Here is a 72,089-nt window from a genome sequence, read left to right on the forward strand (position 1 = left end):
AAGGTCGACACAACAAATAATGACTCAAACAAAATGTGTTAAGAAAATGTAGAAATGTTCTTTGAGGAGAGGATGAAGGAGGGTAAGGAAGCTCTCTAAAAGAGATGTTTCTCTTAAATTATAGAGCTTCCATGGACCTGATGCCAGAGGAGAGTAAACAACACCTCTCCTCGTAGATCATACGACCCTGGGGAGAGTGTTTTTGAAACCACTTGGTCTACTATTGTCCTCCTGGGACTGGCCTCCTCTGAAAAGCAGCAGAAAGCCTGTAATCAGATTAAAGGCTGCTGGGAAGGGGAGGAGGGATTTTTGAGGACTTGCAAAGACGTCGTGGAAGTTCCCTAATCAGTACCTGCCATTGAAGTGCAGAAGAGGGGCTAAATAACGCAGCAGGAGGGAAGGCGGGAGCCAAGCTGGAGGGACAAATTGGCCTGTTGTTGGGGAGGGATCGTGGAACAATGAGGGAGGGGAGGACAATCAGTGAGTATAGAGCTGGAGAGAATAGATGTGATGGAAGAAAAAAGAAGACAGGAGGACTACAGAGGCGGTGGCCTCATCCTGTCTTGCCCTGGCAATTATATCATCTTTTTGAGCTGAGTGGAGAAGACTGCCAAGTCCATCTGGGCTTAAAGATGGACGGCATACCCTAAACTTTTTCTTCGTGTTCACAAAATGATTACACCATGTCAAGGTTCAATCTCATATTGTAGTGTAGTAAACCACAAGTAACTCTTCCTGGCCCTTCACCTAAATTCCTAAAGTCCAGTCCACAGCCTGAACATCATGCACCAATGAAGACCAAACCCTGCTTTTTTCATACACTTCACAGGAGGTAATTTGTCGGGGTCAAAGGGGAAGGTCTCAGGGGAAGACCTCTCAGCAAGCACTAGTGTGGAGGAAAAACCTGAGAAATCACTATTCATAGCAGGCGATGCTTTGATTTGGTCACAAAGGCCACTGGTTTCCTGCTTTGTCTGAAAGAAGAAGAAATGAAAGCTAGTTTAAAAAAATATGTGAGAAATCCAAAGTGAATGATTTGGGTTAATTAGGTGCACCTGCCCATCAGAGAGCTAATCAGTGCAGCGTATGTTAGAGCTATATTAACTAATACTGCCGTTTCATATAATCCACCATTAATTAACCGACCTAATTATAGATCTGATGTGATTTTTCCCTTTCCTGTTTATCAATTATTAAACCTTCTAAAATCCGAGGAGTCTGCCTTTATTTAGTGCCTTGATTTAGGCTACATTCCACCAGAGATAAGAACATGTCTTATAAAAACTAGGAGACAAATCACCAGCAACTATTACTGAATGAAAGTCTAAATTTATCATAAATCAAACCAATCTATTCACATGTATTTTGTGATTAGAAATATAAATAACAAACTGGACAAACCTCAGGATAAACAATGCTGAACAAACAATCTACTACTGATAAGAATAACAGGATTTGGCAGGAAAAATGAATGAATGTTCAGCAACGTATCATTAAAACATTTCAAGCTTTAAGAGCTCTTTTTTTCAGACTTTTCCTAAACCCTGTGTGGAAAAGTCTCCTTTTCTCATCTGATATCTTGTTACCTTTTAACGGAATCATGGGGACCAGAGGTCTGGAAGTAAAGAGGGTTTCCTTCCCAATCCCAGCAGAAGTCTGACTCCTTGATTCGTTCCTGCCAATCACATAAACACTTATGTGATCAAATGCATCCACCTCGCCTATGTCCTTAGGTCACATACTGGCATCGAGCTCTGCCACCTCACCTACATCACTTTCGGCCTTGAGGATCAGTTTACAAAGGGTAGGCCACAGCCTTTTTAGCACTGCTGTTCAACACTTCAAGCCACTTTGGTCTGCAGCAAATATCAGTAAGAGGTGAGACTGTTTTGGTGAAATCTCCCGACATCGGAATGCAACGCAAAGTCTCTCTCTTCGGGATGAGCTCAGAAAATTACATCTCTCTTGCTCATAAGCAACAAACTGCCTGCTTTCCCTGGAAATCCGTATCACATCAGGACAAGTAAATCAATAAATAGAAGGTAAATCCTGAATATGTGTCATAGAGGAAGGCTAGCGTACTGGTCCCATATTTTGCACATAGGAAATGTCTGACTATATGCAAAAAGAACCCCACATCACTGCCATACACAGTAATGTGCACCACACAAAAACTGGAAGTTAGTCAATGTTTATTGAGGAAAAAATATGTTAAACCAACCAATGCTTCTCATTAGTTGAATAAGGAAGGCTGCAAGAAAAGCTAAATAAACAGAACTGTGTTTGACCCAGATACAAGATTATACATCAAGATATTTCAAAATAACTTCATGGCAAGATGTAAAATGGTGACCGGTGCCCAATCTAGTCTTCATAGTACAAAACAGAGGGCAGTTCATTGTATTACAGTTGCATTATCGTGCGTTGCACAGTGTGCAGGCTCACTCACTCAGACATTCGGCAGTAAAACTGACCTGCAAACCTTGTTCTAATTCAAAACTTTGCTATTTTCATTTTTTTTTTATCTTTGAATCAAACTATTCTCTTTGTTACGCTTTTGAAAAAGTGATCTAAAATTAAATTACTTTACTTGCTGGATCACAAATGGCAAAAAAAGAAGGAGCCTCAGTCTAAGCAGTGAGTCATCTAGCTTATTAGTCAGAAATCCTTTTCACATTTGCACCTAACCCAATACTTAAAAACAAAACACAAACAGCAGAATATTTCCTTAATAAAGTATCATATGTGAAAATGCTGAAACACCTTAAATATCTTTTTAAACACTATTGAATAACTTGAATGTAAATAAGACATCCTGTTAGCCAAGGTCTAAAGCCTTTATTAATGTAATCAAGGAACATCTCTGGCCTTTAAGAGGTAGAGTTAAAAATTATCTATGGTATTGGAAAATCTTTTCTTTGTTTCTTCTTTTTGATGAAATGTTGTCAAAAAGGCAAATAAAAATAAATAAAGAAACTTTATGTAAACTGCATCATTAAAAATATAGTGTTCAAAACAGTGGTGACAATTTTAATATTTTAATTAAAATACAAAGAGTTACTAACTCATCAGGGATGCAAAATCTTTGTAGAACACTAAAACCAAAGAACATAAACTAAAATATTTTATACTAAACATGCTAAAATCTTACTTCAAGCGGAAAGACTTTCTCATCTACAGCAAAATAAGTCTCAGCTTCTGAATGAAGCTGTAAACGGTCACACAATAGTGGATATAACTTTGTAACATAAACTTTGTAAATGTATTTAAATAATTTCATCTAAAAAGCCACTCTAAATAATTTGGCAATATGACCAAAACACACAAAAATAATAGTAACTCACACAAAAACATGAAATATGTGATTGTTGGGATTATGATTATTGATTAATTCATATTTATCGAGAATTATAATTACAAATCATAATTTGAGAAAATTAGTTTCTTAACCAAAAATCCTCATTTATGAAGCAAAACCAGATATGTCCTCTGGTGCTGTAATTGTGGCTCAAAGCCTTTGATAATTACAATTATTAAATTCTCAGTAATAGTTGGTAACTATTATTAGATGTCACTGTTTAATCAACCGTTTCTACTGAAATGTGGGGAACTTTAACCTTATTTTGACTGACAAATCACTCTTGCACAAAATAAACACAAACGCCTTCTCTTTATCTACGTGAATATTTATTAAATCAACAGCCCTGATACAACTCGCTCTTCCGATTCAATAATCTTCACCTAATCAAACATGCAAAGTTGTACACAAAAGGGTAAAATATCTAACTAAACAAAATAAAACAGCATTGAGTGTGTATGAAATCAAACCAGCAGTTATGGCAGTTGTGGCAAAATACAAAAGGACTATTGTTGAACAAAGCTCGGGGAGGCCACTCCCCAAAGTGTAGCTCAGTGGGACACAGGCAGTCATAAAACTTCCCCCAAGCAAAGTTGTAAACCCAGAGGACAAAGAATAATAAAACTTTTGGCGGCAAGCTAGTAAAGCACGAAGTTGAAGACAAAGAAAATGGTTGATTTTCACCATAAGGTTATTATAGCAGTCCAGTTTCACAGCGTACCTGTATTCAGGTGTCCAGACAGTAAAACACAACTTGCGAGACTCGGCGGCCTCCGAAATTCAACAGCAATCAAGTTTTAAAAAAAACAATGGCATGCACATACAATTCAGAACACATTAAACTTTAAGTGGCGATTCTAAATCGCACTAAAATCCTACTCTATCCTGCCCAAGCTCTTCCTAATAAAGAAATAAAAGAACGGACTTTACTTGTTGAAGTCTTCCTTGGGTCAGAGAGGCAGAGAAAGGAGGGGAAAGAGTTTCCACGCGTCCATGGGTAACTCAGGTGGGGATTGGTCTGTCTTCGTCCTCTTGACCTCCTTGGCAGAAAGGTGAAAAATATGACGGACCGTCACTAGTCGACTGGAACAAAAAAACAAGGAGGAAAATTCTGTCTCCCTGAAGACTCCGTGTTTTTTTTTGTTACATGTTACATCCACGCCTTCGATTGGTAAGGTTGAAAACTCCAGGCCTTCCTAGTCCCGGAGCCTCTTTTATGAGTTTGTTCTCATTGGCCAACGGGGAGAATGAATGAAAGTCCACATGGGATTTTCTTCTCCAGAATGATGCGCTTCAGATGCCGGTAACCGCGTCTCAGTCCCAACTGAAAAAGCGCCTCATTAAAGGGCTCACCTTACTATATAGTCCACTGTGACATCAGAACTGGGACGCCCCGTCCTATCAGCCCTGGTACCCGCTGGGATTTGTAGTAGCGGACTATCCTGGGGTACAAAATGGCCGATAACGCTGGAAGGCCTAGTGGCATCCAGCAACGTGCAAATGGTCCAATATTCAGCAAAACATGGTCCAACATTCCCCCCTAGGTTCAAAGGGTGAGATGAATTGTAGTCTTTGAAGCTACTGGGACCATTCTGTCCTTAGCTGAACAATCCGTGATCCGTGACGAAGCAAAACAAAACAGCAAACTGTCTCTGTGTTCCTCAAAGCCTATGATTGGGCAGGATAGAGGTTAGCCTGGGCAGGGCTAAACTCTGACTCATACCTTTCTATGTTGTTCAATGAGAAAATACAGAACAATACATTCACATCATCATTACATTCTTTTGGTCATCAGCTTTGGTAACCCTGAGACAAAGTGAAACAACAATAAAAAGATACAGTACATACAGGGGTTGGACAATGAAACTGAAACACCTGTCATTTTAGTGTGGGAGGTTTCATGGCTAAATTGGACCAGCCTGGTAGCCAGTCTTCATTTATTGCACATTGCACCAGTAAGAGCAGAGTGTCAAGGTTCAATTAGCAGGGTAAGAGCACAGTTTTGCTTAAAATATTGAAATGCACACAACATTATGGGTGACATACCAGAGTTCAAAAGAGGACAAATTGTTGGTGCACGTCTTGCTGGTGCATCTGTGACCAAGACAGCAAGTCTTTGTGATGTATCAAGAGCCACGGTATCCAGGGTAATGTCAGCATACCACCAAGAAGGACGAACCACATCCAACAGGATTAACTGTGGACGCAAGAGGAAGCTGTCTGAAAGGGATGTTCGGGTGCTAACTCGGATTGTATCCAAAAAACATAAAACCACGGCTGCCCAAATCACGGCAGAATTAAATGTGCACCTCAACTCTCCTGTTTCCACCAGAACTGTCCGTCAGGAGCTCCACAGGGTCAATATACACGACCAGGCTGCTATAGCCAAACCTTTGGTCACTCATGCCAATGACAAACGTCGGTTTCAATGGTGCAAGGAGCGCAAATCTTGGGCTGCGGACAATGTGAAACATGTATTGTTCTCTGATGAGTCCACCTTTACTGTTTTCCCCACATCCGGGAAAGTTACGGTGTGGAGAAGCCCCAAAGAAGCGTACCACCCAGACTGTTGCATGCCCAGAGTGAAGCATGGGGGTGGATCAGTGATGCTTTGGGCTGCCATATCATGGCATTCCCTTGGCCCAATACTTGTGCTAGATGGGCGCATCACTGCCAAGGACTACTGAACCATTCTTGAGGACCATGTGCATCCAATGGTTCAAACATTGTATCCTGAAGGCGGTGCCGTGTATCAGGATGACAATGTACCAATACACACAGCAAGACTGGTGAAAGATTGGTTTGATGAACATGAAAGTGAAGTTGAACATCTCCCATGGCCTGCACAGTCACCAGATCTAAATATTATTGAGCCACTTTGGGGTGTTTTGGAGGAGCGAGTCAGGAAACGTTTTCCTCCACCAGTATCACGTAGTGACCTGGCCACTATCCTGCAAGAAGAATGGCTTAAAATCCCTCTGACCACTGTGCAGGACTTGTATATGTCATTCCCAAGACGAATTGATGCTGTATTGGCCGCAAAAGGAGGCCCTACACCATACTAATAAATTATTGTGGTCTAAAACCAGGTGTTTCAGTTTCATTGTCCAACCCCTGTATATATGTATATATATAAAAAAAACGAAATAATGGTTCATAGCTTATTTGTCCAACTTCCATTAGGCACTGGAACCTGCCTGTGTCAATGGCAAAGGTGGTGCTATGAACCATGGGGGAATGAATGTGAGGAAATCAATGCTGACCTGTAGACGCTTAACCTGCCTGTATGCAGAGTGTGCCATTACTGCTGTCACGACCCACCCGATTACAAGGAGAATTTACAAGGAGTAACGGTCATAGTGTGGGTTTCTGTCCATTCTGTTCACCTGGGGGATTGAAGGAGAGGTGTGAAGCTTAACTCTGCAGGGCTAAGGCTGGACTTAATTAGTTTGGTACCTTCCATTAAACGTTGTTCTTCAATACTAGCATCAATGCTGAAATTATATCCTTTGAAAGCATCCATAATTTCAATTTCTGTATCATATCGATCGAGATAAAGGTGATGAAGGATTATGTCTCCGAGGTGGAGGAGTGCACCCTGGGGTACGGAGACGGACATCGTTTGGTTGGGTAATTTTATCCGGGTGTCATGCTGATCGTAAGATAGCAAGGCTTCTGTCACCGATGTGCTTACAAGCCATCGATTACCCGCACGTTCGACCTTGGTTTCTATTCCTACGTCCTTTAGAGTCCCTTTAGCCTGACAATTTTGTTCAGGAGATCCCTCCCTTAAACCACACATGTAATCGGTGACGTCTCTAATAAAAGGATTACTTAGTTCCTCCCCAACCTCAACATTTAGTATTGTTGCTGTGTAGCTGATCAGCATTTCTCTCTGAGAAACACTCATCTTTTCATGTCTCATCCAAGAATATATCACAGATCATTATTAATTTAGAAGGAAGAAACCTCCGAAGCCATGTTTAGTACAGATAGTAAGAAGAAAGGAAAGGCAACTTCTTTGTGGCAAGACTTCAAGTATAATAGAGCAGTGAAACTTATCATTGTCCCATGCAGTTACAAAATAGAATAGGTCTTGCTTTGTTGGACTACTTCCTAGATCTGGCACAGGGTTTTAAAAACTTTTTATTTTGTGGGGGTTTCACTTTGATACCTATTTTATTAGATGTTGACATATATGCGTTTAGTTTAAAACCTGTAAAAGTTATAAATTGAAGTTTGGAAAATAATTGCAAAAACTGTACAAACTGTTTTGCACAGAGAGGGGGCAGTAATCCCTCACTGCAACCAGCGAAGGAGGGAAATTCGTGGTGAAAAGGAGGGAAAGATGGAGACAGGAGAGGTAGGGAGAGTAATGATTCTCTTGGGAAGGGAGGGTGTTTGGGTGAAAAGCAACAGCATATGTATTGTTGGAGGCCCTGACTCGCCACCCTGGAGAGCTCCCTGTTCCCACGGTTTGCTCAACAAACAAACGCATCCCCCCCCAGCCCTCAAAACATACACACACCTCCTGCACGCAGCGGTGATGTCATTAATTACCATCAAAATGAGCATGACAGCAAGCAAGTGTGCATACGTCTGCTGGCAAGGCTGAGTGTGTGTGTGTGTGTGTGTGTGTGTGTGTGTGTGTGTGTGTGTGTGTGTGTGTGTGTGTGTGTGTGTATGTGTGTGTGTGTGTGTGTGTGTGTGTGTGTGTGTGTGGATGAACGAGGGAGATGTAGGGTAGGAGAAAGAGACCATTGTCCGTTCTGAAATAAAGAAATCTCCACTGAAGCATTGTAAATGGAAAAGGCAGAAAAATGGACCAAATTCTGGGATCTCTGAGTGAAAGCTGGGCTGTCACATCTCGTCAGAGCCTCACAAAATGTGATGTGCACACAGCGGCTCGCCTGGCCATGGAGACACACTGTGTGTGCTGTCCTGATGAAATCCAAGCCTTTTTCTTCTTAGTGTCACAGAGACTCAATCTTTTCTTGTTTTTAATCAATGTTATTTGTATTATTATTATTATTTTTATGGTAGCTACATGACCAGTTCCACTCAGGGTTGTTTGTGACTAAAATGCTTGTGATGTTTTATTCTGATATTTGAAATTCACTAAGACCAGTTATGTCTAAACGTTTTGCACCGTGGGCCAAAATCGGCAAGTTGAAAGTAGTCCGGGACCAAAGCTTTTTTTTTGTTTTGTTTTTTTAAATAAAAATGCGATATTCTTTTATTGTGAATTCTTTTCTTTTTATCTGCTCAGCAATAAATTAAGCATGCAGCATTTTTTAAACAAAATAGAAAAGAACAAGTTATTTTTGGCCTGAAAAGGGTCTCAGACAGACATTTATCTTAATTAAAGAAAGGTAAAGTTTCATGTTTTTGGTAGAATGCTTTCTATTTTGTTGGTCTAGAGAATGTTTTAGTCTTTCCCCAGCAACAAAAATTAGAACTTTCTTTTTCTTGCTGTATTTGGTCAAGTTTGATGAAAGGGTATGCCCAAGTTGCTGGATGTTTGTGGCCCTACTTATTATGATATTAAAATAAGGCCAGAAAATATGGTTAATAAAAGGAAAATACTTTATATTGTTCATGTAAGGAATATGCATTTGTCATTGGAAATTTCATACTAAAGAAATTACCCAAAGAAACTGTCCATCTGCATCAGCTCCATTTGCTGGAGGGCCAAATTTCTTTCTTTCCAAAGTAAAATGTATATGCTTTGAAGAAGAATGAAAAGGCTGATTAGAATTTCATTTGTGTTTTATACTTTCTTACATTCAAGAATTTGGGGGAGCTTCACAAGGAGGGGATTGAGGTTGGAGTCGGTGCATCAAGAACCACCACAAACAGATGAATACTAGACACAGGCTACAGGTGTCTTGCCTGGGCTAAGGAGAAAAACTGGACTTTTTCTCAGTGGTCCAAAGTCCTCTTTTTAGATGACAGTAAAGTTTGCATTTCATTAGGTCCCAGAGTATGGAGAAAGAGTGCAGAGGCACAGAACTCACACTGCTTAAAGTCCAGTGTGAAGTTTCCACAGTCAGTAGTGATTTGGGGTGCCATGTCATCTGCTAAAGTTGGTCCACTGTGTTATATGAAGCTCACAGTTAATGCAGCATTTACCAGGAAATTTTAGAGCACTTCATGATTCCTTCTGCTCTCAAGCTTTATGGAAATTCTGATTTTATTTTGCACCAGGACCTGGTACCTGCCCACACTGCCAAAGGTACCAAAAGCTGGTTCAGTGACCACGGTGTTACTGTACTGTGGAACCTGGGCTTTCATGGGCTTGTCATTATACTTAACGTCTTTTAATCTTTTTTGGGTACGATTTTATGGTCTACATTTACAAACTACATTAACTACAAACTACATTAATTAAGAAGAAGCCTGCACCCATGTGCCAGGAAGTGCAAGTGTTGTCCATGCCTAATTTCACTGTATTATACAAACCTTCATTAGAGACCAGTTAGTTTTTGGCAGAGTGAGCTTTACAAGGCTTTGGCTGTTATATCAAGCAGATCAGAGAATGACATTGCTGTCAAACTCACAGCCATGAATGCACAGGATTCCACCTCATCAAAGTTTTCACTGATAATTGCTACTATTTGAAAAGAAGGCTTGTTAATTAGATGCCTTGATTAGGACCAGAGGAAAAAAGAATCAAACTCATGCTTTGTTGTTTTGAACAAATTTGTCTGCTTAGACATTTACATATCTGCTGAGCTGTAAGACTTTTGTTACAAAAAACTTTGATGATGTCCTGGTTTGAGGACCAGTCCCATCTCAACTGGGAAAACATCCAACAGTTCATCAGCCATCCAGGGCTGGGATAATAATTTGCAATGAATGGTTGAAACAGACAGTAGAGAATGTCCTGCTCTCTGCACTGAGGTACAAGGTTATTTATTTCATATTTCATGCATTAATTGAAGCCTTTTTGAGATATATCAACTTGTTTTGGCTTTGCATGGCTTTTGCTGAATAAAGAAAAGCACACAAGCATGAATAAATCTGAGCCAGGATAGTTATTTGCAATTAGGAAAAAATGCATCTAAATCAAACTAGCTGCATAAATGATACGAAGCTAAAGTTGTTTTTTTCACTTCAGAGTCTGGTTGTCAGGAGACCAGAATCGTACAATTTTCAGCTTGACTGACCCTGACTGGTGACTGGCCAGTTTAAAAAAGAAAATGTGATCTTTTTCCAATTAGTGAATGCACCATATCCAAGCGCAAACAGTTTGCAGACTGGGCTTGAGTATATGAGTACTCTTTGGTGTGGTAGCTGTTACTGGAGGAAGAAAACTAAAAGTATAAGCTTAAAACTGATGTCTGAGGAAGCACAAAAAGTGTAAAAAGCCATTTAAACCAAACTGTGTTTTTGTATGTGCCTGTTGGCCATTCATTCGTGCTGCTACTTAAGGAGAGAGCAACACTTCACAGCAGATAACGTGAAGGCTGAAGTTATAAGCACTGTTTTATCCTTTTCAGATTTTAACCTCTGTCTGATATGGAACATGATAGATTTGAAAATGCTGGCCGCCTTTTGGAAATCTCAGAAATAAGGTCAGTATCTACATTCTCAAGGGCCACTGTTTATTAGCTAACCCCACTAATTACTAGCATAAGATGCTCAAAACAGCTCTAAATTTAAACTTTAAAAATATTAAAATCCTGCTTTGGAGTGAATTCTTTCTCACTAACATGATGCAATGCTGCATGTACTCCTGACAACTAATAAATGGTAATAGCAGAAAGGCAAGGAGAAATATTTTGAAAGCTGTTAACTCATGCATGGTTCTCAAAGAGAAATTAGACTGGCTAAAATCATAATCAGTAGGTTAAAACTTTATAAAAATCTGTTGATGAAATTTGGCCGAAGCAATCTGACCAGTGCTCGTTTATGTTATTCATTTAGATTTAATCCAATTTTTCAATCCAATGTTTGAAGGTTATAAAAAGAACATAAATATGTGGTGCCTGTGACAAAATTAAACAGCTTCCTCTTCAAATATTTGTGGTCTAGTTAAACGCAATACCGATTTATCCGGCTTGAATGGGAATTAACCTAAATACGTTGTTTTATTGTAAATGTAGCTCTCGGATGCTTTACTATTTAAATCTGACAAACAGTATATAATGTTTATATGTTTGCTACTGCAGGATAAGGCATATTACAGGTAGGGTCCAACAGATGCCAACATGTCCCCCAGCAGGTGGTGCTATAGCAGCAATGTCACATCAACACTAAAGCACACTTCTTTAAGCAAATATATCTATTCTCTTAAATAATTAACCTTTTCCAAAGCCTACGGTGGTGGAAAAACAATTAAAGAAGCCTCTTGTTTTACATTTAGAGTAGTAACTGCTTTTTCTGTTTCACTTCTGCTTACAAACTGTTCATTTACACATTTATTTAGTGTTTACAAGATGTTTGAGTCCTTATTGGAGACCTACATTAAGAGAGAAAGCTGACTTTATCTTATTCTTAGGGTCTTTATGATTTTAAGTCCATCAAAATTATTGCTATTGAATTGGTTTTTCCAGTGACTCTGACTACTGGCCTCGCATGGAGACCTGTGGTATTAAAAAGAGTATAAGGTATATGGAATAGCTACATTCTGTAAGTTGCTCTTATTTATTTTTACTGGATGACTGCAGAGTACATAAAAAAAAAAATTAGCATTTATGAGCATGTATTGAATAAATTCACAAGTGTATCATCCTTTATCATTATGAAACATTTAGCCAAAGGCACATCCCACAAAAAATGTTAAACAGTGAAACACTTGCAAAAACTCCTTTTTTTAAATTAAGAGCTAAAGAAGTATTTTCTCTGTCTGCACAGGTTTCTCGTAGCAATAACAATATTGGTATACTGCTTTTCTGTTCCAACATCACGCCCCTGATCACACCTATGATTTTTAGCAGAAGATTAAAAGATGTAAGGAAGGTGGAGTTCAGATATCTCCAACTTGTTTTAACTTCTTCATACAGTTCAGTCCAAAATTATTCATACCGCTATCAGATTTAGGTTTAATCTTTCACTTTGACCGATGTTTCTTCTGGCTGCAATCTGTGGAAGGAGCTAAAGATTAAGGTGATGGCAAGTAGGCCTTCCTAGCCCAAAGACCTGGAGCAAAATACAAGTGAAACATGCAAAATGATGGTCAGCAATTATAAGATGGATTTGACTTCTTTGTTGCCAATCAACATGTTTACATTGATTATTAAAAAGGGTATAGATAATTACATCCTATTTTTCCGAAAATGTAGACAACATTGATCTGTTTTCCAAACCCAACATCATTTTGTTCTTAAAATAAATGACAGTTTGTATATCTGACCTCAATACATGTGGTATGCCCATGCTTATAAATTGACAATCAGCTTCATGATTTTTGCGCAATCCTTTACCTTTATAAGATTGCCCCACATTTTCAGTTTAAAAAGACTGATGGGAAAAAAACATTTCCTAAGTATTTGAGTTGTCAGAAGGGGACTTGTAGTACTGCAGCAACCTCTTGAATTTAGCGTTGGGACATGCTGATGAGGTGAGAAGCAGAAAATGCCCAAAACAAACTGTGGAGGGGCTCTAGCCCGACAGCCAGAAGCTTAAGATATATTAAATTACCATGATTGGGACTTAAGACATGGTTAAAGCCTGCTTGAGAGGCTGGGAAGCCTCAAAGCAGAGCTATTCATGTCTATGGAGCGGGGTCAATAGGTTGGGGAAGTTCACAGGACCTGATTCTATTGTCATGCAAACGCAGAGAACAAGACATAAAGCTCACTCAGTTGGAAGATATAAATGACCGAAAAATCCTCAGCCGCCATCCGCAGACACAAGCCTGCTCTGCAGCGGCCTGCTCGTCATTCATGAGCGACTTCTCTGTAACATCTCACTTCCTACTTCCAGAGGGACACATGGGACGTGCAGAAGTTGTTAAATTTAATACAATTAGTTAAACTCTGGTGTGCCTCATGGTAAATCTCCTCATATACTCCTTACACTAGCAAGAACATTGGATCTCTGCTGGATGGAGAAGACCTGCAGCCTACATATTATGCTCTCATGAGCCACAGGTTGTGTGATCTGTAGCTCTAACCTAAAGAAACATGATGAGAAAGAAATCATAAACAAATTCAAAAACACCAACTTAAATCAAAGAAAAACAGTGCCTATTCAGATTTGACTCTTAAATTATAGAGTAATTTATTTCTTCATTAGGAGCTACTGAAAGCTTAAAACCTACAAGGTGCTATAACGAAGTCACCTGTTTTGTTTTAGAGCTTGACAGCCTAATTTTATTAGTACACCATAACTCTGCATCAGGAGTTGCAACTGAGGCAGAATATAAAAGAGGTCAGTCTGAAACGCACGTGTCTGTTGGCTTGTCTCAGGTCAACGTCTGTCTCAGCAGACTAAAAGGTCAAGACCCTCAGACCAGCAGCAGAATAATAACTGTCTGGACATGAAGGAGTGACAAGTTAAAGACCACTACCAGAGCGGTCACAGAGTTCCTTCCAGGTTACATTTACCGGTAGAAATTAGAATGTTTTTTATTCATATCAGTGCAGATGTGACCATAGAAAGAGGTCTGTAACACTTGAATGGGCTCTTTTCAACTGTTACATTTGATTCAATTGTTAGGGTTAATTGGAATGTATGTACCAGACTGTTGTGAAGTGCCTTGAGACAACATGTGTTGTGAATTGGCGCTATATAAATAAAACTGAATTGAATTGAATTCTTGCATTTGAATCATTCTCAGTGATGTTAAAAAATGCCTTCACACACCTTGAGAGGAACATTTTTTCCACCATTTCTTGCTTTGTTGTCAATAATCATTTGCGCTCTTTGGCTCAAATCCTGTGATGGTTTTCTGTTTGCCTCTGTCCAAGGTGCTGACACAAATCAGCTTCATTATGCCTGTAAACCCATTAATAACCACAACTCCATTTGTACATTTGGCATATTTTATTGAGAATATGAGTAAACAGCTTACATAAAAAATCACTTATCAGCATTTTCACATTTTCAGCATCATAAATAAATATAAAAAGATTAAAAAAAACATCGAGTGGAGCTTAAATTTTAACAGTTTTCCTCTACCTGACGTAATTTAAATAAAGATCAACTCTAATGTAATAGTTATTGTTTATTCTGAACAGAGATCAAGTTTTCAGACAGGATTTTACAGCCCTAAACCTATATTGTCTCTTTTCACATGAGAAATACACTTTACTAACTCCACAAGTATTGCAAAGTCTTTATGTCGTATAGTTAGTGTGAACTGTTCAATCTGGGTACAGCGTGTCCTTCATTTTCAGACAAGCTGTCACTATCCTTTTACACCCAGTGTCTGATTCCAACATGCTGGTAGAAGATCTGCCAATTCTCCCTCTCAGAAGCATTGGTGGACTGAGCCTCGCTACAAAAAAAGAGAGAATATAATTGTTAATGCAAAACATTTAAATTAGTTGGAATAATATTCTTTTGCAAACACGCAGAAGTAAGTTACATGATGTGAACAACAGTTGCATAGTTTACAGGTAACTTCTGTCAGTTCTTATGAGTGCTGGCTGTTTGACTCCCAGGCCATGCAGCCATGCGGCTTCCAGATTCACCAAATTATAAGTAAAAAAAGGGTCCTGGACATTTTAATCCTATTGGGGGACATGGTAAGGCTCTTTCTCTGCCAATTTTCACCCTCTCTCTTATTCAAACCCTCTCTTTCTTCTTCAGATTCACAATGGAGGATTCTGCTGTCCCCCCCCCTTTTCTTTTCCATGTTCTCTCATATCTTTTCTCAGAGCCACATCACCCCCTATCCCCTCAGACAGCATGCAGTTTATGCAAATGTCCAACCTTTCAAGCTCAAACTTGAATGAGAGCTCAACTAAATCTCTCTTGCTCCCACAAACACACACACAGACACACACACACAGACACACACACACACACACACACACACGTACACACACAAAGAGAGAGTGGGATTGTAAACTCACGTAAATATGGACCTTGTTCCAATTTTGTGTTTCGAATTTGAAATATTTATTACAGAGCGCAGGTGGGTAGAAAGAAAAGACAAAGAGGATTTTGGTGTGTGGGAGTGTTGTGGCTGAAGGTGGAGTGTGACATTACATTAGGGTCTGGATTTTAGGGACAAATAGTTGATTTAGGAGCAGGTTGAGAAGGGTGTGTGTGTGTGTGAGAATGATGAATGTGAAATGTTTAGTTGTTCCCAGGGTCTGGGTGCTGTTTGAAAAGCCTGAGGGTGTTGAAAAGCCTGAGGGTGGGTAGCTCTAAGAGGAGGTGGCAGGGAGGTGGGGGACTGTGCCCAGCTGTTGGGTTGGGATGGGGTGGGGGTCCTGAGTCTCTCTTGGTCTCTCTGACAGGCTGTCCTTTTCACCAGCACATAGCTGGGCCGTTCAGCCTGCTGCCATAACAACACCACAGCCTCTGTGTCATGGTAACGCCATGGAGTCATCGCAGAGTGCAGAAGGAGGGGAGTGTTAGGACAGCAGTGGCTGAGGAGTCGAGACGTTTCTGCCCCTCTGAACTTGAACTTGACTGTCATAATGAACGACTGGCGGGTTGAAATGGAAATCTACTCCTGGGAAATTTTCTCTCTAAATGAAATACTTTCAATGTTATGAATGCAAATGATTGCTTTTATATTGTGAATGAACAATTAGTTTAATTTATAAAACAGTAACAGAAACAATTAGAATTAAAACACATAAAAACTGTTTTTTTATTTTATTTTGGCATAACTTTGATTCAAATTGCATAAGGTTTGGGCAAGCTGTGTATTTTTTGTTGATTTCTAATTTTTTATTTTTTTGTTGTTTTATCCCTTAAATACTTTTATTTGCCTTTCAAACTAAATGGAGTAATTTGTGTCCATAAGGACATTCTGTATGCCATTTACTCTCATTAAAAATGCTTATAAAAATGCTTATAATGTGGCATACAGTTTGGCCAAATTCTGTATTTCTGAATGAATTAAAATTCTTCATCACTTTTTTTTCTGAGACTTTCCTAAAAATTAAAAAATAAATAGAAAAATCTGTGTCATTTAAGGATGTTTTGTGCCAATGATCACCATTTTACTCAATTTAATATTTTACTTTAACATTTGTAGACTAAGCTATTTTCCTTAGTTGGGCTTTTGGTTACACAAAAACGAACAATATATTTAAAATGAACCTTTTTAATGGGCTGCCATTAAAATGTAATTTCTACATTTATATGTTTATCATTCCCTGGTGTTGATATCCCTTAAAAATGTGATTTCATAGTTTTTCACTTGGTAAAGATATGTTTTATGTACTGTAAATCTAGCAATTTGCATAATAGCAAATTCCACTTTCTGATGACTTATTTATCGATTTTGCACTCCTCCCACTTAATTATTTTTATTTCCATTTACTGGATAGGAAACAAACTACCCTCTTGTGTTTTTTCTTTCAAAAAATAAGAAAAATATATTTTTATTATAATTAGTAAAACAATTTAAATGGAAATTACTTTTTACAAAAGGTGCAAAATATATTGAACACTCCAAAGAAATGCATTCTGTATTATTAGCAAAATCAAATGAGGATCTATGGCGATAAATGCTTTTAGAAGTGATGGTTTATTATCTGTATGTCTCTGCAGATGCAGTACTGCTTGTTTGCCCTTGTTCAAAGCTCCTGATGGAAGACTGGTCCACACGAGGGGTCTTAGCTGATCAGGTCTACTCAAACATGGGAAAACTGGTGTTCTCAAAGGTCCCCTGTCGCTGCTACAAAGCCAAGAACAAGCCATAGCAGGATAATCATGTTTATCCCCAGATTAAGACAGGATCACAGCTGTCGTACCCTTTGGGAAAAAGGAGAGGTGAAGAGTGCTGCCTTTAGAAATTTTCAGACTGGTGGTCTTATTTGGACCACAAACATCCTGCTGTGGAATCATCACCTTAACAATTGTTCAGAAACAGTCACAGTCTGATCTGTGCAATGCATATGAAAATACACCTAATTTAAAAGGCTAACAAACTCTGGGTTGCTGCAATAAAATTAAAGCTTTCTGAAAAATAATAAGTTGTGAGATCCAAGTTAACACTTTTCTGAGATGTATTACTGCTCACCAAGTGACTGCTAGAAGTAAAGACTTTAGTGAAAGATTTATCAACATAATACGAATATGAATAAATTACTGCAATAAAAGTTAATGTAATAAAAAAACTAATATGTTAAGGAAGGTGCCTTTTTTCACACAGCACAAACATGTCACACACTGGACATGTTCTGTTTCAGTACCTCTGACATAAAACACCACATTTCTTCACATTCATACACATGGTCAAAGAGTCAGTGGTAGGAACACAAAGGAACAACTTTCCATGAGCTGCTCTGACTGCTGCTGCTGCTCTAATGCAGGCATCTGCTACTGTCTGGTCTGGCCTGTCGTTCCCACCTCTGGGCCTGGCATTTACTGTACCAGCCTCTCTCTCGCTCACGCTCACACACACACACACACACACACACACACACTTGGAAAGAAGAAGTGGCAGACCTTTGTCAAGTGTTCCTTTCACAAAAGCAGTCATTGTGGCAAGAAGCCAGGACCAGAATTATAATGTGGACCCTGGACAGTGTGTTTACCTACAGGCCAACAGGTCTCCTGCAGCTGCAGCGCAAAACACCGACCCAGATCACTCAGTGGAAGCTGCGGGTGCAATTTAAGGTGGAGAGCATTTTGTACTCCTCAAAACCCAATGTTTTGGAATTTTATAAGATTACCTAAGAAAAATTATAAAGATGACGTTAGAATAAATATTGACAACGTCTACACTTTAATTGATTAAATACCTCATTAGGAGGCAGGTATGTGTGCATTGCTTATATGCAATTACCAGCTTTGCTCTAAGCCCTCCCCGGAGCTGCATGTCTAATTACAGTCAGCTTCCTAATAAAGGAACAGTCCCTCTATTGTTTTCCAAGCAGTTAAAATTAACTATATCAGAATCATTATTTTTTTTAAAAAGTACAATTATTGCACTGAAGACAGGCTGTACCTTCACAACTAAATAAAAAATAATCTGCAATGAATGTGAGTGTAACGCTTTGAGAATGAAGCTCTGTGATTGGTAATGTTGCAGAGCTGCCGCTGCTGCTGCGCCTTTAAACAGGCCTGCTCCCAGTTTCTGTGCAATTATGTTAATACGCCCAGCTTGCCTGCGTCCTTTTCATTATCGGCTGGAGTTGCGTGATTGTTTCCTCTATTTTACATCGTTGTCAAGCACTCCCGTTTTTTGTTCTGGCAGCGTTTTCTCCTTCACGCTGGGATCTGCAGGAAAAACCCACAGATCTGCGTCACATAAACGGGCTGAAAGAGGCGCAGTCCTGCGGTCAGAATCTCCACCTCAGCAGACTGCTTCAATATCTGCAGGTTACAGTGTCCAAAGCAGAATAACGAGGACGTCGTCTTTGTTTACAGCACTCACTTTGTAGAATCATGCTGTTCTTCATCTCCCTGAAATCATGTTTTTTAGGTCAGCTAGTAGAAATCGCTTTAAGTGTACTGTGTATTTGTTATTTATAAGAAAACATCATGATCAGAAAAAAATAGTATATGTTGAAAATAAGGTTGCAACTAAAAGGGGGGAAGTAGTTTTTAATCCACACTTGATGAGATCTGATTACTGTAAATTTAAATACAGGCAAAATAAAGAGATCTAGTGTAACTTTTAAAGCAACTGTGTGAAATAAAAAAAAATAAAAAATGTTTCTTTCCACCTCCATTCTTCTATGAAAAAAACTCAAAGAAATGCTAAAAAAAACAAAACTGACAAAGAACAAAACAACACCTAGAAATAGGAAACCCATCAACGACTAGAAGAAGGGGTAGAAACTAAAGATGTTGCCATTTTGGCCTCCGTTTGTTTCAGTTTTCAGGAGGAGATTTTTCTCCTGCTTTTCAAAAGAATAATTTCACATTTGTGGCTAATGTGAAGCAAAAAGGAAGCAGTGCAATTTGAACAGACAATTGTTTCAAAAATATTCAGGAACGGAATGTCTTGTTGATTTATATATAAATATTTTATTAAATCGATTTTTATACTAACATGAGCTTCTTTCTTTCTTTCTTTAGTTGTTTATCAGTAACATAAGGGTATAATGCCTTGCATGCATGATACTCCTTAAACCTTTTCATGTTTTGTCACATTACATCCATAAACTTTAACGTATTTTACTGCATATGTATTATTCATTTACCATTGTTTAAAACATCAACGGAATGCAGATTTGAATAGATTAATCACATTAATCAGTAAAATTGCTGTAAACATTTTGAGAGGAAAAACCACAGGGATGTTGGGGGAAGAATCACATGATCAAAATGTCACATCAAAATAACAGCTTTGTCACTTCTTGTTCTGTCTACAGTAATAGTTATGAAGTGACTCACAGATTGGCCTTTCAGAGGCCCCAGAAATGTGACTTTAATAAACAGTAGAAAGCTGAAGTCTCCAGTGAGGGAGATCATGCCGCAGGAGAAACCTAGTGCATCAGGCTCTAATGGAAGATAATCATGAACCAAAAGCCTTCCTCGTTGGTTTATACCAGCACAATAATTTTAAAGGCAGCAGGGAGGTCAGGATGACTCAGAAATATACAGCCTGGGGGATTCCTCACAGCGATGGAGGCTGACTTCTCACAGACTCTTTACAACTCGCTGTGTGTCCCCCGATGGAGGCCTCTCAGTTAGGGAGGAATGTAATGTAGTATTCTGTACTGTACTTGTGTTTTCGCTTGCATTTGGGGAAATTCTGCTGATTAAAAAATCTGTTTGATGCGAGTGTAGAATAAAATAAATTATTAATAAAAGACGCATAAAACATATAAATAAAATGTAAAATTTTCAACACCAAAAAATGTCATTTTATTTCCCTGTTAAAGCTAAAAAATAAACCAATGACCCTCAATAAACTGTCACATAAGGACAATAAATGACAAAGTCAAACTCAGAGCTTCCACATCTCAGTCAGAATTGAACAATCAAAAACATTTATTTAGGAGCATTAGAAATTATAACCTACCTGAAAACACATCATGTCCTGCTTCTTTCTTTTTTCAGGTTTCCTCTCACATGTGCAGGAGGCCCGAGGACTTGGAGGTCATTCCTGCTTTCGGTTATCTAGCTTTATGATGAAGAGTTTACACTCATACAGCTAGATAACCAAAGACAGGAACAGGCTCCTCATTTGTCAGAGCAGCAAGCTAGACAATCTGAGGCTTCCTGGGAATATCACAGAATGACTGACATTAATATAGGTTTCTTCCTGCAAGGTGTAATTTTGCATAAAAATTAAAAGAGAGAAAAACCCAAAGTATTGGTGAAAATCTCATTTTCAACATAATTACTGTTTTAAAGAAGACGGACATAGTGGCTGGTTTTAGATTTTGTGCTGCCTCCTAAACCATTCAAATAAAATCTCAAATCATTCACACATGATGTTGTTTCATCAAAGTTGAATTCCAACAATTAATCCTGTTTAAACAATGCTTTACAATGATTTGAAATAAAATACTTTCTAATGTTTTTGTCACCTTTATCTAACTTCCAAAATGGCATTTCATTTGAGGCCTCATTGTTTCGTAGATATATGAACCTTTCATACTAAAAAAATGTTCCCCAGCTTTAATGCACAGTCATGGTCCAGCACATATTTAGATTACAAACTAAACTCAAATTAACATCTTAGTGATCTCACGCTTCTTTAGGTCAGAGCGTCTGACGTCAGGTGTTTTAATTGGGGAATAGCTGCTATGACGGCAGCTGCGTCACTTTCTTTGCATAACAGAGTAAAAACACTGACCAATATCAGCAAATTACTGTCAATGTTTCTTTACTTAAATTTCCTCAACAGGCCTCAATGTAGCTGTTGTACTTTTTAAACTGAACATAAGTTACTTTTATATTTTGCCAGACTCTTGGTGGAAAGTTGGCTTTATTGACAGAGTGTGGCAGAGAGTAATAAAACACAAAGGGCCTGCTAGGTTTCATTAAATTGTCCAACGTTGTCTTTGTTAAACAGGACACACCACAACTTCAATATCAGAGCCAAAACAAAAACAGAAAAGATACACATTCCCAGTGAGTGAATAGTTTGTTAAACATTATTCAAATAGATTCATCTGAGAGTAAAATACATAATTTAAAGATGCCAACATCAGTTTAAATGAGTGAAAAAAATAAACAGCACAAAATCGAAATGGCTTACTTTTCACGGTTTGCAGATGCGTCCTTTGCGTCCAGGATATTACAACATCCACAGGGCGCTCCTTCAGCCGCCAGTTTCTGTCCACACCTGCTTTGACAAACAGGTGAGACCCGGCGTGGATCAGATCGATAAATCCCCCCCTCAGCATCTGCGGCGCGGCTCCACGATGGGGCTGTGGATGAGACATCTTTCCGCTCCTGTGTCCACATCAGAAGGCTCTGGTTTCCGACAGAGACGCGGGATGCTCCGTGGGGACGGCGAACCTTATCATCCGCCCCGTGTCCAAACGCGCGCTGTGGTCTCCGGTCCTGAGGCTGAGATGTGCCCCCCTGGCAGACTCACAGTGGCCCCTTCTCACCTCCCTGCTGGCTTTTTTCCCTCAACACTTCCTCCTCCCTTTGCTGACGCCACACAGACGGTAGGTTGAACACAACCAATGGAAAAGAAGCTCCTGTGTGCGTCGACGCGTGTTTTGGAGCTGCGTTGGCGGGGAATATTGGAAATATGTAACAATGGTCACATGCAAGTTAACTAATTAAATGAACATTAAACAGATTATCCAAAAGAATATCCAATCCTCCTTATTTGACGAAATAAAATAAATGTTTTGTTTAAATCAAAAACATGCAATATTTTACTATTCGTGTTTAAGTGCTGAGCTCTACAGATTTAAAACGATGTCTTCATAAGCTTAATGCAACCAAAGAAGGTGATGAAGTACCCCATACTGGGCCACAATGGATTCTCAGAATATGTTGCCACCTAGCGGTAATATAGAGACGTTTGTTCATGTTTTTTTTTTACATTTTAGAGGTACATTAGGGTCAGTTGAAGGATATCTATCTATCTATCTATCTATCTATCTATCTATCTATCTATCTATCTATCTATCTATCTATCTATCTATCTATCTATCTATCTATCTATCTATCTATCTATCTATCTATCTATCTATCTATCTATCTATCTATCTATCTATCTATCTATCTATCTATCTATCTATCTATCTATCTATCTATCTATCTATCTATCTATCTATCTATCTATCTATCTATCTATCAGCTGCTTTCAGGGAAGCTTATTTCAACACTACTTATTCCTAAGATTAATATAAAAAGTGTTTAATTTGTCCTCACAGTCCTGCATAGACATGCAGGTTCTAATGGTTTAGATACAAATGTCAAGTGGCAGGACATGCAGCTCAGACCAGCCCAGTCTGATCTCAGGGTGTAACTCTTCAAACTTTATAATGGCTACAGTCAGATCCCAGAAAGTGTTTTATGTAATAGCTAAAGAACAGTGGCTTGTAAAAGTAACCCTTTCCCCTTGACCTTTTTCACATGCATCTTACTAGCACAAACCTCAATGTATTTTATTGGGATTTTATGTGATACAGTAAAATGAAGGGCATACTTTTAAAGAAAATTATATATGGTTCTCAAAATGTTACTCTGATTATGCTCAAGAAAATTAGGTGTAAACAAGTGCATAAAAAAGTCCCCGTGTGTAATTTAATCTAATTGTAAATCCAGCTGCTCTATGAAGGCCTCAGAAGATCAAGGAACACTACAGATATGTCAGGGTGGAGAAGGTTAAAGTAGGATTGGGTCATAAAACAATATTACCAGTTTTTAACTTATTGTGGAGCACTGCTCAATCCATCATCTAAAATTGGAGAGAACACACCACAAGTAAAAACCTACCTGGGTAAGAGCATTACTCGGAGGAGCAACCTCTATGGCCATGGTAACTCTGAAGGAGCTGCACAGATTCACTGCTCAGGAGGGGGAATCCGCTTTTGGATTTCAAAATGTATGTTCTCCATCTATTCTGACTGGCCTATTATGCAAGAATAAAGAAAGAATGGGCAAAATCTAAGTCTCTAGGTGTGCATACACCACAGACCTCCAGTTGTAATCTACAAAATATGGATTCAAGGAGGCTAGTAACAAATGCAGTTAACACCTTTGAGGTTTTTATAAGTATACGTTTTTGAAAATTGTTCCTTTCACTTCACAATTATGGAAGATTTTGTGTTGATCTAACACATAAAATCCCCCCAAAAAGACATTGAACCCTTCAGTTGTAAGGTATAGATGTTCAAGGGGGCACTGTGCTATATATGATGCAAAATGCTTAAAAGCAATAGGCCTACATAAATTAAATTCACATTTCTCTACCTACCCTACATGTATGATCGAGTAGGGTAATAAGCCAGCTAGTTTAGGTTTCTAATGCAAAATGTAGTAAATACACTTTAAAAAAAATCTATTTTAAACTGCAACATCTCTTCTGTTTTTTTCCAGCATACTTACTCTACCTGCAGCTGCCAACATATCTTATTTGAAGCCAGTATGATTAGGCTACACGTTGCACAGAACCTATTTGATTTTCTATGATTTTGTATTGTGCATAACTGAGCTCAGATGTTCAGCAATAGTATACTGCCCTCTAGTGTTCAGTCTGCATACTTTCTAAAATATTTTGGTATGTACAGAACAAATTTACTTTAGGTCTTATTTAAACATAAGTGCAGTGGCAAAAATACAGAAAGCACATCACCCATAAAACACAGAATAACAAAAATTAAAAAAGAAGAGTAGAAATCCAAGCACAAAAAATATAAAAAATAAAAGCTGGTATAACTTTGTTGCATAAGTGTGCACATCTTTAACTTTATTGAAGCATCGTTTCATTTAATTTCTATCTTCTTAAGTTCACCTCCACCTAATTGCAAATAATCAAATTTTCCATAAATAAAGTGTAGCTTTCCTTATTTTCCTGATATTTGCATATGTGCATCCTTTAGCTAAAGTCCCAGTTTGCAGAGGGGTTACAAATTCAATTCAATTCAATTCAAATTCAAATTCAAAAATACTTTATTAATATCAAACGGAAATTAAATGTTGTTATAGCTCATATTATGAAGGTTTCCTCAAAGAGCCGTTGTAGATGCTGATGGCTGTGGGCAGGAAGGATCTCCTGTAGCGCTCCGTCTTACAGCAGATCTGAAGAAACCTCTGACTGAAGACACTGTTGTTGTAGGACAGTCTCATAAAGAGGATGCTCAGGGTTCTCCATAATGTTCTTCATTTTATGAAGAATCCGTCTTTCCACAATGATCTCCAGAGGTTCCAGAGGAGTCCCCAGAACAGAACCAGCCTTCTTTATCAGCTTGTTGAGCTTTTTTTTAAGTCCCTGGCTCTGATGCTGCTTCCCCAGGAGATGATGGTAGAAGAGATCACACTTTCCACAACAGACTTATAGAAGATATGCAGCATCTTGCTGCAAACACCAAAGGACCTAAGCTTCCTCAAGAAGTACAGTCTGCTCTGTCCCTTCTTGTAGATGGCTTCACAGTTGCATCTCCACTCCAGTCTGTTGTCCAGGTGAACACCAAGGTATTTAAACTCCTCCACCACCTCCTCTCCCATGATGGAAATAGTTGTTAGATAACCTAAAATAGTAGAATGTTCAAAAGAATCTCATTCAACAAAGTTGTCAAGAGAAAAGTACAAAAAAATCCACAGCATGATAACTATCTGTAACAGGAAAAGTCAGCAATAATTGTAGAAAATATGCAACAACAAACTGGACGTTTCTATGTAACTGATAAAAAGACAGAGACTAGCCAGGGAGGCTGCCAAGAATCGACAGCAACACTGATGACCAACCATGAATTTCTGGTGTTGGATGTGCTCTACATGTAGCGATAGTCTTCTCTATTCTCCATATTTCTGCACCAAGAAGTAAGGTTGAAAGAAGCTTTTCCTTAAAGAAAACATCCAGGCTTGGCTAAAATATCCCAAAACCTTGGTTGGCTTATGGTGTGATGAGATCCAGGTTTGGCACAAAAACAACTGAACTTTTTTAGAAACATATTCAAATAAATATGGTGGTGGCTGCATCATAACCTGGGGTTACTTTTCTCAGACAAAACTGCATTTTAATGTTAAAGTCAATATCATGAATAGTTCTAAATACCATACAGTTTTGACTGAAAACCTCCAGGTGTCTGCTAAAAAACTGAGGTTGAAGGGGGGTTTTATTTTTCATCACTACAGTGACTCCAAGTATTTCTGTATCGAAGTGTCAACTAAACCAGAAGAAAATGAAATTTTTGGAATGGCCGATCCAAATCCAGAACTAAATCTGACAGAAAATGTGTTGGTTCACCTCAAAAGGGGCTGTGGACAAGATGGTCTCACAATCGCAGAGATTCTGAGAACTTTTGGAAAGCAGACTGAGCAAATATCAAATTTATCCTGAAATTGAATCAAAAGGTAGTTCAACAAAGTTTTAGTTTAACCTTTTCAATAATGTTAAATCAGGCTGGGTTTTTTTTTTTTTTACATTTTATCCTCTAATAGAATTGTTTTTTATATCCACTGTATATGTGTATACAATCTAAATAATACATTTTTTCTAAGAGACATAAGACGAGCTCCAAACGTCTTCAATCAAACTTTTTATAAAAAATATACTGCAGCATTTAAAAGAAAGCTAGAAAACTATAAACATGGTAAGTGCATAAAGTTAGTATTGGCATAAGAACAATTTTATTTTAAGACAAAGTGCTTTGCAGAAAATCAGTGGGATTTCCTTTGAAAACGTAATACAAAATTTTATAAAAAAATACAAAATGGCAAATTCAACATCATTCAGTCACCACATAAGACTCAGTGAAACATGGATTCATTTAGACTCATACAGGATTCTTCCGTACGTCAATTAAAACATTGTTTGACGGCTGCTGTGCAAAGTTGAGGCTGGAGCGACGAGACTCTCTGCGGGATTTAACGACAGGCAGGGAGGTCTGCACACCCCAGGACCCCATCCCTGCTTGAACCACACGGTTAACAGGAGAGTCCCCGGCTGCTTGAACCCACAGTTCTTCGATGACAGCAGGTTCCTCTGATGGAAGAGAAGAGCGCCTCCATGTGGACGGAAGCGGAGTGTTCACCAGTTCCCTCATTTCCTCCCTGGACCTGGTAGGTTTATCGGGATGTCCTGTCCCTCTGCCTGCAAGGCTGTCCTCAGGGCCTCGACTGCCCAGGTTTGCAGGTTTGCCATCAGAGGCTACGACTGAAAGACAGCATGTAGGCAAGATGTTAAGAAATGCAGAAAAACATTACATTTGACGGTCAGCATGAGCTAAAAGTTGTTTTAGCTGTAAATATTTTACCTGTAATAGATAACTCTTGGTGTCTTCATTTGGAATAACCCCAGATTAGTTAATCTCAGAGGCTAAAACTAACAGCTAATCCAAGAAGGGCCACAACCAACATGATCTTCTGATGTCTCAAAACGACTCCAATTTAAGAAAAGTTATTTGATGAACCTTTAACCTGTTTTTATGTTTGCATTATTTACTGAGAATCAATGATTACTTAACACTGTAAATGGAGGTAAGAGATGGTGCTTCATCAGTGATCTTTCTTTGTGAAATCAACTGAGAACGAAGCATGTAAAGTGTTTCTAGTCAGTGTTGGGACACCAGCCATGGGGACAAATGAAAGTCCAGTATGAACTTTTCTGGAACTTACAAAATAAATCGCATTAACCTACTTCCAGCAGAGCCAGGAAAAGGGGTAACAGCGGACTTCCTGTGACATCACTGTCCAAATAAAAACACTGCTTTCGCAGAGACCCTGTCTCTTCTACGCAGGTCCCCAGAGGAACTGGACCAAGGGACACAGTGCGCTAATGTCTCTTTGCTGGCAGACATAACTCTTCAAACTGGATCCAAGAGTGTCAAACGATCACGCGATCATATGCACTAAGTTAAGTATGAATGAATTGCTGTTTTTGTGCATCCGGTATTCATTTGTGAACGGGGTAATTAAGGTACAAGCGTGGGTTGATTTTCTCTCTGAGGTCTACAGAAGCAAACTGCGTTCCAGAGAGTTTCCAGCAGAGACCCTGTCTCTACAACGCCGAGTGGAGCAGTTTTCCCGGTCTGAAGGAAGGACAACGGGACCCCATCACCGTGGTTACAGCTGTAACCTGCAGTTACCACCCCACAGCTACGGAGGTTAGCTGCAGCTAACCCTTTGTTCACTGTGGAAGTTTTCTTCAAACTTCGTCGCCCGGACAACTTTTCCTCAGCACGGTTCACCTAAGAGGTTAGGTTTGGGCAGAGAGATGTTACTTAGAATGAAATAATCTAAATATTTTTGGTTTTATGAAGTTTGGTTTTATTTGTGTTGAAAACTCAGCTATCTTAGTGCTAGCAGATTAGCTGTAAGCACATGTGCTCAGTTTGCGTTCTGTGTTTGTGTTGTTTTTATAAAGTTAAGACAAACTTTATTTAAAGGGTGATTTTAAACACAGAATATCGGCCATATTGCGCCGTTCGCGCTTATGCATTTTAACCCTTTTATTGATGGTATTTTAATGGTATGTGTTTGATTCTGATGATAAGCTATAAGCTTTTTTGTTAGCTTTCACTGCTAACAGCTAAGAACACGTGCTTGCCTACTAAAGACCAATTACCCAAAAAGGTTGTGAGTTTTCAATCTAGTAAAATATTTCCTTAAATATTATTTTACTAAACTTGAAAACTAAGTAAACACCGTTAAGCCAATTTCTCCAGAAATATTTGGTTCTTATTCAAAATAATATTTATTTAAATATAATTTTAATAAATAAAGGCAGCTGATTAAACACCGTTGAGAAATGGTCATCCATAAGGTTGGTTTTATTTAGCAGATCATTATTTAAAACATTATTTTATTAAAATAATATTTTATCTGATCTTGCATTGTGAATGGTTGTCTAAAGGTATGCCAATTATTGCCTAAGTTGGTTCCAAGACTAACTTAACTTAATTTCCAGATTCTTCAAGATAATCCTTGGTTCTCAAACATAAACATTGCATGGTAATGTTGCATCACTCTTTTGGTCATGGTTTTCAATCATCTTTAATCAACTTGTTTATATTGTACATAGCCCATTAGTCTTTGTTATTCCTTAATTCTGCTTGTTAGTTTAGTTGGATTGTTTAGCATAGTAAAGAGTTTGTTGATTGAAATTTGTTTGACTTGGAGTTGACTTATTTTTGTTAATAAATTCTTGAATTTTATGAAATTATGTGAATTCATTCCATGTGTGTGGAGAGTTTATGCTGTTCAATAATGTCAGAGCTCGTCTCACATCTTTCTATTTTGTCCTAATATCATCGCCTTAATGGGCTGGTATTCACAGGACAACCCTTAACAGACCAAAATGTTATTTAATAAATATTAAGGTATTGATATTAAATATTAAATAATATATTCATATTCATAATTACAACATCAGTGTGAAAACAAATGAATTTGCATTTATTTATACTGGTATCATACTGCATTTCCATTCTCACACAGGAAGTTCATTAGTGGCATACCTCCATTTACCATGAGAATATTTCTCAGCTTCTGTGAAATAACCACCCAGTGCAACAATAATGTTGGTTAGATAATGCAAATTGCATATCAGAGAGTTATCAGAATTTTTCTCCAGTTTTAGCCTCTCTTCACTAGCTTCCTGCTGCATCAAGGATACATTTTAAAAAATTTGCTCTTACATATAAAGCCCTGAAGAATCAAGCTCCATCTCATATTAAATATCTGACTGTTCCAGCATTTTTTTTTTTTTCCCTGCTATCGGTGGAGGTGGACGCTTTTTCTCTGTCTCCCGCACCCCTCCCATATCTGCTTCAGCTCTGTGTCTTGTCTTTTTTTGGAGCCTCTTTTTGCACATCTTCCAAATTATGGATTTGGTCAGCTGGTCTCTCAATACAATTGATCAAATTTTCTCGACGAGAAGACAGGGGTCGGGAGAGCCCACTTGCCCGGACGGGACATTTTTCTCCGGATACACGATGGACTCCTGGCAGAAGTGGAGGATTGTGTGTCTGTCGATAATGTCAGTCGAGGATGTGGAAGATGTGTATATAATTGGATGTTTGATATCAGGATTTCTGCTTTTTGGAGTCAGCGATTACCTGGCATATCGGGAAATTCGGAGAATGTCAGCAGCTGTTCTGGCCATTGTGAGGCTGCCTGGCATGTGTGATGGGATCTTCAGAGCGATCAACACTCAGACTGAGATGTTACGTGAGCTGAATCGCAGACTGGATGTGATCCTTACACAGGATTGCAAGTGGGTTGCGGTTCCTGGACTCAGGGGTGAAATGGTATAAATCTTGGAGAAAGTTGTTCGCTTGGATCTGGCAGAAAGACCAGGAATTTGTCTATTTGGATTCGCCTTTGAGAAGCACCAGTGAGACTCTCAAGGCTGACGGAAAATTAAGAGTCAGCCTAACCCAAATAATTATTGTTTTTCTGAATCTGGCTCCCCTGCGCGGCCTTGATGGCTGGCTATCTTCAACTTCTCCTGGAAGTTATGTAAACATGACGCTCTGCTCCCTCTACCCCCTCCCTTCCCTGAGGACATCTGTGGACCTGCTCAGAACTTTGTGGCCGGTTGATGAACATTCCAACGTACCATCAAGGACAATGGCCTCTGTGACAGTGCTTCATGGACTTACTTGCACACACTCACTTGCACACACACACATGCTCAAGATAAACATACGCACCCCCTCACACCACCTTCACCGTTCCCAGCATGATGTTGTTTTGTAAACTCGTTGCTTCTTTCTGCTGAGGTTTTTTGCAATCTCAAACTGTATCCTGCTAAGGATAAAGTGTGAAATATGATTTTTTTTTTTTTTCCCTCTACTTACCTAATGTGGCCTCTTTTCTCATCTAGCAAGGGCAGCGCAAAGCCTCGGTGACCCGTCCCCCCATTGTCTTGTGTCATGATGTCTGTTTGGATGGGTTGTACTGGAATTCTAATTTCCCCTCGGGGATCAATAAAGTATCTTTGAATTGTATATTCCTTCGAGAGCTTTTTTCACCCAGAACGCAGGTTTACTTGCGGTTTAAAAAGCAGAAGTTAGCTGCCAGCTTTTAATGCAATGAAAATCTTAATAATATAAAGATTTTAACCAGTTCTAACCTTTACCGTTGGGATGGTCTTTAGGCTCACTAACTGATCCACAGAGCTCTTGCAGTTTGTTGCTTAGCTCCAGATTTGTTGTCCTGTGGTGGTTGATCTCCTTGATAAGATTATGGATCTGTCCCTCGTACTGCCGCTGCCGTCCTGCCAGGCCCTCGTCCATTTGTTCTTTACGACCAGAAAAACAAACACGGAGGTTTATGGTTATCTTCCATAACTGCATAGCTTACAAACAAAAACTCCAGTAAATACACTTTTAGATTTCAAATATACTTACAGTTCTGTAAAAATGTGATTGCCTCCTTATATTTTCACTTAAATCATCTTAACAATCAATGTCAGATAAACTTAATGTAAGTAAATACAGACAAGGAGTTTCAAATGATGATTGCATTTATAAAGTGAAAAAATGCTATCCAAACCATCTGGCCCGGAATGAAAAAGTAATTTCCCTGAAACATAATTAGTAGTGCCATCCTTGGTGACAACTGCCATCGGATATTTAGGAGCCTTTACGTCACAGTGGAGGAACCATGACCCATTCTGCTTTGCAGTTATTTTAATTCAGCCAAACAGGAGGGTTATGGAGGATAAATTGCTTGTTTAACGTCATGAATCCTCAATGACAATTTAGGTTTGGACTTTGAATAGCCCACTCTAAAACCTTCATGTTGTTTTGTTTTGGGTCATTCAGACGCTAACTTGTTGGTGTGCTTCAAATCATTTTACTGTTGCATAACCCAAATGTGCTTGAGCTCTAAACTCAGGATCTGATGGCTGGACATTGTCCTTAAGGATTTCTATCAAAAGAGAACATAATTTATGGTCACATCCATTACAGCGAGTTATCTAGGTCCTGTAGCAGCAAAGGAGCCCCAGACCATCACTACCAACACAGTGTTTGACTCTCCGCATGATGTTCTGAAATGCTCTTGGGGTGTATTCACACTTGCTACTTTTGGTCCGCTTTAAATGGACCAGAGTTCGTTTCCCCCCTTGGTCTGGACCTTTTGTGCAGGTGTGAATACACTCAAGCGAACCCTGGTCCGGACCAAACAATTTTTGTCCAGTCTCTCTCATAAACCTTTTCAGACTGTCAGAAGTTGATAACTTTGTTGCCAATCTGTTCTTGAATTGTTTTTTTTAAACGCAGCATGATGTGCATCTTATTGCAAGCTTTTAGCCCACTTCATGCCGTTAAGCGGGTTTTCTTTAAGTGATTTCTTGATTTTACAGGTCTTGCAGCCTGGGTGTGGCTTCTGAAATGAAACCCCTTTCCACAAAAACTGGTTATTCACGGCCAACTCCTGATTTATCAGGAGGAGCTAGAGGTGGATTGGTTTAGATAAAATCAGTTTAAAGATCGGGAATATGTTTGACAAAATAGCAAAAGAAAGAAATATGTAAACCTTCTGAGCGGCATATTGGCAGATATTCCTTTTTTGGGGCAGGGTGTGACTCTTACCTCGACACTGCTGCAGCAGCAGCTGCACGCTCCTCTCATGCTCCTTCTGCTGCTGTGTGAGACGCCGATCTGTGTCGAACTGTGCACGGTCGAGGGCATTTTCCAGCCACTGCACCAACCTCTGTTGCTCGTCCAGCTGCATCTCCAGCTCGGCCAGTGCGAGCTGCAGCTTTCGCTCCTCCTCACGCAGAGACACCACCTACACAACGCAGCCACATGTTGTTCAGAACACGTACGGGTACATTTCGGAGAGAGGGTCACCGTGCAGCTGTTTAATCAGAGGGTGATTACACTCACATAATTGATGAAACAGCTGGCAAAGTTGTATATGTATCATGCAAGCTGAGAAAATAATACATTTTTTAAACAAACCTTGTCGAAGTACTTGCACAGCAGAGCTCTGGTCTCGGAGGCGGATAGATTACTGAGCTTGGCCATGAGGTTCATTTCCCACTGGGACAGCATACTGGCAGAAGCCCTTAGCTGTCTCTGCCTCTGAGTGATGGCCTCATTCTTGTATTCAATAGCTGCATCCAGCGCTTCAATGGCCTCGTCCAGCTGGAAAAGGGTCCGCTCCTCCTGAAAAGACAACCCAGTGAACAGATGTGCATGATGATGTGAAATAATTTCCAGCCACAGTTAATGACGATATTAATATAACCATGAGACTGTTCAATATGTGTCATAGACCGGCAAAGGTTGGGCTTAAAGCATGAACTGACCTCAGGTGAGAGCAGGTTTCCCTTCCGCAGTTTATCATCCAGCTCAACGCGCTGTTTGAGCAGCAAATCTTTCTCGTGCCGCAGGTTGGAGATCTCTTGTCGGATCTGTTGGGAGTCCTGAGCGCTGCTGCTGCGAAGGAGGCCGTTCCTCTCACTGAGCTCTTGCTCCAGTGTCTCGATGCGTCCAGTAAGTGTCACCAAATCTTTACTCAAGGCCTGGACAAAAGATTAAAACCATAATCTTCATTATAAATCTGCAGCATCAGTAAATTGAGTTTATTTGTGTTGGTTAATACCTGACTGGAGCGGAGCCTCTTAGTCTCCAACCCACTGCGTTCCTGCAGCAAGGCTTCTTTCTTGGCCAGGATCTCCTCTCGTTTCGTCAGTTCTCCTTCCAGATCCTCCAGCGCTTTCCTCTGATCTAGTACACGTTCCATTTCCTCATCCAGCCAGCGCTTTTGTTCCTCAATCTTCTGCCCTCACATGATCAAGGCACAAAATTAGGTCAAACCACCACTTCTTATAACTAATTAATGTTAAAACACTTCGATGAATAATGTGTTTTAGACCAGCTTTTGTCTCACCTGTTGCTCTTCTAATGAAATGACAGATCCATTACTTCCACTGCGTCTCTGTCTCTGGAAGGCTGCAATAACCTCCGTCTTTATCTTCAGGACCTTCTGCTGCTGCTCATTTTTTATCTCAAGTTCCTGTAACAAGATATAGATCATAGATTATAGGGCAAATATAGAGGAAAACTGTCTAAGCTACCATGCTTTTAGATTTCTTCCATGGCTTTATGGTGTTAATAGTGTTGCTTGCGATTGGAAAAACTATTTTAAATGAGGCTTTGTTCCACCTGCGTGAAATTTTAGTATTTATAGTTTTATGTTTTGTTAAGAATCAGTACCATAATAAAAACCTGTGAATGTGTCTCTGACGACTCTAACAGTGACATGAATTATCGGTCAATTTCATATGACAGCTGTTTGGTGCACTTTAAATGGGCCACAGTTTTTTCCAGAAAGTCCACTTCATTTGGACAGGTGTGAAAACCCATCTGCTGAACTCTCATGTGGACCAAACAAGCAAACTCTGGCCCGCCTGAAAACATGGGTCCTGGTTTGTTTCATGTGAACCCTGGGGCAGTTCACATGCAGTGGGAAATGCAGACGTATATCCAGAGCACCAAACAGAGAAAGTTAACCTCCTGCGTTTGTCTCAGCTTGCTGCCTTGCCTGCTCCTCACGCTAGGCAGCTTTTTCAAAAAAAGTAAATAGGTTTGAACATCAAAGTAAAAGCAGGAACTTCAAACAGTCATAAATGTGGTGTTGCTCTATTGTTTTGTTTCATCTGAAAGGGGATGGATTTTTTTCTTCTTCATGCAATTTTTCCCTCATGCTCATTATTCACTTCAGGCAATAGAGCATAAAGTGAGCAGCTGTTGCAACTGCGTGATGATGTCCAGGCAGTTTGGTCCACTTTCAACAGTGCAACCACTGACAAATGAAGTTATGACATTTTTGAAATCATGCTCCACTTATGTCGCTTAGCTCTACCTTGACTCGGTGAGTCCTTCGCTGCATTTCGGTCTCCAGCCGTCGTTTTTGCTGACTCTCCTCACGCAGGCGTCTCTGCAGCTGTTCCTGCTGCTGCTTCATGTACTGGACACTTCTCTCCAGCTCCAACACACGGTGCTCACTCTGGACTGGAAGGTTGGCCAGACGAGCAGTATCCCTCTGTCGCTGACTGAGCACCTAATATTCAACCAGAAATATTACACTGTTTAAACCCCAAACTCAAAGGTCTGCAGGGTTTCAATTTAGGCATTACGTTAAACTACCACCATTAAATCAAGGAAATAATATGTCCAACCTGAACTCTGTTTTGAGCAGCAGCTATCTTCCTGCGACATTCCTGCGCTCTGCTCTTGTCTGTTGTGCTTATCTCTCTCTCTTGTCTTTCAAGATCCTGCAGTTGTTGTTGAGCCTCCTGCAGCTCTTGACGGGCCTGCACAGCTTCACTTTCCAGAGCTGAGATCTTATGGCTGTACTGCTTATTCAGGGCCTGAGCATCCTTACCTAAAGGAAGGACAATCAGCCGACATACACAGCAAAACAAAAGGACATCTATCGGGCTGCAAAGGTGCGAAGGAGGTGCAGAAAGGCTACCTGTTTTGACCAGCTCCCTGATGAGTTCTTCCTTCATGCGGATGGTGACAGACAGCTCCCTGATCTTTTGCTGTGCCTGAAGAAGCCCACACTCTGATATCCCCTCAAAGCTTCTCAGACTTTCCCCACTACTGGAATTAGCTTCACAGAGATTTGAGAACATATATTTGAAGTTAGCTGGGTCACAGCTTTGAGATATTCAGACCTGCCCACCTTTAGGAAAGTCTAAAAAGAACCACCTGAGGCTCAAAAGGTCAAACAAGAGTGGTCAAAAATGCTTTGCATATTCAGTATTTAGTACTGAGTATTTAGGAAACAGCTGATAGACTTACATGCTTTTCTGGCTAAACAGGGGTGCAGATCTGGCTCAGCTTCACCAACAGTTCCTAGTCCACCTGAAAGCAAGTCCCGCTTGGTCCAGGTCAGATTCACCGGCCTGGTAGAGCAAACAAAATATAAAGTGCACATTTTTCGTTACAAAATATTTACATTTCTAAAGTCTTTTCTGTAGTTTTCTAACATTCTAGACATTTGAATATAAAATGTAACTTTGGGCCTGCTTGAAAAGTAGATGAGTCTTTTCATTCGTATGTTTCAATAATCATGAAACCAAACAATGCTTCCAGTATTTGGAGCTCAGTATAGGGCCATTTAACTGCTTTTGTGGCGTCTGGACTAATTTAGATCAGCTCTATTTAAAAAACTATAACTCCTGGACTTGTCAAACAAGGAATGGAGTATCCTAGAAAAAAATACAGATCTCTTAAAGAACAGTTGGTGAACTTTGGTGCCTTAATTTTGTTGGCAAAAAAGCTCCAAAAGAGCAGTTTAATGCTTAGTTTGGCATTTTGGACCAGGTTGTTTACACACGAAACAGCTCTTAAAAGTCGCCCTTTTTCTATTTTTGAATGAGCATGCATTCAGGCAGATAGTAAAACAAACATTACAAAAGGGTAAAATGTTAAAATCAAGATGTGATGTAGAAATTAGAGATAAATTATGTAGTTTTAACATAAATGAAATGAATCATTTATTAAGCCTAACATTTTGTCCTGTAATCAATAATATGCAAAGTCAAATATTTTTCTATACTTCATTTTCATTTTTTCATATTTATTAAAACCTGGAAAATGATAAAAGAAAATTCTAGACTTTCCCAGACTGTAGGAAAAAACAATAAGCACTGGACAATGGTACTGACAGCCATTACATCATGACTCCGTACTGGTACAGACCTGCATTTCTCCTGGCTGATGTTGGGATGATCGGCCTCCTTTTCCCTGTAATAGTTCTCTGTTACTCCTGAGATCTCCTGGTCCTCCTTAAGTTTCTCCTCCAGATCAGGACCTGGTCCTATAGGACCTGGTCCTATATGACCCGTCAAGCTGACCTGTAATCATACACACAGAAAACAGGAAGATGAACAAACATGAACAACTTTACAGGACTGCATAAGAGCTGAGACTGAAAAGTTTAAAGCCTGTAAGTTTAAAACACAAGAACATGTGTGTTGATTTAATTTTGTAGCACCAGGATCAGCATTACTGCTAAGAAAGTTCTGTTCTGATTATTTTGGGTTGACTTTACAGCTTCATCACCAAAGCATCAAGTCTAATGATTAGGGTGGATGTTTTGTGATATTTGTGTAAGCAGCATGATAAAAAAAAATATTGTATGAGCTTTAATATCCTTTAATTCTTTGTTGAAACTGAAAACAACTTCCTCTGTGGGAAAAGTGCTGACGATCAGACCCCTCAGAGACGATTCCAGCTGCATAATCTAGTCAATATTACAGGAAACGATGAGCATGCTCTTGTTTTGCACAGGTCACTTCAGCAGGGGTACTAACCCAGCTCCTGTCAACATTGATGCTTAACATAAAGACAGGTCTACGGTCCAGTTTCATTTAAGTTGTGGTTTTCCACATTTGAATGGTCAATGTGAGCTTTTTTCAAATCAAGTGGGAGCTCTGATTTGGTATATGTCTGCACAAAGTGATGATTTTGTAGAAGATTGCAACTAAATTAAAAAGAGGAGAAGATTTGCTCTGGTTGGGAACTTTATTTTTACCTGTCTACATGTGCTTCCATTCTGACCATGCTGCAAGGAGCCCATGGGAGCGGTGTGCGGCCTAATTCTCAAGTTGAGCCCGAGACCCATCGGTCCGAGAGTAGACAGCTGGTATCGCAGCTCTGTTATCAGATCCTGCTGCTCCTGCAGCTTGTCACTCTTATAGAGAATAAAGAAAAATGCTGTAAGTATAACATTACGAGCCAGCTTGGGGGAACAAGTAACAGGTGAGTCTGTTTAATTCTGTCAATGCTGCTCTAGTGGAAATCACATTTAAACTGTATCTGACCTGCTGCTTGTATTGCTCCATAGCGTCCTCCAGTGCTGCTAAGAAATCGGTGTTTTCCTTCTCCAGCCGTTGGATTTCTGACTGAAAATGAATAACGCTTTCTTCTTTTTCACTTTCACGATCATCGTCCCAGCTCTCCTCCCCAGCTTCTGTGTCCTGTAAGAGGACTCGTTAAACAAATCAGTAAAATACCCATAAGTCAGTAAATCTTTGACTTAACTCTATCTGAAAGAATCGTACATGATTCCTAATAGAAGGCCTGGCTCTTCTCAATGCGACGCTGTCCTCGGTGGAGCTGTTCTCGATACCGCTGTCTGGTCCGGAGGCAGTCGTGAGCCCGCTCCGCTCCTCCTCCACCGAGCAAAGCCACTCCTTCACCCTCAGGCTCTGCTCGGTGGTTAAAGACCCCTCGCTCTGCAGCTCCCGCAGCAACCTGCTCCACACCAACAGCACACAGATCAATGCAAGAAACATGAAGTCTAAGAAACTAAATGGGCTAAAATCTATCCAATTAAAGACTAAAACACATTTCACACCTGAGAAAACAACAACCTGATGCAAAGAGATATTGATCAGTGAACTGAAGAAAACCTATAGTTTTTCCACACCAATTAACTAATTTTCCCTTACATTTCTGTGTGTTTCTGGCTTCTTTGGAGATTTGAACAGATAATTAGGTAAATGCAACTGTAACAGCGGTATAATGTTTTGTATTCAGACATATGATTAAAATGCTATATTAACCATGACTGCCATGTGCGTGTGAGAAACACTACAAATGGATCTATCTCTGATCCTAATTTTGCAAATTAACGAGCCACCTACTGGTCGGTATAAATCTGAAAAAAAAAAAAAAAATCATAAGTTTATAATTAAAATTTTAAGTTAACTCCTTCAGTAGATGTGCTTGAACCTGTAAGCGGTGTCAGTGCAAGTCCTGTAGTGAGCGCTCTGTGCTTGCAGCCTGCTGATCTCTGCCTCTCCGACTCGAGGTCGCCTGTTTGGATCGGCGTGCGCAATGATTCGGGTCTCCGAGCGCTGACGGTTTTCCAGAGCCCTACGAAGGGCCTTAATTTGCTGCTCCAGTCCTTCCACGCGATCCGGTTCACGCTTGCAGTTGACCATAGCTCGGTTTTGAATGTTTCTAGCCCTTGTTGCATAGTTCAGTGTGTTCAAGCTCTCGTCAAAGTCTGACGACGATGGGCTGATGCAGGCAATCATCAGTGTTTTTGAATTTCCTCCAAGAGAGTCTTTTAGTATCCTAGTTGAAACGAGAATGAAGTATATTAGAGATGTCATATGACAACGTTTTATTGTAGATTATAACACCCTAAAAGACATACCTTGTGATTTTAGAGTCTCTGTACGGTATATGAGAGCCCTTCCTCTTCTGGTCCCCCAGGGCCCCGATAACATTTCCCAGAGCCAGAAGGCCGCTGTTGATTTGGATGCTCTCTTTCAGTCTCTCTCCACTGTTACCCGTCCTTAAAATCCGCTCTGACCCAGCCAAGTCTACAAAGTGGAACTTGGAAGACAACACTTGTGGCCCAGAGCTTCCAGCAATCCCACAAAGGCGAGAGCTTCCACGACGCTGATCCATGTACAAAGTGAAAATGGTGTGAGACCTGCTGGAGTTTGGATTCATCTGGGTTGCTCCAGTGTGTCTGGCTGTGTTTCCTGACTCTAGCAAGCTCAACACCTCATCAAGACCCTCTACTTCACTCTCCTTTACGCCACACAACACTGCCAAATAACATGAAATGAAATTTAAAGTAGGAAATGCTACGTTGTATTTCATTTTGCACCAAAAAAACAAATAAGTTATCTAAATGCGTACCGATGTTCCCCTTGTCCTCCCGAATGTGGATGTCCTTGCTGGCGGTCTTTACTTCCAGTAAGTCTTTGAACTCCTCTTTGTAGACCTCCAAATAGGAAACTCGTACAGAGAAGTCCGCGAGGTCGTTTTCATCGAGCAGCTTGAAAACATCAGCAACCGCCCTGGGGATGATACCCTGCTCCTCATCTCTGAAGGAACCTAAACATGCAGGTAAATATTCAGGACTGCATAAAATCAAACTTGTAAACCAAGTGCCAAAAGGAAGGACATTTATGTAGTTTTGCCTAAAGCAAGATAATGAGAAAAAAATGAAAGCAACTTTAGCTTTAGGCCTTAAAATTAATACTAATAACTTTAAGGAAAACACTAAAAAGTGAGAAAGAACTTACTAATATTAGCTTCTCCAATAGTGTAAGTCTTGCCTGAGCCCGTCTGGCCATAAGCAAACACTGTGGCGTTGAAACCTTGAAAGAATGCATCTATGAGCGGCTGGACAGACACAGAATACACGTCCTCCTGACAGCAAGTCTCTTCAAACAGGAAGTCAGAAACAAAGTGTCGATCATGGCCCAAAGTGACCCGGTTCAGCTCAGGGTCTACGGTGATACAGCTCTCATGGCAGTGCAGGAGCTCCTTGGGAAGCAGGGGACGAACTCGAACTGCAACTTGGACAGCAGAATAGTCCCCTCTACCTTGGCTTGCAGGCACTTTGGGAGACATTGTTCTTCTCTCCTCTGTATTCCACTGTTATGTATGGGTCATCTTTGAGCCATTACAAAAAACAAAAACAAAAATCATCTGTCAAGTTTTCTACTAAGCTAATGTCTGGTTGATGAATATTAGACACACTATTATGAATAATAGTGTGATAATGCCACAAAGCTGCTTGAGGACTGTTGTTTTAGTTAATTAAAGCTAGAAAGTTACCTTTACAAATAGAGAGATGTTATTATTTTTTCAGGATAAAAGCCTTGCAATCCTAAAGTCTTTAGTTAAATTTTTAGGGAGACACAATGGGTTTAAAATTCTGTATTTTTGGAAATTTACTGTAAAAAATAATAAGGGTGACAATGAAATTATTAATAGGTTGAGCCATGGTAATGGCTATAAATGCATCAATTGATACAGTCAGATAGGGCTATTCACATTACATATGCCCATTTCATTTGTTCACAAAAACTTGATACCAATAATGCATGTTTCACTGGTTGTAAACAAAACAGTTTCTAATGTATTCACAGTAGAAACTGCAACATTTTCCAAACCATTTTATTTTTTTATTTGGATGTGAAAACCATCAAATTCATTTCGCAGTTGTTGATTTTAAGCACATATTTATTAGAAGTATACATATAATTATCACTTACCAACGTTTTCCAGCATCATATTTATTTAAAATAAGTTATATCACCAACGCAGCGGAGTTGTTGCGCTGCTCTGTTAGCAGGGTAGCAGTTAGCTGGCTATTGTTTGTCTTAACAGAGTAAGCTGGGCAACTAAATATAAAAGTCACAAAAACAAACTTAGAGCCTGCTGGCTTTTTAATAGTCGTGTTAAATACCAAAAGGCGCAGCAAAGTGTAAACAATGCTGCTTGTTTTCAACATTACCTGCAGCTAAGCTAAAGTTAGCCAAACGTTTAAACAACAATCCCTACCTGAAGAAGAAGAAGCTGGATCAAGTTAGGTTAACTCAGGTTTAACTCTGATAGAGTTCATATGGGTGAGGTTACACCGTGTGGGTGGGTTAGTGTGGGAGATAACATTTAACACAACTTACTTCGGGGTAGGAGACGTTTCAACATGGATTCAGGATAACACGGGAGTTTTTCCTTTTTTTTTTTAGGAGAATGGAAGTTGGGGGGCAGACCAGGGGAGGAGCCCTGCAGCAATGTTGGGTTAGCAGAGCAGACGAGGGATCACAACCTTCACTTTACTGTTAGAGATGGAGATACAGAAAACTGACGGCCGAAAATGCACAGGATTTTTCTACTCATTTTATGTCAGTCAGACAGTCATTTTCTACCGCTTATTCCATAGTGAGTCACGGGGGAGCTGGTGCCTATCTCCAGCAGTCTATGGGCGAAAGGCAGGGTACACCCTGGACAGGTCGCCAGTCCATCGCAGGGCAACACACAAACAACCACGCACACACTCATTCACACACCTAAGGGCAATTTAGAGAGACCAATTAACCTAACAGGCATGTCTTTGGACTGTGGGAGGAAGCCGGAGTACCCGGTGAGAACCCACGCAGAACTCATTTTATGTCTCCTTATAAAATTTCTTTATGCATCGTGCTGACTGTGGCTCATGTAATCTAAAAGTTGTGGGTTCGAATCCAGGCTCACATGTCGGTGTGCCCCTGAGCTTCAGCCAGGCTAGATGATGTATATGGCCCTAATGTTTGCTGGTTTATGTGTGTGTGTGTGTGTTTATGAATACACTTTCTGTCTGGTTGTTAATTTGACTGGAGGTTTGTGTGGTATTCTTTTTGAATTCAGAGATTATGTTTGGGTAAAATTGCCAAATCTATACTTTTTTTGTCTATTATTTATATTAATTATTCTGTCTTTCTATCTTCTACTATCTAATTGAATTTAGCCAGGGGCCTTGAAATAAACCCATAATGGGACACAGCAATGAAATGTGCATAATGAATGCATTGGTAATAAATGCCAAGGCTGAACGAAGCCGAGGTTTGGATCTGTATAAAAAGTACCAAAAACGTGATTTTAAACTTTTTTTTTAACAGTAAAACTCTTCTCTCTTAGGTGCCCATCTCTTTACGCATGTGTGACTTTGAAAATGCTACTTGCAAGTAATTTATAATAAAACCCATCTGTGGGTGGCAGGAGGCAATGGAGCGGATTCAACCAATCAGAGTAAGATCTTATGTTTGGCCCGGGTTTTTCAGATGCCCTTCATCTCTGCCGTCCCCTATGGCACACAACACCAAGGTAAGTTCATTTTAGGAGGCTTTCTAAATGGCGTAATTACCTCATCAGCATGTTTTGCAGAGACCATTTATGTGATTCAGGTGTGTTGGACATGGGGAGTATCTAAAACATGGGGCAGTGGCCCTTTAGGATCAATAATGATTCAGGTGTGTTGAATCAGAGACACATTTTAAAGCTGCACGACACTGGCCCCTTATGACTGGAATTTGACACCTAGGAACACAAACAATGTTCCTTATTACCTGGGTTATTAGACTCAAGTAATGGTCTAATATTGGATCACTGCCAAATCTTTAGAAAGATCCATGTATAAAACCGAGTTATTATATTATTTGGTAAGTCTGACTATATTTGGTATTTGAAAATTCATTAAGCAGTACTTTCTCTTTATGCCAGTCAAATGTTCTTGTACATTCATGCCATCTGTATTATCTAGTTTAATATTATTATTATTGTTAGTTTATGATTATTGAGTTTGCTCTCATTAAATATAACTAAGTTATAAGAATTACTGGAGGCAAAAAAAAAAAGAAAAAACAAAAGTGAAATGAGGAAACATTTGAATGAATCTGAAAAAAAATTATAATTTAGTAAAGAGAGGTCAAGCAGGATCTGACAAAAATTCAATAGTGTAGCCAATTCATTAGTTGGTCAAAAAAAGCTGACAATGAAACTTTGTTGGTCTTGTTTGCTACATCACTCAGCTTACTCTTAAACCATCATATTTCTTAGCATTTTATTTCCTCTAAAGTTTGTATAATTATACTTAATCTCTGTAGGCTTTGAGCTAATGACACTAATGTCAAATTTTTTGTGCACGCAATCCTGGCCAATAAAGCTAATTCTGATTAATTTAAGGGTTTGCAGGAATATGGGGTTTGTCAGTCAAACTGAATTAAAAACAGCCTCAATCACAATATGTTTTAAAGTGCCTGGATTATTATGAGATGCTCTCAATATTATGATTAGCTGATTTTATCATCCTGGCAAAAATGTTGTTACATTAAAAACAAATTATTTTGAGAAATTCTTATCAGTTACCCCAAGTTAATATCCCATTCTGAATCCTGCTCTGAGGTACCTCACCTTTTTTTTCTTTTTAACATAATTTCCTGTCTTTTATATGTGGCAACATAATTTAATTACTTATTAGATCTTTCTGTCCCTACTGTTAGTTTAACATAACACTACAAAAGGTGTTATTTGAAAGATCCAGATTGCTTTCACAAATAGAACTTTTCAGGACTGAATAAAATAAAAAATGGTGAAAAGCAAAATAAAACTCTGAACCATATAAACACCAAGTAAAATAAGAAAACATAGTTTGACTATAAAATACTTACCTTAGAAGTTATTTAAACATTTCATAGATTTTGTATGCTACAACTATAGCAATGACTTCCAGGGCTTTTTTATTCCCAATTCTGTGTGCAGGAACTGCCAACCGGGTCTGAAATCGGTTCTATAACAACCATGAGCACTAATGAAGATAATCCCACAACTAGGCGGAGATAACCATTCCTTATGGCATTTTTAAAAGAAAATCATGAAGCTGTGTTTTGTAGTTGACTCAACATTGATACCATAATTGCTTATTAAAGCAAGTAAAAATGTTATATTTGTTAGGAAAATAGGAAGATTAAGTCTTTACAGACATTGGTATGAATCATTTATTTATTTGTTTGGATCTACAGGGGTTGGACAATGAAACTGAAACACCTGGTTTTAGACCACAATAATTTATTAGTATGGTGTAGGGCCTCCTTTTGTGGCCAATACAGCATCAATTCGTCTTGGGAATGACATATACAAGTCCTGCACAGTGGTCAGAGGGATTTTAAGCCATTCTTCTTGCAGGATAGTGGCCAGGTCACTACGTGATACTGGTGGAGGAAAACGTTTCCTGACTCACTCCTCCAAAACACCCCAAAGTGGCTCAATAATATTTATATTTGGTGACTGTGCAGGCCATGGGAGATGTTCAACTTCACTTTCATGTTCATCAAACCAATCTTTCACCAGTCTTGCTGTGTGTATTGGTGCATTGTCATCCTGATACACGGCACCACCTTCAGGATACAATATTTGAACCATTGGATGCACATGGTCCTCAAGAATGGTTCAGTAGTCCTTGGCAGTGACGCCATCTAGCACAAGTATTGGGCCAAGGGAATGCCATGATATGGCAGCCCAAACCATCACTGATCCACCCCCATGCTTCACTCTGGGTATGCAACAGTCTGGGTGGTACTTTGGGGCTTCTCCACACCGTAACTCTCCCGGATGTAGGGAAAACATTAAAGGTGGACTCATCAGAGAACAATACATGTTTCACATTGTCCACAGCCCAAGATTTGCGCTCCTTGCACCATTGAAACCAACGTTTGGCATTGGCATGAGTGACCAAAGGTTTGGCTATAGCAGCCCGGCCGTGTATATTGACCCTGTGGAGCTCCTGACGGACAGTTCTGGTGGAAACAGGAGAGTTGAGGTGCACATTTAATTCTGCCATGATTTGGGCAGCCGTGGTTTTATGTTTTTTGGATACAATCCGGGTTAGCACCCGAACATCCCTTTCAGACAGCTTCCTCTTGCGTCCACAGTTAATCCTGTTGGATGTGGTTCGTCCTTCTTGGTGGTATGCTGACATTACCCTAGATACCGTGGCTCTTGATACATCACAAAGACTTGCTGTCTTGGTCACAGATGCGCCAGCAAAACATGGACCAACAATTTGTCCTCTTTTGAACTCTGGTATGTCACCCATAATGTTGTGTACATTTCAATATTTTGAGCAAAACTGTGCTCTTACCCTGCTAATTGAACCTTCACACTCTGCTCTTACTGGTGCAATGTGCAATAAATGAAGACTGGCTACCAGGCTGGTCCAATTTAGCCATGAAACCTCCCATACTAAAATGACAGGTGTTTCAGTTTCATTGTCCAACCTCTGTACATTAGCCGCCGCAAATGCTGCTGCTATTCTTCCTGGAGTCCATAAAATAAATATACCATTAGATTACATAGAAAAAACAAAGAAAAACAATACACTGTTAAATTACATAAAACCAGGATGTCCATTGCACAATACAAAGCTCACAACAACATTTCAATATTTAGAGTTACAGAAAAATAGTGACTTTTAATCAAAACCAATTGTTCGATTCCATCGAGTCATTCCTCTATAGGCATGTAATTAGTTGCTACTTTAGGTAAAATAAATTTGTTTGCTACAACAGATCTAGTTTTATAATTATTAATGTCGTAGCTAAATAATACATTTTGATAAAGGGTGGAAGGAATTTTGGTAACAGAAACCTTCCTAAACAAACATAAAAGTGAATATAGAAGTCTTACATGAACCAATAATCACTTTTTTTGGTGCATTACTATAGAGCTAGTGTAATAATCACAATGAAGCTGCATTTGTGCTGCCCTATTTTGTATAACTTGTAGTTATCAAAATTTGATAATATTAAAGTCATCATCATGTCTGAGCTCTGAACAGCAGGGGGAAGTGTTGCATAATAGTCCCGCCAACTAACATTATAACTGTACCTTATCTTTCCCTGGAACAGAATGTAAAAAAAAAAAAAAAAACGGCACAAAATAACAATGTTTGTTCTGACGCAAAATGACAAATTGTATTGTTTTAAAATGGCCTTTCAGACCATACACAGTTTCCTTCTGCCAGTTTGGTCCAATTGTAGGTTAAAGTCAAAGTTAACTGTTAATGCACCAGCCCCTCAACTGTAGGGATTTTATGGAGCCTCACTGGACAATGACTCCCGTTGTTTCATTAAAATCTTAATGAAGGTATTTGTTGTCAGTAAAGGATACTATCACTAATAACCCAAAGTTAGTGTGTGTGGTCTGATGACAATACCTCCCACAACCAGGCTGCAATCAGGATACTAAGCTCTGTAATTGCTCATTACTATAGCTTTATTGCTGGCTATTTCAGGGGAAACAGTAGAGAAAGAGTTGTGGAGCTGAAGGAATGAGGATAGATGGTGGGGATATAGATGTAACAGGAGAAGGGAGACAGGGAAAAACAGAGGATACAACTGGATGAAGAGAACAGGCCGAAGACTTAACAAAAGGCCAGGTACTCAATGCCGGTCGACATCCTCTGAGCCCTAACTGTGTAATTATTATGAAGTAGCGGGACACAAACAATAGAAAGGGAAAATACAGGAAATATGAGATGCAGATGAGTGATTTGGGGTTTTATTTGGGTCTAGGAATCGCAGCTATAGCATTGTTGGACAGGAAACACATCTTGTGTTGCTGTAATAACTCTCATTTGTGTCCACTTTGGGGTTCTTCTTCTTTGGTGGTAATAAGGATAGCAGCTTTTAATTCAGCATGCATCTATACTGAGTGGGAGGCATTAATCGGTCAACACTGTAAGCATTTCTCCTTGTCTCCCTTTTTGTGGGTCTTTCTTCTACACCCAACTTTCAGTCTTGTTTTAGGATCTCATGAAGCTCATCTGTCCCCCTAAGCCAGGGTCACTGGTGACTCTCAGCCTTAATAAGGAGGGCCTTCTGTAGATAAACACCTCTGTTTATTGCACCTTATGTAACTACTCCCCCTCACTCCACACAGGTGTACATTTAAAGGTGCACTGCCTTGCAAAAGGCTTTGTATCAATTCTATTTGTTCTTCATTTTACAACCACAAGCTTCAATAAATTGCATTTGATGGACCACCACAATGTTATGTGAAAAGAAAAGCAAAGGCTGAAAAGTGTAGTGCGCATTTCATCCCCTCTGAGTCAAAATGTTGTAAAACTACCTAACTGCTTAGTATCGTTGTCTTGCTGGAAGGTGAAAGTTGCCACCATGCTTCATGATGGGGGTGGTGTGTTTAAGATGTTGTGCAGTTTTAGTTTTCCTCCAGACAAAGCATTTTGCATAAAAGCCAAAAGGTTTAGTTTGATTTATCTGACCAGAGCACCTTCATTTTTACTCTGTATCCTGTTTGCAAACTGCAAACGGGACTTCTTATGGCTTTCTTCTTGTCACTGTGTAAATGATAGTTGTCTTGTCAATTGATCCTTCCACCTGAACTCTGGATCTCTACAGCTCCTCCAGAGTTACCACTGATCTCTGTCTGCCTCTTGGAAAGATGCTGTCAGGCCATGTCTGATTCTATTTGTGCACCATTGTTCCCTTATAGACCTCTGATCTTTACTTCATGTCATGTTCCTGGGGTGTTAGATAATAGTTTTCATTTGTGTCTAGTTTTTCATCATTTTAATTTTTGTTTATCATGTTCAAATAGGTCTTACCATACTCTGTTGTTATTGTTGCCATTTGGGTTTTGCCATATCAGTTAATTTCCCTGTGTCCATTATTGTTAGGTGTTTCTCTCAGTTTATCCTTTTGTTTTACCTCTAACCTGCTTGCCATGCCTTTCGCCTTACTGCTCCCCATATATAAAACTAAGCTATCTGGTTATTCTCATTGATTCTACTGTTAGCCTGCTTGTTCCATGTTTGCTACCCTGCTCCATGCCGTATGCTGCGTGTCATCGCCTGTTCTCTTTGTAAGTTCCTTTAATTATTAAAACCTTTATTCACTTTTACTACTTTCTGTACTTGGGTCCTTCCTCAACCTCAACATGACATTTGCAGAGCAGCTGTATTTATCCTCAACTGTAATCTATTTATTAGTTAGGTGGCTTCGGAAGGCAGGAGGTTGCACTAAGTTTTATTTAGGAGTAGCAGAGTAAGGAGAGCTGTACATATACTGTATGCATGCCACACTTGATCACTGCATCATGTACCTTCCACTTCACAATCATGTTTATGTTGGTCCATTACATAAAATAATACCCTGAGGTTTGTGGTTGTTATGTGACAGAAAGTTAAAAGTGCATAAATACTTTTGAAATGCACTGCATCTTCGATTGAATAAAACAAGAAAATAATCATGCAAATAATCCATTTGAGGTGTGTGGAACATGTATTTTTTGTGAGTGTACAGATTTTACATTTATTTTAGCATTATGATCACAGAAACCCTTTTCAGCAGTTTGATTTTAGCTGCCTCTGTGCTGAACAGTGTTGGCTCTGTCCTGTAGGACTTTGCGGTTTCTAACAGCCACAGCTCACATTTAGTTTCTCTATTTTTGCTGCATATTTCACTTTACGTCAGTGTGCTTACAGATTTCATCAAATCTGTAAGCACATTTTTTCTTACAAAATAAAAGACCAGACGGTAAATTGTTTATTTGATATTTAATTATGGCACCATGGTACAAATACGACAGTCTATCACACAAGTATTATGACCAGCATTTAAGGAAGGCAAAATACATCATGTGTGGATCACCAGTATAATCACAGCATGCTTGATAGTTTAATTCAGAATAGATGGTTTACTTCTTTCTTGCTCAGCTTCATGTAAGTGCTGTTTTTCTGTTTGCCTTTCAACTTCTACATTCGTCTAGATCTTTGTGAAATATATTTCTTTAACTGTTTTAAAATTCATATTGGGAAACAAACATGGTGATTTTGGTGAGGTACCTTCCCAGCTGGACCCTTTTCTCCAGCTCACTCATCTCCACCTCTGCCTCCAGAGTGACGGGGCCCTGCACGGGACTCACCAGCATCAGCTGACCCGTCTGATGGTCTGAACGCTGAACTGTGAAGTGGCGGCGCGCTTGACCTCCCCCTAGCAAAGTGAAGCGAAGCATGTCGCCTAATTTCCTCTGGGCTGAGATTCTGAACATGACGCGTGGGGCGGACAGGTTGGACACAACGGCCAGGTAATGATAGGAAAAGACGTTTGGGGTCTGAGAACAGGCTCTGTTGTCCAAAGGGCAGGGGTTGCGTTCACAACGCCTGAAAGAGATCAAAGGAGAAGTGAGAAGCCTTGTGTGTACTTTCACAAGCTACCCTAAGATATAGTTGGTACAGTTGGAACAGGGTCGGAAATGATAGATGATATACATTTGATTTGTTCATTTAAATAATAATCCCTAAATTGATAAATTAAACAAAGTTTTTTCTATTGCCATTCTTAAAAAATGCAAAAATTGCGCTGATTTATAGCCGGGGTGTACTAAGTGCGTCCGTTTTCAGCCCTTGAAACGTTTTTGTCAGGCCAATGGACAATTAAAGATCGTACAATTTTTCACCCGCAGCACAGGCAGCTCATACAAATGCGTGCCTTTTAAAAAATGTTTAAATTGATGTTTTCCTTGATGCAAACATTAAGAAACACACAAAAACCTAAACAAAACTGACATTAACCATAATCATGTACATGGCACTCATGAACCTCTCTTTTTTTTTGTTTGTTTTGGAAACGCGTGACACCAGTTCAAAATCATGTTCGGGAACCGGAACTAGCTCCGAACTGCATCGGTGGAAAAGGCCTATCAGTAACTTTTCATGTTTATTTATGTGTTTTAACACATATGAGTGTATAGGCAAGTATTGTTGGGGTGCAAATACCTTGCAGATTGTTTTGTCTATCAGGAATATGTGCAATGATGTTCATTTTCCTTATTTTGTGTTGAAACTAAACAGAAATAAATTGACACGTAGTTTGATTTTGAAAGAAAATATTAGGGATTTTGCTTACGTGGGTGATATTTTGACATATGTAGCATGAGGGATTTTGGGGCAGTCGACCTGGACACACTGGAAGCCACCGTATGTGTTAACACACATCTGATCCTTTGTGCAGTTGTTCTGCCTGGTGGCACACTCATCAATATCTGTGGGAAAGAAAGTAACCAGGAATTTCAATAAATTAGTTTATGTACAGAAAAATAATAATTTAATTGTTGGTTTTTAGAACTTTATTTAAAAATTTATAAATATAAATGTGCTGTTATTTGCCTGGGCTCTCAATCTAAAATGTTGGCAGCTTAAACTAGCTGTGTGGTATTTGCATGTTTTTCTAATATCTATGTGGGTAGCCTCTGAGTTCTCACACAGTCCAAAAACATTTTTTTAATCATAATTTTGGTCATTTACATCAAGATTTTACTCACTTCTTTCAAAATGTTTTATTTTTTGTCTTTTTTGTCCCATTTTGATGTATTTGTCTCGCTTTGCTTGTTCTGTATCTTTAAAACACAATTAATTTTTAAGATGTTTTAAGTTTGTTTTTCTTTGACCAGGATGTACAGGTAATAAACTGGCCTCAAAACATCCTCAACATATCACCCTTCACTCTTCTCAGTTATGTTCTCGTTAAGTACTCCTTACAAAACTGAAGACAGATAAAAGTAAAATGGGGACTGCACCTTTACAGCTGCGTCCATTAGTAACATTATACCCGGCAGGACAGGAGCAGCGATAGCCTCCAGCGGTGTTAATACACTTATGTAAACACAATTTTCCCGCAGGTCCGTTATGGAAGACCTCACATTCATCTATGTCTGCAATGAATAATGGATGCACATTAGACATCCCAAACAAACATTTGTTGTTAGAGTTCGACTAAGTAGAAATTATGGAACGGACCAGTGCAGCTGTAGCTGTCTCTGGCAGAGATGGTGTATCCCTGCTCACAGGTGCAGTGGGTGGTCCCCTGCACTGTAGTGCAGCGTGACGGACGAACGTGCAGCCCAGCTGTGGCAGCCGGTAAGGTGGAAGCAGCTGAAGCAGAGCCAGCAGAAGTGTTTGTCCTGGTGATGAAGACTGAAGGAACACATGACCAAACTTAGCATTTATACTCGAACCTCACCTGCATCGGTTCCAGACAGACTTTAAAATAGACAGTATTAGTAACCTTTAAACTGTGATACTTGCATTTACATGAATTGTACATCCATTTATCACCCAACACCAAAACTGACTTTTAAGGAAAGAAAAGTGCACTTCTCACACATGCATGGTATGTGCGTTTTGTGCTTTAAACTCACATGTTGGCACAGGGCTTTGACAGGTCTCTCCAGCCCAACCTTTGGCACAGACACACGAAAACTTGTTCACCTTATCCACACACGTCCCACCATTCAGGCAGGGAGATGATGCGCACTCACTGAAGTCTGAGGGAGGAATGCAGAGACAAGGTTATGCACGGATGGAACCTTGGAAACCTGCAGATCATGGGACATGTACAACCTAATAACCCTGAATCTCAACCCACTAAGACATCATGGCATATGGATGCATAAGACAGGAATATGAGTAAATTGTCAGGGTTTGTGTAGCGGAGTACCCCGGAATGCAGACAAGCAGGCAGCATGACGGTAAGTGAAATGATTTAATTAACAAAACCTACTACAGATGGTGAAGGCAAAAACAGACATGGGCAGGCTGGACATGCCAAGACAGGCTTGGCATAATCAAAGGACAAGATATGAACAGAGAGAGTGATCCAAAATGTTTCCGCCAGGAATGAACAGAACAGATGTGTATATATGGAGCAAGAACCAGGTGAAACGAGGAGACTGAATGCTAGGTGCAGGTGAACCGAATGAAGATGATTGAAGACAGGGGAGAACAAAACGTGGCTGGAGCAAAACAGAGACTCTTGAATACAAACTTAAACACAACTAGTAAACCATGAAACTAAAGCATAACCAGATCCAAAAAACCTAACTTGACAAAACATGAACTAGAAGACAAAAATTAAAGCATGACCAGGAAAATAAACAGAAGCATGATTCAAAACCTATCAATAATAATAATAAATTCAGTTTCAATACAGTTTATTTATATAGCGCCAATTCACAACACATGTCGTCTCAAGGCACTTCAAAAAGTCAGGTACATACATTCCAAATAATAATAATAAGAAGAAGAACCCAAAAACACCCATAAATCATGACAAAAATAATAGGGCAAAGCAAGCCAATGTTTGGTGTTACCAATTTGTAAGAAAGTCAATGTTCAATCAAACAGCCTTTGACTTGTTATCTCAAAGTCAGGAAACAGTCAGGAGGGATAAAGTGGCTTGAATGGAGTATTGAGCATCAGACTATTTCAGGACAAAACCTAACATATATAAAAAAAGAAAAATGCTCACATACCACATCAAAATGCATTTATATGGGAAACAGTAACATTTCTTATGAAGATATGCCAGAATGAAAGGCTGACAAAGCTGATCCTTACAAGACTGTGAAAGTGATCAGTCGATTAAAGAGTAGAGTGATGGTGTGGTAGAAGAACTGAGGAGACAGAAGGAGGAAGAAGAGAATGAAATGTAGAAAATGTCTCTCAACATTGAGAGCACACAGCAAAGGACTTGACTCAAACCTCGGCATGTTGGGTGCTGGCCAGTCCAGGTTAGGCTTTCCTGACAAACCCTGCTTTCTGATCCCACAATTTCATATCCATGGTCACACAGAAAGTGGACCTCATGGCCAACGCTGTGGGATTTGCCAAGTTTCCTCCCATTAATGGGTCCATCCAGTTTTGGGCAGGTACCTTATAGAAATACAGATATTAAACATAAACATCATAGTAAAATTAAATACACTTTCACACAAATTCATTTTTCTACATTTTTTGCTTACTGTTTACTGGTTTTGCGATCTGCTTCCCCGCACTGCTCTGCAGTGAATTTATTTTCTTTCTCAGGTTGCGTAGACTCTGCAAACAGGAAGCTTCATGGGCAGACAATAGCTTCTGGACCTGCTTCAGGGTACCTAGGATTTCCTGTCTATTTGGGCAGTCCTGGAGCAAAACAGAACAGTCTGCCAAATTCAGAAGGGGCTGCTGTTGCAAATAAAAATTTTCAGCAATTCTGCTTTAGATTGTGATAAATCGTAAAGCCTTAACTGGTGGATTGTTGTGGACTAAGCACTTTATAAGAGTACACTATGAATGTGTAAAATTGCATAAAGCTTCCTTTGAAGAACATTTAGTTCTTCAAAGTGAATGCTGTTTTCCTGAATTTATTTATGTTTTATTACAGCAATTGCTCCTGCTGCAGGGTGTTTAAAATAAATATTTATCTACAGAGAAAGATCTTCTGAAGTGAGATACCACAAGCCACTGAGGTCTTTGATTTATGGGCCAGTGAGAACTTTTTCTAGCGCCATTCAATAACAAAACTCACAAATAAATCGCCCTAAAAACTATGAACATTTCATTTTTCAGATATTTGTGTTAGATGGCAAACCGCTTCAGTGCATAAACAAATGTCTGAAAGGAACATTTGTGCTATTTAGAGGTTCATGTGTTCAGGAGATCATACAGTACCTTGAAAAAGCATTCATAGCCACTCAATCTTTTTGACATTATTGTCACAAACTTCAATGTATTTTACTGGGATTTAAGTCAATAGACCGACACAAAGTAATGGAGAAATGTAAAGTGGAAGGAATAATTGCTTTCAGGATATTTTACAAATACAAATTGGAAAATTGCAGCACATTTTTTATTCCCTCTACATTTGGTACTGCTGCCCAGAATTTTGTTGAATAAAAGACATACAGGTTTCATTTGCACTTTTTCACAGGGAAACATGTGGAAGGTGCTATAATTAAATTAGACCATACCCTTTTGGTCAACATGCAAATAGCAATGGGTGGCAGAAAACTAATAATGTAAATCCCTGAACTACATTGAAACATGGTGGTGATAGCATCATGCTGTGGTAAAACCTTTTACCAACAGAGACAACAGAGCTAAATACAGGGTGATCCTGGAATAAAACCTGTTAAAAGCTGCAAAAAACTTCTGACTGGGGTGGAGGGCATTCAGCCAGAGCCACAAGGAAAAGGCTTAGATCACGGCATTGAGATTGTATTTCAGGGTAGCTAAAGGGGGGGGTCATCAGACCAGGTGAGCCTGTGTGAATTGTAGCCTCAGTTTCCTGTTCTGAGCTGACAGGAGTGACACCCGGTGTGGTCTTCTGCTGCTGTAGCCCATCTGCCTCAAGGTTCGACATGTTGTGCTTTCAGAGATGCTGTTCTGCATGCCTTGGTTGTAACAAGTGGGTATTTGAGTTGCCATCCCATCAGCTCGAACCAGTCTGGCCATTCTCCTCTGACCTCTGGCATCAACAAGGCATTTGTGCCCACAGAACTGCCGCTCACTGGATTTTCTCTTTTTTGGACCATTCTCTGTAAACCCTAGAGATAGTAGTGTGTGAAAATCCCAGTAGATCAGCAGTTTCTGAAATACTCAGACAAGCCCATCTGGCACCAACAACCATGCCACGTTCAAAGTTAAATCACCTTTCTTCCCCATTCTGATGCTCGGTTTGAACTGCAGCAGATCGTCTTGACCATGTCTACATGCCTAAATGCATTAAGTTGCTGCCATGTGATTGGCTGATTGGAAATTTGCATTAAAGCAGTTAGACAGGGGTACCTAATAAAGCGGCCACTGAGTGTACAGGTCCTTCTCAAAATATTAGCATATTGTGATAAAGTTCATTATTTTCCATAATGTAATGATGAAAATTTAACATTCATATATTTTAGATTCATTGCACACTAACTGAAATATTTCAGGTCTTTTATTGTCTTAATACGGATGATTTTGGCATACAGCTCATGAAAACCCAAAATTCCTATCTCACAAAATTAGCATATTTCATCCGACCAATAAAATAAAAGTGTTTTTAATACAAAAAACGTCAACCTTCAAATAATCATGTACAGTTATGCACTCAATACTTGGTTGGGAATCCTTTGGCAGAAATGACTGCTTCAATGCGGCGTGGCATGGAGGCAATCAGCCTGTGGCACTGCTGAGGTGTTATGGAGGCCCAGGATGCTTCGATAGCGGCCTTTAGCTCATCCAGAGTGTTGGGTCTTGAGTCTCTCAACGTTCTCTTCACAATATCCCACAGATTCTCTATGGGGTTCAGGTCAGGAGAGTTGGCAGGCCAATTGAGCACAGTGATACCATGGTCAGTAAACCATTTACCAGTGGTTTTGGCACTGTGAGCAGGTGCCAGGTCGTGCTGAAAAATGAAATGTTCATCTCCATAAAGCTTTTCAGCATATGGAAGCATGAAGTGCTCCAAAATCTCCTGATAGCTAGCTGCATTGACCCTGCCCTTGATAAAACACAGTGGACCAACACCAGCAGCTGACACGGCACCCCAGACCATCACTGACTGTGGGTACTTGACACTGGACTTCTGGCATTTTGGCATTTCCTTCTCCCCAGTCTTCCTCCAGACTCTGGCACCTTGATTTCCGAATGACATGCAGAATTAGCTTTCATCCGAAAAAAGTACTTTGGACCACTGAGCAACAGTCCAGTGCTGCTTCTCTGTAGCCCAGGTCAGGCGCTTCTGCCGCTGTTTCTGGTTCAAAAGTGACTTGACCTGGGGAACGCGGCACCTGTAGCCCATTTCCTGCACACGCCTGTGCACGGTGGCTCTGGATGTTTCTACTCCAGACTCAGTCCACTGTTTCCGCAGGTCCCCCAAGGTCTGGAATCGGCCCTTCTCCACAATCTTCCTCAGGGTCCGGTCACCTCTTCTCGTTGTGCAGCGTTTTCTGCCACACTTTTTCCTTCCCACAGACTTCCCACTAAGGTGCCTTGATACAGCACTCTGGGAACAGCCTATTCGTTCAGAAATTTCTTTCTGTGTCTTACCCTCTTGCTTGAGGGTGTCACTAGTGGCCTTCTGGACAGCAGTCAGGTCGGCAGTCTTACCCATGATTGGGGTTTTGAGTGATGAACCAGGCTGGGAGTTTTAAAGGCTTCAGGAATCTTTTGCAGGTGTTTAAAGTTAACTCGTTGATTCAGATGATTAGGTTCATAGCTCGTTTAGAGACCCTTCTAATGATATGCTAATTTTGTGAGATAGGAATTTTGGGTTTTCATGAGCTGTATGCCAAAATCATCCGTATTAAGACAATAAAAGACCTGAAATATTTCAGTTCATGATATTATGGAAAATAATGAACTTTATCACAATATGCTAATATTTTGATTAGGACCTGTATGTGTATTGCTATCACTGAAAATGGATCTAAATAAAAAACTATTGGGTTCAGTTTGCACTATTGGTAACTGTCCGTCCTGTGGTAAAATATTACTTTTTAGTGGATGGAAAGGGAGAGGAGGGACACATTCTTGTTTTAAGGTTGTGTGTTCCCCCTCACTACACTCATTCATCTGCATCATACTCCCACCTGCCCAGCATCTCATGCATGTTTTTTGCACCATCAATTACTGTTTCGTCCAGGACGAGTTATGTAAGAAAAGCCAATATTTGCTGAAAACACCTCTCTTTATTCAGGCTCAACGGAGGTTTGGAAAGCTTTTTACCTTCAGGCCGTCGCTACAGAGCACTGTCTACTAAAACCAGCCGCCACAGAGGCAGTTTCTTCCCCCAAGCTGTTTCTCTGATGAACATTTAATAGAGTACCAAACAAGTGCATACTGAAGTTGCAAATGCACCTTTTTATATATGTATATTTAAGGACATAAAGATATATGCATATATATATATATATATATATATATATATATATATATATATCTTATAACGCATTTAAAAACAAAAAAACAAACAAAACAAAAAAACAACCCAGAGAGCAAAGTGTACCGGAGTCAAATTTCCTGTTTGTATGTACGAACTTGGCAATAAAGCTGATTCTGATTCTGAAAGACTTCAGTCATCTGGACGACATGGAGGCTGGTGTTCACAGTGCTGCTCTCAAAGGCCTCTTTCTGCTCATGCTAGATAGCATTTTACGTGGCTTCCTGTTAACTCACTGATTTTACCACAGCTGGCTCAGACTAACAGTAAAAATATAAACAAATCTAATCAAAATAAACAACATATGGGAGCATATATCGCTTGAAGGACCTAGATCATCGTACTCATGCTCTTACATGTATTTGTAAACATAAACTCATGTTGACCACATCTCAGGAAAATGCAAACAAATACTGTACATGAAGGTACAGTCATGCATGTAACGGCCTGAATAGACTCATTCACAGACTCTCAGCTTCCTGGAAATGTTCTGAAGCCTTGCAGTGAAGCACAGCATAGATATAGTGGTGAATTCAGCCCTGGCAGACTGTGGCATGTTGTTTCTAAAGCATGCATGCAGAGCAGAGGCAAGTAAAGGTTTTCTTTCTAAAATACAGTAAGGACTTTCAGGACCATGCTCATGGATGCATCATAGCATGAAGATATTTGGAAGTTAACACTGTATAGCAAATATTATTGAGACTGAAAGCATTTAGATAAACTTAGATAAAGGTTTGACCTGTTCTACACATTAGCTAAGAACTTTTTGCTGGAGAGATTCCTACCTGTCCAAAAGTAGGACGGAGAGAGCACAAATACACCAATGCAATGAGATTCACAGCTGATGCAAACATTTTTTCAATAAGCAGTCCTCTGGTGTGTTGAAAGCTGTCAGAAGAGTAAAACTGTCCTGGGAGGGAGCCGGAACGTCAGGTTAGGAAAAGCTCCTGACTGGAAAAGCTGCTGCCGCTGTAGAGTGGAATGCTGGGTTTACTTTACAGCAGCCAATCAGGGAAAGGAGACTTGGAAGAAAAATGTGACTACATTATTATCCCTTCACTTAACTTGGAAATCACTTCCTCTCTAGGCAAGCAGCTTCAAAATATGGGAACCCACAGAGAAGCTGTGCCCTCTGAAGTAGCATGTTAATACTGTGTATGCATCCCTGTCCTTTGCATTTACTGGTTTAAACTATTCATGCATAAATCTTCTGAGATTTTCTGGAAGAAATAATCTCTACCTGCATAAGACTGAAGATCCCAGCTTACGATAGGAAAGGAAACCCTTTCGGAAAAGTGCCTCAAAGTTGTAAAAATTTAGAACATATGGCAAATACACACAAAAAAAAAGTAGCCTACAACAAACAGATCGTTAGAATAAAAGAATAGAATAGAAATAGAATTTATTGTATTTGCTGTACCAGCAGCAAAGTTAAAAACTAATGGAAGTGTTGAAAAGCATGGAAATATTTTCAGCAGGAACCAGATCTGTCCAGTTAAGTATTAATGTTGTGTTTTTTAAGTCATGCAGGAAGAAAAGTCTTGCAGGAAGAAGTCCAGCTTCGTCCTGCTAAAATACCAATGGACTTAGCAGTAAAATATGCTATCTTGATGGTAGTACATGCCAATCTAAAACTGTAATATACACCTCTGCATCATGTTAGCCATCAATGTTGACTTTTTGGTACCACATGACCAGTAAATTAAATTTCCATTTTAAATTATTGCAGTAGTAATATGTTGATTTGTATAAAACCATGAAAGTCCTACTGTCTATCTTAGGGTTCTAACTAATGATCAACCTGAAGGTCAGTTTATTGATACCGCACCCGTTTACAGCAAGTGTAAACTCAAAGCACTTCACCAGACAAACAGGTACAATTCATATCCAATTATAATGCAAGGCAAGTTTATTTATATAGCACATTTCAGTAGCAAGACAATTCAAAGTGCTGTACATCAAAAAAGAAAAAGGAAACATAATAGGAAAAGTACATTACAGTGGCATGAAGGTAATAAATACTTAACGAACACAAATAATTAACGAGAATAAAAACTAGTAATTAAAATGATACAATGATAATAGAAAAGATAAAAAAAATAAAAATTAATGATAAAATGATTAATAAGAAAATGAAAGAAAAGTTGGATTGAAAGCTTAACTAATAATGTTTAGATAGCACAGTCAAAGGCCACTCTAAACAAATACGTTTTTAATCTTGATTTAAAGCAACTTAGGCTTTCAGCGCTTTTACAGTTTTCTGCAAACTTATTCCAGATTAGTGGAGAATAAGAACTAAAAACTTCTTCTTCATGATTGGTTCTGGTTCTGGGTATGCAGAGTAGATTTGAGCCAGAAGACTTGAGAGGTCTGGGTGGTTGATACACTGACAACAAGTCTGTAATGTATTTTGGTGCTAAGCCATTAATTGATTTATAGACTAACAGAAGTATTTAAAAGTCTATTCTCTGAGCTACAGGGAGCCAGTGTAAGGACTTTAGAACCAGGGTGATGTGCTCCACTTTCTTAGTTCTAGTGAGGACGTGGGCAGCAGCATTCTGGATCAACTGCAGCTGTCTGATCAACTTTTTAGGCAGGCCTGTGAAGACACCGCTGCCGTAATCAATTCTACTAAATATGAACACATGAATTACTTTTTCACGGTCCTGCCGAGACATTAGTCCTTTAATCCTGGAGATGTTCTTTAGGTGATAGAAGGCCGACCTAGTTACTACCTTTATGTGCCTCTGAAGGTTGAGGTCTGAGTCCATCACTACACCCAGATTTCGAGCCTGATCGGTGGTTTCTAGCTGTATTAACTGATAAATAATAAAATCAAACCAACCCAATCCAGTTGTATAAAAATTCAACTATATAAAGTCCTCATAATTTCTAGTTATACTACAATGCCAATTCAATTTATAGTGCCAGTTGGTATAAGTTATCTACCAATCTCTCCTCCTGAGGAAGCATGGGGCGACAATGGAAAGACACAACTCTGTTTAATGCCACTTTTCCACACAGACCATGAATAATACAAATTGCTAAGAATTGCTAAATTTAGAAATTTGCTAAATTTCTGGTCCAAATTGTAAGATTCAGTTATGACACATGTACGATAGATAAAGATAAATAGTGAGATTTGGCTTTGTTCACACGAACATTGTCAAGAATTCAGTACTATTTTTCCAAATCTATTAAGAATCCTGCACAAAAATTAAGAATCGGTTAACAATTGGCCAAATGCATTTTAGAATCCAGTACAATTAAATTTGAATTTGTTACTGTTCTTGACATCATGACAATTCATGGGATTTTCCATCAAGATATAATACAAAGACGGATACAGGAGCTGAGGGTGGAAGATAAAAATGTCTTAGTTTCATGGTCAGGACACGGCTTTATAAAGTTAAAAATGCACAGGAAATCCCACGAATCAATTAGGAATCGGTTGCAATACCTAAGAAAGAACTACGAATTTGTTAAGAATTAAGTGAGATTTGTTTGGATTCAGGAGTTCAGCACCAAAATGTTTAACAACTCAAAACTTTTGCCACAAATTCCAGATGGCTCAAGAATTGCAAGAACTGACTAAGAATCGAATTTGAATCAAATACGAATTCAGGAACTTTTTATGATTCAACTAGGAATCCTAAAATTCTTGGTGATTCATATTACTTGTGGTCTGTGTGGAATAGTGGTCTAAACAAAGGTTTTGTTATTGTTTTAAAAATGTATCTCCTGATAGGAGGTCTGCGTGCTGTAAAGATGATTAGAAATAAAAGACTAAAAAAGAATGTATTTGTGAATGTAGACATAAAATGAATTGACTTAAGGGTTATCATGTCTGCTCCAACTTATCTGCATAGTTTATATTATTTGTGGTGAAGAAAATAAACTGAGATGATAAAATGTCTTTGAAAAATCAGTCAAATAAATGTAAAAAAACAAAAACAATTAGGGAGACAGCATCTCTATACTTTTTTTTAGTAAAGTTTCGTTATCAGCGTGACATTCTGCAGGACAAACTTATTTGAGTGCTACTGTGATTTCAGATACATGTTTGGATCAAGCAGTTGTGACTCCTTTAGTTGCTGGATTTACCTGTGAAATAATCTCAGTGGTTGCCTTTTCTGACTGAACCCAAAACAGACTGTGTGCCTCCTGGTATCAGACAGGTCCTTGCCGAAACAAAATCAAAGAGAAAAAGGAGAACAGGGCAATTATGGGAACTGGATCCTCAATGCAAAACACCCACAGTGAGAGACATGAGCCTATTGTGTCACACTGCATTCATCCTCAGACCATAAATCACAGCACAGTGCTCAGATCACGAATCATACCTTCTACAAGAGGAAGTTGGAAAATAGGAAAGAAAAAACAACTCTCTCATCCCAATTCAGATTCATTTGGTATCTTCTATTCTAAGATATCTCCTATTTTGTATGTGCTCTGGTGCTGAAGTACTGAATCTATAAACAATATTCGAGAACTCCACCTTGAAAATAAAGCTGAAAATAAAGGTTCAGTTTCAGGGATAAGGGTTGTAGATAAACATCAGTCTCTTAAAGCTGACCTAAGATAAATCACAATAATCACATCTGTTAAGCCTGATCACCCACTGAAGTGCTTCAGTAATGTGAGAGATGATTCTCATCAGTGTTCGACAGTATAGTGGCATCCCTGCTACCTGATAAGGAATATGTAAACCAAGCACGCCTTTGAGGTACTTTTCAGTATTATCTTAGGTGATAACTGCAATCAGTCAGATCAAAATGCCTTTCTATAACCTGCTGATGATGTTTAAGCAGGCATCATTCTATGTACCGTATTAGTCTGCTTGGGTTTAATGACATATCTTTTTTGTTTGGTAAAATGTAAGTAACATTATTTTAAAGAAATCTAAGATAATATTTTTAGATCAATGGTTTAACACCTAAAACAAAAACTGCATCCAAGTTTTTAACCACATTTTATTCAGCAAATCAGTCACAATAGCAAATCTGTTTTACCTCATAAAAACCTTGAAATATTTATAGAGAACACATAACTGGTAAGGAGTTAAGTGGCTTAAATGTTTAGTCAAAAATTTATTTATTCATTCTCTAAGATGTGTTGTTGGGTTTTACTGAATAATTTTATATATTATGCCTGATGAGAATAGTGAATGAAGTCCCATGAAACCATTAAGATATGGCTCCAGCTACTGAGAAGACATGTGAGTGGCTGCAGACAAGAGGGAGCAGAGGTGCAGAAAGGCAGGGTAGCTGAGAGCCAAACAAGTGGTGCCAGCAGCCGAGGATTTGGTAGAGGTTCAGGCATGGGCTCTGAAGCAGCTCTCAGGAGTTTGGATCTACTTGTCGATTTGTTTCTGGTGGCAACATTGAGCTTTAACAACCACTGGTAAACACACTTCACTTCACATTACAAAGCAGCAATGCTCTACCTCTGTGAGATCTATGTCAATTTGCAAAGCTTTCATGGTGTAGCTATGTGTGGTAATAGGAAGTTAGTCAAATTTTGCATTGTCGTGTTAGCATGAAGATTCAAAGCAGATTCAATAATGCAATAACATTTAATAGAGCCAATGGTTTTATAGCCAATCATTTGGGATTTTAGTAATACTAGCAAATCCTTAGCACATAGTTTGTCTTGGCTGTTGAGTTTAAAGAAGCTGAATTTATAAGTAAGGGATATTGATGCCTTAAAAAAGTATAATCCGTAATTTATTATTTATCTGCAGCATGGGCTCCCATAATAATAGATGTCAAGGACAATGTAACATAAAGTTTAAAAACTATACCGACATTAACTTTACTTAACATTAATAAGTATAATATGTTCCCCTTTCTTCTTTAGGGAAATTAATTAAAGAATGTATTTATATATCTCTCTATGGAGATAAATGGTGTTACAGTGTATGTTCTACAGTCTAAAAGAGTAAGAGTTGAGTGACAGGCTTGTTAAATAAAGCCATCCTCCAGCCACACACTTAGACAGGCAATTTGCATTTTGTTGCTACAGCAACAGCAGCAGAGGAGTAAATGAGGGTAAACGAGCATTTTTGTTTTCTTGCAGGGCTTGGGGTGAAGGAGCACTCTCAGATTGTTGCCCAGCACAATAGCTTGCACAGCCGGGTCATACCCATGGTAGCTAACATGCAAAAGATGGTTATTGGCACCTGTTGTCTGTCTCTTCTGTCTGTATTGAATGTTGCATTTGCTGTCAGCTAAACGTGTGATTTAACATTATTCTTTTGTTAACCATCTGCTTTTGTTGGAAATGATGTTTACACTGGGGTTTGGGTGGCTATTAGAGATCTCATTTTTGTCTTTAAGAATTTCTGTAGAAATAAAAAAATAATTACTGTCAAAATATATTCATTAATGTTAAGACACAAGATGATCTTTAGGTCTAAATCGTCAGACTCTTGGGAAAAAGCAAATAGACATTTTTTGACAATCATAGTTAGACACGACTTTTAAAACCATCCTGCAACAGACTCCAAATACCAAGATAATTAAGCTGAGACCGATGCATTGTTCTTACCATCTGTTTCCAAAACCAACTCTGTCATCAGTATGCAAATGGTAACAGCCACCAAGAAATGTAATGGACTAAGAACTGAACCTTGGGGTACACCTGTGTTGATTTTTCCATGATGATTTTCATAATGATTTCTTGTGACTTTTTACAACACATTGTTTATTGTTTATGGTTTAGAGGATTTGATTTAACTAAATGGTAAATGGCCTGAACTTGTATAGTGCTTTATCAAGTCCCCAGAGACACCAAAGCACTGTACACTTTCAATTCATCCACCCATTCACACACTGACAGTGGTTAGCTACAATGTAACCACAGCTGCCCTGGGGCAGACTGACAGAAGTAAGTCCGCCATACACAGGAGCCACAAACCCTCTGATCAGCAGGTAAGTTGGGTGAAGTGCATTGCCTGAAACAGACAGAGCAAGGGTTTGAACCGGCAACCCATCGGTTACAGGACTACCTGAGCCACAGCCGCCCAATACTAATAACTGTAAAACTATCTAAGAAATATCATGTTTGATAATTTTGGTATAAGAATGTCTTGGTTAAGTATCAGATTTATTTTCAAAATTCAAAAATACTGCCAACCTCTTTAATCAGGTAAGGATTTGATATTTTAATTAAAGTATCATTTTATAGTTTTCATTGAATAATTAGAATGGAATCAAATTTGTGAAGGGGTATAGGTATCCGATTCTAGGTGCCTTATTAATTAATAAGCCAGAATCTTCTCCAAAACCTTGAAAAAAGTAGGTAAAATACTCAATGGCATGTAAGTACATGCAAACTCAGCTGTTCCAGACTTAAAGAGTGCCAAAGCTTGAAATCTGGAACTGAGCTTTTCTACATTTTATAATTTGCTTCTAAATAAACAATAACAGCAGGTGGAGATTCAGTCCCAAAACATGTTTTTTTATTTCTGCCAATCTTTATAGCAGTGCTACTTCTAACAACAATTTTGTTAGCATCCCTTCTTAAGAAAACACGTTCTTTGCACTGTTCATAATTAATAGAGTGAAGCTGCTTTATTCTCCAGACACCACGAGGGGTTGCTGCAGCTCCAGCTCTTAGGCACCTAATGCACTCCCTGGTGCTTGCGGGCCCTTTTCTTAGGTGCAGAGTAACACATTAATGATGATGAGGGTGCTGTCAGCTGGGCTGAGGAAACATATGTCAGAATGGGAAACATTTCTGCTGATGTGTGTGGGCAGATCTGAGCGGCCTGCTATTCCCAGAATGAGACTGACAGTGCAGAAACTGTCTTCATAAAGATACATTTTCACATTTTATTTTCACTCCACGGAGTGCATCAGACTATGTTGTTTGAAGATAATTTAATTGGAGAAATATATGTTGATAGTCTCAGCAGTGTGAAACAGTACTGTTAGTGCCACATTTGCTTGGTTGTGCTGCAGGCTGATTGATAATGTTGACAGTCTAAATGAAGCCAAAATCAATTAGCTGTGCAAAGACTCTTGTAAGGGTACAACAAAATTACACCAATAAATCTTTCTGTATCTTTTCTGCCTCGATTTTAAACATTTAGGTCAAAAATTAGGTGTATATATTGGTTGTTTTTGAATAATAAAAATGAGCTCATATCTTGGGCTCACTTTTATTATTCGAATGTCCAACATGTTTTATATTAGCTGAAATCTGAATGCCCTGAAGTGCTAATCTGAACTATTGTCTTATGTGTGTGTGGTTATTAGCAGGAGATAACGATGGATTTTAAAGCTGATAAGAGACTTAACACCCCCCTAGGCCTAATATGAGATTTGTGCGAGGGCGTGCTGTCACTTCATCGTTGATTACATCCTTGGAGCCACCCGTACAGAGAGAGCCCCTTTCTTCGACTGCTCTCCAGTCTCAGAACTGTTCTGAACTGATAAGGCTGTAATGAGGAAGAGAGGATGTGGATAATCAGCCTACATTTTCAGCTCTGGTATTACAGGTAATTTCCCCGTAAAAACCCTCAGAGGAAGCTTTGGTGAGCTGAAGAGGCAAATTAAAGAGCTTTACTGATAAACGTTAAAAGGTTCAGGGCTTTGGCTGTGTTTGTGAAAATCTGAATACGATTTTCCCCCCTTGCACACAATAATAGACCAATAGGCATTGTGTGGAGATTGTAATGTAGTGATTATTATAAAGACTTTGAGCTTTTTTTTAGGATGAGATAAAACACCAACACTTCAAGAATGACTGAAGTTACCCACTTTTTTTCTTTGTGCCCTTTTTCCAGGTTTTATTAAAGCTTTTCTAGCTAAGATGTATTATGAGGTCATATCAAAACCTATAGAGGCAGAAATTAAAGTTAAGTGTATGCCTTTTCTATAAAACCTATGACCTCTGTTTGTGATATTTTTATCGCACGTATTTCCCACAACTTCCAGAAGCCCCGCACTTTATTTTGACAATGCAAGCTCCAAAGGGAACTAGAAGGTAGAGAGGTCATGCAGTACATGTAAAAGTCTTAAATTATTCCTTGTTCTTTTATAAATGGCTGTCAGGAGGCCAAACCTCCTCTGAATTTTTATACACTGGTTATAGTTCTCTAGGCTTTCTGCAGGAGTTTGGAAATGTTTCTTTGGATGTTTTTTATGTATTTTGTTTTCCATTGTGACCATTTTGAGGAACATTTGTATCAGTGTTTTAATGAGATTTGTTTGTTTTCAGTTGTATCTGTATTTAAGGAATTTTGTCTCTAGCAGCCAAAGTTGTTCCCATTTCTTTAGTTGAATGTATGACAAATACAAATAATAACACAGTATGACAGAGAGAAACTAATATTTTAGTATACAAAGATTTCTGAAGAGCTAATAATTAAACACAATCAAGTGAAGGATTATACTTATCTAAATTCTTTGCTGGATGTTTCACCCAACTTGGTTAACAGCGGTCAGTCTGGAAGTTAGCTTAAATCTAAAGAAAAACATTTAAAGAACTTCATGAAACCTAAATTAATACTGATTAAGATCACTTAAAAAAATTAGTCTGGCTATATGCAAGCACAAAATAAAGAACATTAAGAGTGGTTTAAAACTATTGCACAGTCTGTATGGTAACTTATACCAGGTATATCCATCAGTGCAGTAACTGTTGTAAATGTCTCAAAAGAACACTCAACAATGTAAAATCACAATGACATGTGTTGTGAATAAAACTTTGGCAACTTGGCATCCTTTAAGATGAAATATTTCTGATGAAATTACCATAAATGCTTTCAATAACATCAAAGACCTTTTCTTTCTAACAACAGAGAACCGAGAGAACTTAAGCTTATGTTATTCCAGTCGTTTTATCCATGCATCTGTTTTCTTCCACTTATCTGAGATAGGGTCACTGGTTGTAACCAGGAGGGAAACCCAGGCATCCTTCTTTCTAGCTACAATCTCTGACTCTTCAGGGAAAACCCAAAGTATTCCTTGGCCAAAGGGCAGCCTCTCCAACAAAGTCTGGGTCTGCCCCGAAGTCTCCTCAGACCAGGATGTGGCTGGAAAACCCCTAAAAGGACAGAGCACCCTAGTCAGATGCCCAACCTTGCCACAGCTGGCTCCTTTTGATGTGGAGGAGCAATGGCTCTACTCTGAGACCCCCTGATGATGGATCTCCTCAACCTATCTCTAAGGGTGGGCCGTGCTACTCTACAGAGAAACCCAAAAACTGGAATCTCGTTCTTATGGTCATAATCTATATCTCATGATCATAACTTACCATTAAAACTCAAACTTGCTTTTACCACCAGCTCTTTGCTCACCTCAACTGACAGCATTACTAAAAGCAATGACCCGGTCCCTGTGTATTCGTTATTCACTGTTGAACAAGACACCAGGATACTCCTGATAATGAGTCAGAGATTGACCCCCAACCTGGAGGGAGCAGGCCATCTTTTTCCTGGTTGAGAACTATGGTCTCAAACATAGAGGAGCTGACTCTCATCTCTGAATTTGTTTGTGTTGTTCATGGACAGGATCTCAGAGTGTAGCTGTGGGGAGGAGGGTGTCTGGTTTGGAAGCCTCAGGGCCTCACTTTTTGTGGATGGTTCTTTTGGCATTTTTGGGCCATGACCTTCAGCATTCATAGGAATGTTTAGCAGCCGAGTGTGAAGTGGCTGAAATGGAATGACAGTCAGCTCAGCCTTTTAATACCACACGTCCTTCCTTTCAACAAAATTAGAGCAATTGGAATGGTGTGATATTCCAGCAGTGACAGGAAATATTGTTGGAAAGCAGGAAACGGGTGAAGAAAATGCTAAAGGACATCCCAACTTTTCTTTTTAACTATAACTACAATGAATATTACATCTAATAGAAGAGTTAACACATCCAATCTGACTGCAGAGCTCAACTGTTGGGTCTGAAACAAAAGTTATCTTAATTATGATTTTATTTTGTGACAGTTTCACAAATTCTCAAAAGATTAGATTAGATTTTATGTTCCTTAAGGTTTGTAAGTGACTAAACCTTACCAACCAAACAAATTGTCTGCAAGTACAACTTAAAAAAGGATTGCGTTGTTATTAGTTGCTGGAGCTTTGCTTTAGACAGTTAAATTCATCCATTCATCCATCCTTCCGTCCATCAGTCCTTTCATTCATCCATCATCTATACCAGGCTATCTGTACAGGGTTGCAGGTGCCTGGTGAAAAATCCCCTTTAAATAAGAAAATCACCAAAGAATAAGCACACTCAACCAGTTTATTGGAAATTGTAGCAAGTAAGAACAACCGAATACAAAGTATCAAGCTGCTCTGGCAGTCGTAGCTCAAACATTCATATTTATAAATAAGGTTGTTTACAGGGTGTGGCTTCACTTGTTGTGCGAAGGTATCTGTTAGTATTGAGATAAACTGGGCTTGTGCAATTCTGTTTTCACAAATAGGGTGTTTTTTTTTCTTTTAACAGAACTTGTTTTGCAACTGGAAAGCATGTCGTGCTGCATGGTCACAGTGGGTGTACAAGCAGAACAATAATGACATTTCCATTACACAACTGCAGCATTTATATATTATAGTGGGACACCATGCAAGCGAAAGGTTCTGCCAAGATGATGTGTGAAGAACAACCTGCAAGAACTCCTAAACCAGGTCTGCAACAACAAAATTAAATATTTTTTCTTGTAGCCGTGGGAGAGAGAACAAATTGTATGTATAGGCCTTTAATCTTATGTTTCTGCTCACAAGCATCTCTGTTCAACAACTTGTTTCCTCTTTCTCCTGAGAAACCTGAATTATGCATACCTCTTGCTTCTAGAAATATAAATATGACAATGCTCTTATGGCTTGGCTGAGGCATTTGCTTCCTCCGACAATCCTTTTTCAGAAGAGACAAACACCTATCATGGCTTTATTATAAGCATCGAAGACTATTTCAAGGTTTGCGGGCAGGTCTTGCAATAACACAAAGATGCCAATGAGAAAACTGCTTGTGAGTGACAGGTATTTAATTACATTTTATTACCAGGGTGACCAGGTTTCACCACTTTGGATGAAGTAAAAACATTTTTATGACACACTTTTGGTGTTCCCATGATGAATGGTAGCAAACATTGAAACATTTCATTATAGACTTATTCTTGTTCTTGACAGAGATAGATCACAGGAGACTGTGATAGTCTTTCATTTTCATCTGAAAAGATGTTTTTTTATGCCCTACACTAGCAATGTCCTAAAAAAACTTCGTTTCTTATAAAAGTATTTATACATATATATATTGATGCTGTGCGCAATTGTACATTTTGATGAAATACAGGGTAAATGTCATGACCAAAGGCTATTCAATTCAATTAAAAAATATTTTATTAATCCCAAAGGGAAATTAAATGTTGTTATAGCTCATATTATGAAGGTTTCCTCAAAGAGCCGTTGTAGATGCTGATGGCTGTGGGCAGGAAGGATCTCCTGTAGCGCTCCGTCTTACAGCAGATCTGAAGAAGTGTAGGATCTCTGCTCCTCCCCTTCTGGTTGGTTCTGGCAGCTCATTGTCTGCAGCTGCAACGCATTCTCCTAATGAGCTCATGGGCTTTTTAAGGTAGCTGCTGATACAGACCTTTGCTGGAACATAACCTCAGTTATGTGGACTCCTGTCTGTCTGCCTATCTGTCTGTCTGCCTGGCTGTCTGCCTATTGGCCTACAAGCCTGCCAACATCTGGTAATACTCCCTCCTAAGGACTGCACTGTAAGTATTCTCATCACCAGTACTCTCTCTCTCTCCTTGGATTCCTGGGTTTACCTCCTCCTCCTCTGGCTTCTGGACAACTCCAACTCAAGATTCCTTAAACAAAGTCTACAGTAGAAATAAACCTCATTTACCGTCTTATCCTGTGTGCTGAGTCTGTTTCATCCTCTGGTTTTGTTCTACTTCGACTATTTAAGCAATTCATGATAAGAAGCCTCTGACTGAAGACACTGTTGTTGTAGGACAGTCTCATGAAGAGGATGCTCAGGGTTCTCCATAATGTTCTTCATTTGATGAAGAATCCTTATTTGCACAATGATCTCCAGAAGTTTTAGAGGAGTCCCCAGAACAGAGGCAGCCTTTTTTATCAGCTTGTTGAGCTTTTTTAAGTCCCTGGTTCTGATGCTGCTTCCCCAGCAGATGATGGCAGAAGACATCACACTCTCCACAACAGACTTATAGAAGATATGCAGCATCTTGCTGCAAACACCAAAGGACCTAAGCTTCCTCAAGAAGTACAGTCTGCTCTGTCCCTTCTTGTAGATGGCTTCACAGTTGCATCTCCACTCTAGTCTGTTGTCCAGGTGATATGTCATATGCAGAAGGTGTCCTACAATGGAAATCATCACTTTTATTTGACCAGATTTCCTTTTGTGAGATGAAAAACCCGTTCGGCACAATTTTGGCACATTTGGCTAAATGTGATCCCAGCTCCGCCTGGCGCATTGCCCATTAAAACTTTGTGGAACAAATATGCTTTAACTGATTCAGTCCAAATTTGCTGCAGGCGAGGCTCAAAGTTTTATCTATTCTTTGTTTTAGCACGAATAAATCAGACATAGTAACAGTTGCAATAGTGGTTCCACTTGAAAAATATTCTTTTATGTCTTACCTTTACACAGGTACTAAACGTTTGCATGTAGACCTTATAACTGTGGAGCTATACTTGATTTATTTAAGTTATGTAATCTCAGGCTGAAGTTGCTCTAAAACCCCTTTAGGGCTTTACAGGTGAAATTTAATCAAATCAGTTTATTGTAATTTCATCTTACACCAAATAGCATAAAACAAAATGGGAGTGTGGCTCTCAGATTTTCAGAAATTAGTGGGAAAAAGCAATAAATAGATACAATGATGGCAATAAAGTAAAGGACAAAATTTTAGGAGCAGGTCAGTTTTAACAGGTTGAGGCAGAAAGTGGTGTTGCAGGTTCTGCTTTTGAGTTTTCAGTACTGTTTTCATGATTGCAGCCATTCAAATAATTTATGTAGTGACTGTGCGGAGTCTTTAACAATGTTCAGTGCCTTGTTTCTGCAGTGAAAAAGATCCCCTCACTATAGCCTCTGCAGGACCCAGGACATGCTTGTCCTGTCTGCACATGCTTAACCACAACTGTAGAACACATATTTTATTTAGAATTTTTGTCACTTGATGAATGTTTTGCACCTCTTGGGAGTTGTTTTCCGCAATTCTGTATTACATTGTTGTCTCATTAGCTATTTTACATATATTTTTATTTTTCATCTCTCTGTGGCCTGTTTTGCATTTTACAGCAGTACTTGGGTTTGGTTGTTCTGAATCTTCTCGTATTATTTTGTTTTTTTGTAGCCATTGTACTTGTGTTTTAGGTCATTAAAATGAATAAACACCATTACCTACTAATTACCATTCTATTTACAAGATGGACAGTCGCTGGGAAAGTCTTAGTTGAAACATGTGTGTATGGTCCTGTTTACACAACAGTGTCATTTCAGTGAAAACTGAAAATTTTTGTTGCGTTTCTACTGTTTGCCTACGCAACGTTTTCTCTGATTTGAAAACGGGTTCCAGAATGTAACATTTTGAAAAGATTGCTCTCTTTGTTTTCGTGTAAACAGCAAAAACTGCATCTTCCTGCATGGGACAGCCCTGGAACATGCACAGTGTGACTGCAATTAGTAGAAATTAATGTGCATGTGCTCACAATATCAGCTGTGAACCAGTTTAAAACCCACAGAAGAAGATATCAACAATAACAGTGACGGATTGCTGAGTACTGTTTGTACTACTATTTAAATCTAATGACGGTTCTCTGACAAAGTGCAAATTTCGAGTATTTGTACACATGCAAATGTTTTTGAGTATTAAAGAACATACTGCCGACTAGTGGCCTGGTAGGAGAATTACACCATTTTCACATTTTTACCATTGTCAAGTGCACAGAAATCGTAATTAAAACATTGTCATGTAGTTGAGTTTACAAAAATGAAAAAACAATCCCATTTTTAAATCATTGTCGTGTAAACAGGGCCTAAGTATGTGTGTATGAAAGTAGGCATGAAACAGCTAAGACATCAAAGCCTTTCCCAAAATGGTTTTTGTCACAGTGTTGTCAGTCTGATCTTGTAACAAGATAGCTGCTGTGAACAAAAACAAAAGAATAACAACATTGTGGATCTGGTGGAGCACATGTTGCATGCAAGATCATTTGCACTGTGCCCATTGGTGTTTTACAATACATGGTACAGAAGACATTAATCTTGGGAAGAATGGGATAGTTGAATCTCTTGGGATGTAGATCCGATTCATGCGTAAGGAACAAGGATTAGTTTGCAGGCAAGATGCTATTTTAACACAATTATTTCCATCCATCCATCCATCTATCCATACTAACCAGAATTGGGTAAATATGACCTCTTACAAATGTAATAGTTTTAAGCGTGAGAAAATATTTAAGACTATCTCTTGATAGTGGTCCATATAATTGTTTTCTTTTTCTTTATG

General features: G+C 39.1%; 2 protein-coding genes and 1 long non-coding RNA gene across 6 annotated transcripts; all 3 read right to left on the reverse strand.

Annotated features, from left to right (window-relative positions):
- Positions 1–14,335: 14,335 nt before the first annotated feature.
- Positions 14,336–20,461, reverse strand: LOC124866924. 2 transcript variants are annotated; one of them, XR_007037951.1, is made up of 2 exons: positions 18,035–20,461; positions 14,336–17,918 (listed from the first exon to the last, which is right to left on the reverse strand). It is a non-coding gene; the product is annotated as an uncharacterized LOC124866924 (long non-coding RNA). The 2 variants fall into 2 exon arrangements; XR_007037952.1 differs by having other exon boundaries at positions 18,031–20,461.
- A 5,728-nt stretch (positions 20,462–26,189) lies between these two features.
- kif7 (kinesin family member 7) lies at positions 26,190–41,272 on the reverse strand. 3 transcript variants are annotated; one of them, XM_047364084.1, is made up of 20 exons: positions 40,992–41,272; positions 39,603–39,975; positions 39,214–39,411; positions 38,720–39,119; positions 38,290–38,637; positions 37,617–37,809; positions 37,377–37,532; positions 37,088–37,246; positions 36,253–36,407; positions 35,350–35,453; positions 35,018–35,158; positions 34,722–34,927; positions 34,406–34,603; positions 33,431–33,556; positions 33,143–33,319; positions 32,847–33,062; positions 32,497–32,703; positions 32,125–32,323; positions 30,666–30,827; positions 26,190–26,738 (listed from the first exon to the last, which is right to left on the reverse strand). In XM_047364084.1, exons 2-20 carry the CDS (start codon positions 39,931–39,933, stop codon positions 26,359–26,361), a joined length of 4,056 nt encoding a protein of 1,351 aa, XP_047220040.1. In that variant the 5' UTR covers positions 39,934–39,975; positions 40,992–41,272; the 3' UTR covers positions 26,190–26,358. The 3 variants fall into 3 exon arrangements, with proteins under 3 accessions (XP_047220040.1, XP_047220042.1, XP_047220041.1); XM_047364086.1 differs by having other exon boundaries at positions 39,603–39,677; positions 40,992–41,270; XM_047364085.1 differs by having other exon boundaries at positions 40,870–40,994.
- A 7,131-nt stretch (positions 41,273–48,403) lies between these two features.
- Positions 48,404–57,576, reverse strand: LOC124867277 (fibulin-7). The gene is made up of 8 exons (XM_047363647.1): positions 57,386–57,576; positions 52,663–52,822; positions 52,403–52,573; positions 51,061–51,186; positions 50,660–50,836; positions 50,440–50,574; positions 49,770–49,905; positions 48,404–49,024 (listed from the first exon to the last, which is right to left on the reverse strand). Exons 1-8 carry the CDS (start codon positions 57,452–57,454, stop codon positions 48,661–48,663), a joined length of 1,338 nt encoding a protein of 445 aa, XP_047219603.1. The 5' UTR covers positions 57,455–57,576; the 3' UTR covers positions 48,404–48,660.
- Between the last annotated feature and the right edge of the window lie 14,513 nt (positions 57,577–72,089).

Source organism: Girardinichthys multiradiatus, chromosome 4 (assembly GCF_021462225.1).
Source record: "Girardinichthys multiradiatus isolate DD_20200921_A chromosome 4, DD_fGirMul_XY1, whole genome shotgun sequence".
In the NCBI taxonomy this organism is placed as follows: domain Eukaryota; kingdom Metazoa; phylum Chordata; class Actinopteri; order Cyprinodontiformes; family Goodeidae; genus Girardinichthys; species Girardinichthys multiradiatus.

What these genes read in the sequence shown, in the direction of transcription:
- kif7 (XM_047364084.1), bottom strand. Translation starts at nt 39,933, where the DNA reads ATGTCTCCCAAAGTGCCTGCAAGCCAAGGTAGAGGGGACTATTCTGCT. An exon ending in AGAGGCTCCGCTCCAGTCAG is followed by an intron (nt 33,063 to 33,142) that starts GTATTAACCAAC and finishes TCTTTTGTCCAG; the next exon opens with GCCTTGAGTAAAGATTTGGT. An exon ending in GCCTAAAGACCATCCCAACG is followed by an intron (nt 26,739 to 30,665) that starts GTAAAGGTTAGA and finishes GCTGTCTTTCAG; the next exon opens with TCGTAGCCTCTGATGGCAAA.
- LOC124867277 (XM_047363647.1), bottom strand. Translation starts at nt 57,454, where the DNA reads ATGTTTGCATCAGCTGTGAATCTCATTGCATTGGTGTATTTGTGCTCT. An exon ending in TCCGTCCTACTTTTGGACAG is followed by an intron (nt 52,823 to 57,385) that starts GTAGGAATCTCT and finishes GTTTTGCTCCAG; the next exon opens with GACTGCCCAAATAGACAGGA. An exon ending in TCAAAGCCCTGTGCCAACAT is followed by an intron (nt 50,837 to 51,060) that starts GTGAGTTTAAAG and finishes GTGTTCCTTCAG; the next exon opens with TCTTCATCACCAGGACAAAC.